General features: G+C 40.8%; 1 protein-coding gene across 1 annotated transcript; it reads left to right on the top strand.

Moving 5' to 3' along the window:
- Positions 1 to 14,797: 14,797 nt before the first annotated feature.
- On the top strand, positions 14,798 to 60,514 carry ARHGEF40 (Rho guanine nucleotide exchange factor 40). Its single transcript, XM_063454790.1, has 22 exons — positions 14,798 to 14,948; positions 20,891 to 21,088; positions 21,437 to 23,165; positions 23,530 to 23,718; positions 23,909 to 24,023; positions 24,679 to 24,775; positions 25,045 to 25,138; positions 25,406 to 25,512; positions 27,281 to 27,367; positions 30,111 to 30,238; positions 30,329 to 30,467; positions 30,986 to 31,048; positions 31,217 to 31,425; positions 31,937 to 32,150; positions 32,361 to 32,447; positions 33,883 to 34,107; positions 41,550 to 41,720; positions 43,911 to 44,088; positions 54,054 to 54,170; positions 54,247 to 54,420; positions 59,851 to 59,906; positions 60,006 to 60,514. The coding sequence occupies exons 1-22, from the start codon at positions 14,946 to 14,948 to the stop codon at positions 60,045 to 60,047; spliced, it is 4,422 nt and encodes a 1,473-aa protein (XP_063310860.1). The 5' UTR covers positions 14,798 to 14,945; the 3' UTR covers positions 60,048 to 60,514.
- Positions 60,515 to 72,089: the final 11,575 nt, after the last annotated feature.

The following is a 72,089-nucleotide window of genomic DNA, read 5'->3' as shown; positions in this document are numbered from 1 at the left end:
TTGCCTTTGAGACTGTATAGTAGCCCAGGAAATAAATTTACACCCATAATGGCATACCATTTGCAATAGTAGACGACCCAAGGTATTGCAAATAAGGGATGTCCAGTCTTTTTTAGTAGCCATTTGGTCACAAACACTGGCCAAACTTAGCGTTAGTATTTGTTTGTGTGTGAAAAATGCAAAAAACGCCAATTTTGGCCAGTGTTTGTGACTAAGTGGCTACTAAAAAAGACTGGACATACCCCATTTGCAATACCTTGGGTTGTCTACTATTGCAAATAGTATGCCATCATAGGGGTAATTTTCATTCTTGGGCTACCATAGGGTCATAAAGGCAACGTAAGCAATCTGGCGAATTTTTATGTGAAAAAAATGAAACACAAGCCTTATATTTGACGCTGTAATTTTTGAAAACACCATAAAACCTGTACATGAGGGGTACTGTTGTACTCGGGAGACTTTGCTGAACACAAATATTTGTGTTTCAAAACAGTAAAAAGTATTGCAGCAATAATATCGTCCGTGTAAGTGCTGTTTGTGCGTGAAAAATGCAAAAAACTTCACTTTTACTGGCGATATCATCGTTGTAATACATTTTACTGTTTTGAAACACTAATATTTGTGTTCAGCGAAGTCTCCCGAGTAAAACAGTACCCCCCATGTACAGGTTTTATGGTGTCTTGGAAAGTTATAAGGTTAAATATAGTGCTAGCAAATTAAATTCCCTATACTTTCGGCATGGGTGGTCAGGCAGGTCCCGCTAATTGTAATTAATTAGGATACCTAATTATGTAAAATTATTACATAAATATATGTGTAGAATTAATATATGTATATATATACATATGTGTATATATAAGTATATATATATATAATTTTTTTTTATATTTTATTTATATATAGGTATATATATAGTGATATATACGTATATATTTATGTATATATATATATATATTATTTCGTTCTACGTGTGTTTTCATATAAATATATATATATATATATTAATATCACAATACAGTTAGAACGAAATAAAACACATCTATATATTTTTTAATATTTTATTTTATTTTTTTACGTATTTACATATTTTTTTAATATTATTTATAAATATATATATAACAATAATTATATATATATTTAATCAGTATTAGTCTATGTGTAATTTGATATTAATATATATATATATAATTATATATATATTAATATTAAAATACACCTAGACGGTGTATGTGTGTGTGTGTGTGTATATGTGTATATATATACTTAGATCATATATATATAATATATATATATGATCTAAGTATATATATATTTTTTTTTTACACTTATTTTATTTTATTTTTATTTGATTTTCAGCCAGCAGGGGGACTAACTGTCATTACAGTTAGCCCCCCTGCTGGCATTGCTGCAGCCAGCTATCCCGGCCATGTGATTGTGAGGTCCTCGCAAGGACCTCACTCTCACATGACTGGGAGGGACCAGAGGAGGAAGATCTGCCGCGGGGGGGCTCTCTGGGAGTCCCCCCAACCGCGATCGCCGGCGTGGGACCGCCGGCGACCGGGTAAGTTACTAAAAACCGGAGGGCGTACTATTACGTCCTGCGGCGTTTAGAGCCGCTTTTAAAAGGACGTAATAGTACGCCCTCCGGTCATAAGGGGTTAAACGAAAGCTACATATTGCATACCGCGCTGCGTCTAGGGGGGAACGCGATATAACCAGTCTATCGTTAATATTCTGAAGAAGTATGTTAAGGAGTCTGGTAAAGACTGGGACATTAAATTGCCCCTAGTTTTAATGGCGATTAGAGTTACACCTAGCACTGCTACCAAATTGTCACCTTTTGAATTGATGACAGGAAGAAAGATGGCTTTACCACAGCATTTACTATATCGTACTTCGGATCATAACTTGATAAATGCTGCCACTACGCATCAGTATATCGAAGATTTGCGCAAGCATTTACAGCATGCGTTTGCTTTTGCCCAAAAGAATCTAGAAAAAGCAGCGACAGGGGTTAAGACCTATTACGATTTAAAAACCACGAAAAAGGAATATGAAATAACAGATCAAGTCTATCTGTATAACTTTGCGCGTAATCAAGTCAAGGAAAATAAATTTTTACCTTCTTGGAAAGGGCCATATGTCATCATTGACAAAATTTCCCCAGTAGCGTACAAGATAAAAATTCCTAAGGATGGTGATTTTATTGAAAAGTGGGTTCACAATAACCAGTTGCGTGCTTGTCATCCTAAATCTCAATTAAGGATTATAGGTGTGGATTCGGATGCAGAAGGGTGAACGACTAACCTGGATGAATGCTTGATTCACGTGGTATTGTATGATGTGAAATGTTGTGATGTGCCATGATCTCATGTACGTTCATGTCATTAACCATTTCCTTGCCATCCAATAACTACATTATCTAAGCAGGTTACTAACTTGTTTAACTGCTATAGGCATATTGCTGAGGAGTCAGTAATAAATGTAGTGAGGTATGAAGTTATAAAAATAGAATTAGAGAGAATACATATATTGATGCATCGTAATAATGTGTTGTCCTAGGCCAAGTGATGTCACACTGTTATAAGTTTGTATGCTTAACAAACCTTGAACCATTAGTAGGTAAGTCTGAAACGAGTTCCTGATCCGTGACTGTCGAAAGATGTCAAAGACGGATGTGGCGTGTTTCTGGATCGTAGTGCTCTTGTGCCAAGAGCTACGGACCGACCCGATCACAGAGATGGGACCATCCTCTGGCATCCTGATTCAAGAGACACCAGGGTTCATCTTGACAGAGAAGAGGATCCTGACCCGACGTGTGTTCGTCAGCTTGGACCCCAAGATTTCCATCGAGAAGGCATACAACATTTCATCGATGCAGCTTCCTGAGTTACAGACTGGTACCAGATGCACCTCCAAAGAGCACAGGACCGTGTGCAAAACATCTTGGTGCAAGCCCGGAAACCATTTGTATCCAGTTTTAATTCGATGAGCAACCAACCCAAAGGTTCCTCACCGCTATAATTGTTGCATTAGTTTGTGCCACTGTCGGTGCAGTTGTCGCAACTGGAATGTCTGCAGCCAACTCTATTACTGTCCAAAAGCTGAATATGGAAATCTATGCGATAAAGCAACACATTAACGATATTCATCAGGTGATAAACCAGCAAAGAACACTTCTCCAAGACGTGTTAACTATTGTGGAAGACACAGTTGTTACAACAAATTTGCATTCGGAGTTAATTGCCAAATCCACTGAGTTGCACCAAAGTCATGAATTATTTAAGCGTGAACTTCTATCTCTGCATCACCCAATATTGTTCCACACACTTGCTTTTCTTGACGAAGTGCAAACTGGAATGATCGAATTGGCAGGAGGACACATACCTCTGTATTTTGTATCCAAGGATATTGTTCATGCGATGCTTGCCAGTGTGGATGGAGAAACAATTGAGCCTATGCAATTAAATCTGGCCTTTGAGATGGGGAGCGCTATACCTCTCTTAATTGACCCGGAACGTTTGGAGATTTGCTTTTTATTGGCCATGCCATATGTAACTCCCAAAAACATTTTTCAAATGAAAACAATTTACAACGTCGGTACATGGAAGGAAAATATCCATGTAAAAGTCCAAACCCCAGATGTTTTGGCTTTTCAACCGTGGGTACCAGATTGGTATTCAATACCCATTTTGAATGACTGTGAAAAATTCAAAGACAATAATTTCCAATGTGATGGAAAACCTTTTGTGTACGATTCTACCAATGCTTTGTGTGGGATCGAGTACCTTAAACATGGCTCTGAAACATGTCAAGTAACTATGTCAAAAACTGACAGTAATGCGTTAGTACATGCTATCTTAGTAAAAGATAAATGGTTGGTAAGCACGTGTCTTAAAAACATGAGTGTTTTTCGCAGGGACCAGGTGACTAATAAAGTAATTGCCTTACCAGCCAGCACCTGTCTCACTGATCAAGGTACCCCACGACTCTCGTATCACCATCGGTGACGTTACGCTATACCCAGTGTACACTGACGTCATCGAAAGTGCTATCGAGATGGTGGATCCCTTCCAGAATCTAGATATCCTTCTAGATCCTAATCTAAAGTTATTGCTGGACCATAAGCCCAACCACACTATCCAAATGTCAATCAGGAAAGATAACATTTCTGTGGACACATTTAAGTACTCTGAGTTAGATACTGACCTTATTGCTCGTGTTGACTGGTTCATCCATGTTAAGATTGTTATTGGGTGTGCTATGATAATAATGATATTATGGTTGATTGTACTAAGTGTAAAATTCAAAACTCTTACAGGTACAAAAATATACAAAAATGTTCATTCCACGCACGGGCCTACGTTAGAAATGATGTGAATGCACAATATGTCTGGTAACTTCCGTAGTGCTTATTCATAAGCTAAATTATTCGTTACTTTGATATGCACTAAGGGGGGTTATGTCAGGGTATTTATATTGGCAGACATTTTGTGCTATGATAGAAATTAAAAGTGTATATTCTGAGTCACTCTGAACAGACCAGACTCCATTTTGTTATTTTCAAGTTAACAAAGAGACACGAAATTTCTATCCTTTTTGTAAAACTAACAACTTTGCCAGAGCTAAAGGAATGCATAGTATAAACAAATCAAGTGATAAGAAATGAGAACGGGGGATGGACAGACTGTTAGCTAAATGCTAATGGAATATAATTAATTCTAAAACCCAGACATTTGTGACAGAGAAGATTAAATAATTTAATCTTCCTTTCGATATTGTATAGAGTCCCATTGTAATTTAGGGGTCATACTTAGTTATAACTGTCATATTAGAAATTATAGCCGAATTTGCCAGACACATAGTCTGGACAAAACTTAAAGAAACTCTTGAACTGACAGAAAACTTAAGTTATAGACAACGGGGGCGGAGCCTAGCATCCGAGCTGAGCGGTCGTGCAGAGCCTCTGCTCCCGCTTAATCTGGCAATTATCGGGGTAATCCCACGACAAACACGGCACAACCGCACACCGGAGATAAGTTATCGAGACGGGGACGCCCGGGGGAACCGACAGATACCTGAACCAAGCATGTACTACCCCGGGACCCGACAAAACGACATGAGGCCTACCGGAGATCGAGCAGTGGGGAGGCGGCCGCTCCCCACGCTGTCTGACCTGGACTCGGACCTCACCTCCAACCCCCCCCCCTATGGACCGATGGGGGTTATCTCGGTCCACATCAAGCGATAGAGTAACAAAAGCCTGCTCATGTGACTCTATTAATAAAATCTTTGACAGATTCTGGGCAAAATTGAAGGCTTGCATGCAGCGTGAAACCCCGCGCCGACAAACGCCTACTAAGGTTGGAGCCAGCGGCGGACGGAGGTCTGGGGACTCTTACCAGGGCAATGCCACAACCCACACTCCAAAGTCCCACAGCAAAGGCCCTCCCGGGCTGAGAGCAACACAGGGTTTAACCCGATGGTGCAGGCCACACAGGCGGAAAGCAGTTCAGCGACCACGTAAGCGACCTCACACATCTTACCGCACCACCCCTTACGGGGCGACCCTGGACCACACAGGTTCTCAGGCTCGTGGACCACAAGCACCAGCTCTCCTACAGCCCCGGGGCAAGGGAGGATTCCCACCCCCGGACCGACGCAGCTCCGCTCCACCACGACCGACACCGGGCGCGGGACCCAAGCTTGGCAAATACCCACGTACCAGCGGCCGCTGGATTAGCGGCAGCAACACAGCAAGCATGGCACACATTGGGGAAGGAAGCCCGGTGGCGCACAGCAACGGCACAGATCCCCGAGTCCAGGGCTACAAGACGCCGGCCTCACGACGAGCCAAGAGTGGGAGAGGGCAATCGGTTGCACCCTGGTCAGCAATCAGCCCCAATGAGCCCAACAGACGGGTAACTACAGCCTCCAGATTGGGCGTCGGCTGACCTCTCAGGAACTGACCCACAACATCTCTCATAGCCCGTGCCTGGGCATGTATGTGAGAACTCTTTTTACCTAAGCATACTCATTTTTAACTACACGTTCTTCATACCACCGAAGTTTTCGTTAACTTGCATCACGGTTCAAGAGGCCTTCCACTTTGAAGCATGTCTAATATATGTCTTGAACTGAGGCAGAAGCATCAAAGACTTACTTATCATTAACCTGCGATTTAATTTGAACGTTTATAATTTTGTTACAATGTTATAATCCTATAATTTTAAAACCCGTAAGCCTGTTACTTAACTTTATTGAGCAAAATTACCATTCTTAAGCGATGCAAACTTGTTACACAAATTATACATATGTGGGATTTATACTCTAAGGCTAGCATAATAGTCATTTAGTCCAGGCCTAGCTAGACTAGAGCAATGCCTGACCATCTCACTAATCAGCTATGCAGACTACGAGTTGTAGAATGTTCTAAGACTAACAAGCATGTTTTATGTTGAACATAGGTGTGTCCCTGCAGCTGAGGCACAGTAAGAGTCCAGGCCGTAATGGTTAGGAAATGCAACTGTCTGTAACGAACTATGTAATAGCCTATGTATCATTGGCCTGTATCTACCATATTGTTCTCGTGCCTAACACACACCATAAGCGTTTGACATCCCTAAACCCACTCGTATATACAAGTTTAACTCATAATTTAACTAATATATGCACAACTAGGTTAACGTGACCAACTCACCTTGCTTAGATACACGTAGTTAGTTCTTATGTTCTGCCGCGTATAAACGTTATAATTTCTCTGTGTACCCAATAATGCTGAAACTTACATGCCATATACCACTAGATAGTCTCACCAAGTCTGAATATGTTTAAATATTGGTGTTATAATCTCACTTTATTTTTTTTTTTATATATAAATCTTTATTTTCAATTAAATAGAAAAAAAATTCATTCACATACAGCTTTTCGGATATAGAATTGAAACAACAGTACAAAAGGTTGCGTTACAGTAAAATATTGTGCATATGTTACAATAGGACCGTGTTTCAAATGCTGATAAATACTCTTTCTGCTGTATCTACATTCATACATTACATACTATTCAACTTATTCATACACAGTTTTCTGCTACCTAGGAGTGGCGATCTATGGGGGAGCGGGGGGTTTGAGTTTTGTGATTTAGGTATCTAACCCAAGGGGCCCAGACTTCATTGTATTTCTCTTTGGATATCTTATTTTGAGCTATCCCAGCTTCCATACTACGTTGAAATTCTATCTGTAAATATATATCTTGCCAGTTTAGCGGACTCATATTTCTCCAGTTTCTGGCCATGACTATTTTTATTGCCATACAGACATGAATCATGAGAATTTTTAATTTTATATTGCTTTTTGGCAGATCCAAATGAAACAGAAACATTTGAGGCGTAATCACAGTCTGAATCTCAAAAATAAAAGCTACCAGTTCTGATAAGATTAATCTCACTTTATAATAACGATAACAAGCATGTACCTACTCTTGTCTTTGTAACTTTAAAAAAGCGACGACATCCAACATATATATTACCTTTAAACTACTGTACCTAATCGATTGAAATACTCACTATTGCTGACCAGCATGCACCCAACTTGATTTTGCTGATATTATTTTATGTTTCGTTTACTCGTCGACGTTAAACCATATTGTATAAAAAAAAATAAATAGAGGCACGAATACTATGGAAATGTTAGTTACCATTGTTATCGAACCCTGTACTGTATTCTCAATGCACATTTCCCTCTTTTTATTCTGTATCCCAACTATTATGCCTCAATAAAATACAGATTGACAAAAAAAAAAAAAGTTATAGACAACTATAAAGATGAGGTAAAAGACGTCAAAATAGCCACCAGGAAAAGTTAACTCTTTCCTGGATAGGTATGTTTAGTGGGACGAGACTGCCCTCTATAGACCAAATACTTAAATTGTTATCTGGAAGGTAACCACACCCCCAGTGTTTCTATTGGTCTATCACCTAGTGACGAACAGAGAATTTTTCCCTTTAAAAGTTAAGACAAAGGGAAGAGAGGGGATGCAGAGAAAGCAAGAGAGTGAGCAGTCGGGGGGCAAAGAGTCGGAAGCAGGCTAAGAAAGAAAAGCAGAGAAAGAAACCCATGAAACATTCCTCGACACTTAGCTACCTGAGAATATCTGATGAGAAAATCTACTCAACTGGTAATTATACTGGTTTCATTTAATTAATCTAAATTATTAAAATTTTCTAATAGCATGATATATGACTGGATAAATCACGATCCGATTTCGATATTTAGAAATCTTAGTTAACTAAGAAGTATATATTTATAACCATTCCATGCTGCAGATGGAATTAGAATAAGTATGTATTTATGTGACATATCACATGTTAGCATATCGTGATATTTATCCAGGTGTATTGATTTGCTCTAAAATAAGATAAAATATCTGTTTAGGCAAGTTAAAATTCTGCTTATAGAACATGGTAGATTTCTCTTATTGGATGGTTCCAGGAAATGACTAATGAGCTGGTATAAATGTTATTTTATTTAAAATCACATGAGAACAGGTCTTAATTACTTAGGAGGTCTAGCCAGCATTGAAAGGATTATTTTAACTGTCAGCTAAAGTTTTATGGCCTTTAGCTGCAAAGCTGTGTCTGTGTGTAAGTTTTTCGTTTCTCTGTGAAAGACAGTCATAAATCTTGTCTTAACCATTGGAAGATGTTTTTACATTACCATATTGTATTGCATACTATGTTATACTAAATATTCATTGATAATTGTCACGCATGTTACTTATTATTATTATTTAAATTGTCACAATAAATTGTATCTATTTTTATAACAAATTGTGATTTTATTTATATGGAATACAATTCACTTACACGATAACGATCTTTGGGATCTGAGAATTGAAATAGTGGGCAATTCTCAACTGTTTACTATTATTATCCCATATATCCCCACAGTGCAGATGACATCTCGATATATCCCAAAAGCTATAACAAACTGGGGTATAGACAGTTTTTGATAAGGCGTGGGTCTCTAGTTTTTAAGACCACTGAGATGTCCCCATAATTGTATGCTCTGTTTTCAAGGACTTCTTGTGAGGCTATGAGTAAGGAAACTAGGTTTACATCCTTCCCATCCAGTATTTCCTTTTTTATGGAAGCTGGAACTGAGTGAGCAGGTGAGACATATGGGGTAGTGGTAGCGGCTGGTGGTGGAGGGGGAGGGAGTGGGGTGCCAGACTGAACAGTAGAGATTACCAGGGGAGGACCTGAAGGGCCTGGTAGGTCACCTGTGGTGGCTATGGCTGATTCCACTTTCAGTAGTCTGTTATTCATGGTTTGGAGGTTGGCCAGAATAGCAGTCAGGGTCTCCTGTGTAGAATCGAAGGTGTATGTAGACGGTCCTTGTGAGCTAGTCCCGGGCCTAGGTTAGTTGGCCTGTGCCGTCAAGAGCCTGCACAGCTCTGCCTTTCTAGCGGTGGCTGAAAAGGGGATACTCCTGAGCCTAAGTTTTGCTGCAATTTTTGCACTAGTCCAAGATCTCAGGGACCTGGGTGTAGAGGGGGTGAGGGATTCCTCTGGAGACCCCGGCCTGACTGGCGTGCTGGGTACTTCGTCCAATTGTAGATCGTCCCAGGCTCCTCAATGCAGCGAAAACAATAGTCCCTATCTTTTGGAAACAACCACGCACCCCCCCACTCCGACGATGGGTGGAAGAGGTGGAGGACACCCGAAAATATGAAGACTTGAAGGCAACCACAGCAGCGACAAAGGAAAGGTACACGAAGAGGTGGTTCTACTGGATGAAATATGTCACCTCAGACGACTTCGTAGCCCTTTTGACTACATCAGACTTTAGGGAGGAGCAGACAAGGAACCAAGGAGAGCCGGCCACCGGTGATGCGGACGGGGCGGGGCGGTCTGGGGCGGAGAATGGGGATACAGATAGGCGAGGCGGCAGGGATGCCCGCACGCCCTGATGCCACTATCTCTTCCAGCCCCCCCCCCACATGCCTTGCCTCCCTACTTCACTATGTTTTTCGACCCATCCCCTTTCCCAAATCCCAGACCCTCACACCCACAAACACGACATAACTTGGACACACATAGCCACCCAGATACTGGAATCGGAACCGAACTCTACGACAACTATGCTACGTATGATTAAGGCACACACACAGACACACACAAGACAAACGTTTCTCATTTTGTTTATATAATGATCACCTATATGGCTCTTATACAATGGCAAGTTTCAGAATACAAGTACCTGACTCTACCTGTGTTGCTCACTAGAGGGGGCTGAGAGAACGCATGCTCTCGCGCAACCTATGCTCAAAGAGCTTTTACTACTAACTTCCACAGCATTGTCATCAGCCAACATATGATTGTTAACTGTACAGAGTTCACTTTGTTACCGCTTTGTTACTGTTATATTGTAACTGTTGATTAGACCTGTTGCACTGGACGGCTCACCGTCATACAACGCTTTTCCATCTGAGCTAAGCCTCTGCGTAGGCATACACAGTCATAAATGTAAAGTACTTGACTATACGCACTGTTCACAAAAATAAAAACCATTTAAAACAATTGTAGATCGTCAATGGGGATAGATTGTGACATTCTGAAAAAGGAATACTGATTTAAATTAAGTAGGGTAGTGTGAAGGAGGGGGGTACGAGACCTTCGGAGAACTGGCCTGCTAACTAGTGCCGAGGCGAAGAACTTAACTAAAACCCAAGTGACAGGTGAGGCCCTGCTAATGCCAAGTGGCGGTGAGATGCTCTACCTATGATTTTGGCCGAGGGAAGTTGTGGCCACTTGAACTAGGTGGCGGGATGTTGGCCTGTCGATGACCGTAGGAGATTCAATACGTGTGGCCGTGACTTGGGAAGCCATAGCTGTTGCCCTAAAGAAGGGCGAACGAGGTGGCTAACTATGATTTTGGCCGTGGGGCTGAACCTTCGTGTTGAGGTGGGGAGTAGGCCTCGCGGGACTGGTGAATTTAGTGAGGCTTGCAAAGGCCAGCACCTATTCCTAAATGCTAGTTATCTAACCTGATGGGGCTTGTCTCCTTAATGATGTGCCCGAACATATATAAATACTAACCTTGAGTATTACTCTTATCGCTTTGTGCGTGACACAGAAGGTCTTGAATATAATTTACTTCGGAAGAAAACTAGTCCGGCCAAGATATCCTAGGGATAAGATAGATGCTAGTGGGCTTGAGGCGTGCCACTGGTATGCATGATGTATGTAAAAAGATGACAAACGTATGAAGAGTTGTGTATCAATGATACTGTAATGTAAGAACCCGTGTACGATGAGGGACCTGAATGTTGGTCCATATTTAGAGACAAGCCCCAGGTTACCACGATTAGGTAATGTAATGACAAGAAGGCTGAGTGAGGCCTTTATGAGAATCATAATCGTAGTGAGTAAGATTAAAAATACCTGGTACTGAAATACAGGATACCAGGTAGGCTGTTGGTAGTTGATAGCGTAGAAACTTGACGAAACTGCGGTATTGACGCAGATCTATGTAATGAAATGTAGAAACAACAAACAAGTGAGGTACAGTTATGAAATAGTAGTAGCAGGGAGACGTTGGTTAGGAGGTGATTGTTGGTGAGATCGTAGTGAGGGGTCTTGATGTGGCCCATGTAGAAGTTAGAACCCGCCTAGGGGGGAGGGGTGGCTGAATGTGGCCATGGAGGCTGAATGAGGCCTCAGGGGACGAAAAAATTTAACAAGTAAACCACTATACCTGATATTGTAAGACAGGATACTGGGATGACACTTCCTGAAGTCTACTTGAAGGAAATGTAGAGGAGCCTAAAATCACACACATGGCTAAGTATTGGAACCATTATGAAGTTTAAGAAAAAACAGTAATTGAGTGATCGTGCCTATGGTCAGTACTGTGCCTGGCGAAAAAGGAGCCGTGGTGGTTGCATATGGGAGATATGCGTGAAAAGTTTGTGAGAGCTTAACCTATTGGCATGCTACAACAAGATAATAAAAGTATGATTTATTATGAGAGAACGTAGTTAAAGGAACACTATAGTCACCTAAATTACTTTAGCTAAATAAAGCAGTTTTAGTGTATATATCATTACCCTGCAATTTCACTGTCATTTAGGAGCCACACCTCCCCTGGCTATGATTGACAGAGCCTGCATAAAAAAAAAAACTGGTTTCACTATCAAACAGATGTAATTTACCTTAAATAATTGTATCTCAATCTCTAAATTGAACTTTAATCACATAAAGGAGGCTCTTGCAGGGTCTAGCAAACTATTAACATAGCAGGGGATAAGAAAATCTTAATTAAACATAACTTGCAATAAAGAAAGCCTAAATACGGCTCTCTTTACAGGAAGTGTTTATTGAAGGCTGTGCAAGTCACATGGAGGGAGGTGTGACTAGGGTTCATAAACAAAGGGATTTAACTCCTAAATGGCAGAGGATTGAGCAGTGAGGCTGTAGGGGCATGTTCTATACACCAAAACTGCTTCATTAAGCTAAAGTTGTTCAGGTGACTATAATGTCCTTTTAAATGAAAGACTAGTTGTGCAGTGGTGTTAGGTAAAGAAATTAATGATAATATGTGAGACTAAATTGCCTGAAAAAGTGAATCAACAGTGCAGAGTGACATTTAGGATGAATCCTCTAGTATGTGTTCTTCCCAGTTAGTACTTTTAAGTGGGTTTTGTAGTATATATGATAAATGTGTCCCATTTAATTCTAAACATAGTCATGGCATGCTAATTTGTAAAGGTTAGACTTGATACTATTTAAATTAACATGCTATACACCAGGCAGAAAATTGAGCGAACGGTATAACAGCTTAACATAGTGCCAGTTACGGGATTTAAGCCGTAAAACAGGATGTGTTCGGCTAAAAACGAACAAACGGAAAAGAACTGTATGCAGACATGGTGCTTGCGGTCGGGTGTTAGACCGCACAAAAGAATAAACGAAAGCGAGTGTACTCTGCGGTCGGCTGTTTAGCCGCACGAACTGCTGAAGTACACGAACTGGTAATTATGCACGAAACAGGTAAGTATTAGTGAAGGGAGCCTATCCCCGCCTTTTAGGCCCGAACGTGGGAAATAGCCGAACGCTATTTCTCACGTTATGCTTACGTGGACGTGTCGGTCTCATGACCGGAAGCCGGGTACCGAGGCCGATGAGAAGCCGGGTGGCGGGCACGGAGGTCAGAGGCAGAGGAAACTGCTGGCGACACAGGACTCCTGCTGGAAGCTTGAATTTTTTGGCGGGAACTTCGGACAGTTTGAACGGCAGAGGTGAGTAGGGGCTAGGATTTTAAATAGGGGCCATAACTCCTCCCACAAATTCAGGCCTAATGGCCTTTTAACGTATATATATATATATATATATATATATATATTTACTGTACATATAAGACGACTAAGATCAATTCATAATTTCCTATAAACACACAACTGTTACATTTGATCAGTAATTAACTGGTTAAACGGGGTTGTGTGCTCCTTCTTGTCCACTACACCCACACCCATCACTTCTCACACAATTACCCCATTCTCTGCACAAAGGGTTTCATTTAGCAGCTAAATAAAGTGACGCAGATAGTCACATACTGAGAGAGAGATTATTCCTTGTGTTGAAAGGGAATGGGGGAGCTAGTTTGCTTCACTTCTGTAAAACTTTCAATCCATTGTTTGGCTTTGTGTTGTTGCTGCAGGAATTTCAACCCAGCAAGCACAACCACTGGAATCAGGCAAATGTAAGGGAAGTGGATTCTTCAGCACCAAAACAGCTGGAGCAGATGATTAGAGTTTGAAGCATTGCAGAAATAATAGTGACTAGCCGAGGTCATCCAGAGGGGTAGCAGCGAAGTAGGATCTGGGGGGGCAGACACAGGGAGATGAAAGAGCTGCTCAGGCAATGAGTCAGCAGCAGTCAAATTGAGTTTGGACTCCCAGCCTGAAGAAGACTCTGTGTACATTCAAAGAGCTGCAGAAGAGGTGTAGGGCAAACAGTTAAACATTGAAAGCATGGTTTTGCTGCAGACTTTCCATATGACCTCAGGCACAGGAACAAAGGAAGGGTTGTTAAATTTCACCTCTCTGAAAATCTGAAACATTTCCCTGAATATTTCCGTCTGACACAAGAGTCTGTCAGGGAGAGAAAAAAAAAAAAGACAAGTGAAGGGGATATTTTTTAGGGGGGCGGTCAATGAAAGCAGAGAGGAAGGGAGGGGGAAAAATGAGGGATTTACAGAGTAAACTTAGTCAGTCACTGGAATAAGAACACAGAGATGCATGAGGTGAAGGAAGAAAAAGTGGCTGAAACAAGAGTGAGAGAGAAGGTAAATTAAAGAGGTGAGCGGGGAAGGGTTAATAGAAAGGTGGACGTACAGAACTTCAGGAATATATATATATATATATATATATATATATATATATATATATATATATATAAAGGAAAGGATGAGTAAGGAGCCTGAAGGAAAACGACTGGAAACAGTGAGACTCTGTTATATGCAAACACCGAGACACTGTGAAGGACAAAGAGGAAATTGGGGAGAGAAAAAAAATACAAAACCCTGGGAGTCATTAACCCTTAGTGTGCCACTTTACTACACGCGTCTGGCACTGAAACGGTGGTTTAAAAAAAAAAAAAAAAAAAGCAAAGACGGAGAGCAAATCACAGAGAGAGGCGGTAAGGAAATAAAGAGAGGGGTGTTGTTTAACAAACCCCCCTAACAGGTCCCCCAGAGTGAGAAGAGGAAAAAAAAAAAAAGATCTGAGAGAGGAGGAGAGATGCTGTGGGGACTGACTTTCTCATAGTAAGTGCAGACTGCTGAGACTGTGTCACCGGGACAGAGCGACACACCGGCCGGACAGACAGGGACAGAGCCGCAGCGACAACCTGCAGAGCAATGTGACTGCACATCCGCAGCGAGACATGGTGAGGGTGGCACTGCTCTGTCTGCCACTGTCTCACTCCCTCCATCCAAATCTGACTGCCATAAACCTTCTGTCCTCACTCCAGAGGTATCTGGCTCTTCCTGTCGCACTCTGCTCGTGTGCTTTCACTGTCTCTGCTCACATTCCCTCTCTTTGTCTGCTTATAGACCGAGATCTGTTTTCAATGAGCAAAAACCTAGTCAACAAAAGGAGTGCATTTGCACTGTGAGTAAAGTCCCTGTACAGGGCTGGGGGGATTTTTTTGGCTAATACATAAACCGTAATGATTATATATCACTTATATCTATATCTATCAATCTCTCAATGATGTTGCAACATTTTTGTTGAAAATAGAACAAATCGTACAGTTCAGAGTTTGCCTGTGATTGGCTCTTGGAATTTGTGCCCTTCTGTTATTCATTAAGTGCTGCCCTGCCTGTGGGGGCAGAGGGTGAGTAAATGTGGCAGCTGGTTTCTTCAAGTCAGTCTTAATCTGTGGCTCTGAGTTTGTCCCTCGCTGTCATACTCCGCATACATGTCTTTATGTTGTCTGTTTTTTCTTTAATTTCTTTTCTTCTTCTTTTTTACTTCGTCACTCCTTCCTTTGTGTCTCGGTTGCACTCCTAGCTGTCTCCTTCCCATTACTTCTCTGCTTCTCTGTCTGTATCCTCTCTTCCTCCCTCTCCAGGAAGAAATGATCTCACGCATTTAATGACTTGCAGCTGGTGTTATGGCTGAGAAAGGACACACACAGACATGTATATACTGTATAACACATCTATTGATATATGCATATGACAACACTTCTCACCGCTCTGTACATTCACCATTCATAACATATACAATACAGAAAGGTGCCTGTATGCAGATGTACATACATATGGATTGGCAAACAGCACACATACCGACCGTCTTTCCTCAAAAATAAGACCGGGTCTTATATTAAATTTCTCCCCGAAAATTCCTGAACATAGATTAGCTTACTCGCAAATGGAATCCTGCGAATCTATGTTCGGGGAAAATTACCCGAACATAGATTAGAGAATTTGCAACTAGGACTTATTTTCTGGATAGGGCTTAAATTATGAGCACCCCTGGAAAATAAACTAGGGCTTATTTTCGGGGTATGTCTTATTTTCAGGGAAACAGGGTACTAACACACAAACACACAAAGAGAAACATCTGGAAACATATCACCAATTGTGTGTTTTTTAACCTACACAATTATACCTGAATTCATAAATACCAAATTGGCATACGTGCACAAATACATGAAATTAAACAGTAGGTTTTTTTGTTTGTTTTGTTTTTATATGAAGGCAAGCCAGATAAAACTGATATTATACATGCCTTACCAGCTGTTATGTCAAAATATCTAGATTTTATAACAGCTTGATTAGTTGCAGGTATAGGGGTCAGAATAGATTAATTTTGCAGTGTTTTGTTTCCTCTTATCTCTCACGTTCCATTGAAAGATAATAACTCGTAGAATGGAAATTTCAGACCTAATGAAGGTGTAGTAATAAAGCAAAATAAATATTCAAATAGACATATTTACCTAAACACCAGTTCATGTACTTATGCTAGGGCCACTATGACAGAAAATGGTCCATATGCTTTTCACATCAAGCTGTGTCCTAATTTGACTTATTCGTAACCATAAGAAATGTACATGTTAAATTGAAGGTGCTGTAACTAGATTGCTTTATTTATAATTTATTTTTCTATACCTTATCCACAGTACGGAGTCAGAGTACCATTTTTTTAATATGACGGTTAAAAAAAACTAGTTTTATCGTATCAAGGCGTTTCCTGCAGTTCCTAGATGATTTATTTACTTTTCCACAAACTAAACGTTAGTTGTGCACAATTATATGTGACTGTAGTTAGTGGATTTTATAAAAAAAGAAAACATGAATGAAGCATTTCAAGCATGTTGGTGTCACATTTATCCCTGCTGTCAGATAATTGGAGGAAATAGGATCTAGCGATAGGGAGATTCTTTCATATAATCGGGAGCAAGGTAGAACCTGGTGCATGGAGCATTCCCTTTATTTGGCTAAATTAATGATTGTGTGTGTTACATTTTGAAATCATGATAGTTCCACTTTAATCATATTAATACATTCTCTGCCAGTTTATGTATGTGTTAGTATGCAAAAGTCAATGTTACTGCTTATTCCAAAAATAATGAGCTAAAGGAAAGTTGCTGTATTAAAGTAGAACTTCAGATGTACTTACAAAAATATCACAGTGACGCGTTAAATACTCAAATGTAGCTGATGATCACCATGACCCTTTGCACTGCCAGATACATCAGCTTCCTTCTAGATCAGGCACACCTTTTCCTCTGGTACTCAAATTCCATAAATATAGTGTTTTGCATTGAGAGACAAATGTTATTCTTTGTCTCTACATACTTGCACCATAAATGATTTAATATGTCTCAGAGATGGTAATGGTTAATGTCAGATTGTTCACACAATGTTATCTGTCTGTTGGATAAATGATTTTAGGATCTGTCTCTTTGGATCCAGATTCTTTCTCTTTTTTTTTTTTTTTACACTTTAGTTCCGTTCAGTAGTTTCGGAATCTTGGACACAAGCAAACATAATTTTGGCTGGAAGAAAAGAACAGCTGGTAGACCCAGACACAAACACATCCCACAGTGCTCTACATACATGGCCTGAGCCCCAAAAACATCACATGGTTATCTACATACATGGCGTGAGACACAAACACATCAAACAGTGCTCTACATGCATTGCCTTAGGCACAAACACATCACATAGTACTCTGCATACAGGTCCTGAGCCTGAAACAGATCACACGGTACTCTTCATACAGGACCTGAGCCTGAAACAGATCACACGGTACTCTCCATACAGGACCTGAGCCTGAAACAGATCACACGGTACTCTCCATACAGGACTTGAGCCTGAAACAGATCACACGGTACTCTTCATACAGGACTTGAGCCTGAAACAGATCACACGGTACTCTTCATACAGGACTTGAGCCTGAAACAGATCACACGGTACTCTTCATACAGGACCTGAGCCTGAAACAGATCACACCGTACTCTCCATACAGGACCTGAGCCTGAAACAGATCACACGGTACTCTCCATACAGGACTTGAGCCTGAAACAGATCACATGGTACTCTCCATACAGGACTTGAGCCTGAAACAGATCACACGGTACTCTTCATACAGGACCTGAGCCTGAAACAGATCACACCGTACTCTCCATACAGGACCTGAGCCTGAAACAGATCACACGGTACTCTCCATACAGGACTTGAGCCTGAAACAGATCACACGGTACTCTCCATACAGGACTTGAGCCTGAAACAGATCACACGGTGCTCTTCATACAGGACCTTAGCCCCAAGCACATCACATGGTTCTAAACATACATGGCTTGAGAGACAAACACATCAAACAGTGCTCTACTTACATGGCCTTAGGCAGAAACACATCACACAGCACTCTACATACAGGACCTGAGCCCCAAACGCATCATACGGTTCTCTACATACATTTATACATACAGGATCTGAGCCCCAAACACATCACATGGTACTCTACATACAGAACATGAGCCCCAAACACGGTACTCTGCAAACATACATACAGGACCTGTTGTAGCTCCTTGTGCAGTTAAAACCTAAAAGTTAAAAACCCCTTCTGTCACTTACCTATTCCAATGCCGATATCCCCCTCCGCTCCTCACCCACTGACGTCAGCTGAAATGCTTTCCTATAGGGTTTTACACGACACTGGATGTCCGAGGACATCTAGCGTCAGTTAGGCAACCAAAAGTCGCCTAACGACCCAGAGGTCACTCCGGGGCTTTCTGTTAGACAGCCACTTAAAGATTGAGTACCTCAAAGGTAATTATTTCAGTTTATTGGAAATAATTACCTTTCCAGGGTTAAGGGACCTGGGACTATGCACTCAAACCACTTCAATAAGTTGAAGTGGTCTGGGTGCCTCTCGTGTCCCTTTAAATAAATCCCAAATGGGACTCATATGTGCGAGAATATTATATTGACACAGCGCCTGACTGATGAAGCACCAGGATCTGATATTGTTTGCTGCAACACAGCAGGGTTCTACAAGAGAGAGTTTCAGGTAAGTACATCTACCTTAAGTTTCTCCCACTGGTCTAAGCAACTCAAGCTAGCATGTCACCTTTAGGGTCTTTGTGATATATGCAAAGATCCCGGAAGATGACAGAACTGTTATTTATAAGAATTATTTAAACAGCAAATGAATCCATCTACGTAATGTATTGCCAACTGCAATGTTACAATAGGGAGTCAATGTGTGAACAATCATAAGAGTGCATATTTAGCCAACACGAAATGTGTTATGTAGCCAGTGAGAAATTTAAGTTACCATCTTTGTAAATATAAATGTAAAATGACGTAAATATATATATTTTTTTATCTCATTGATCCCTACCTAGTATGTCTTATCATTTGCATTCAAGGCTCTCTTATGCTTTGTTATATGTCTATGTATTTATTTTTCTAAATTAACTCAGTACTATCTCCCTAATGTTATAGCCTCTCGCTAGTATTTCCACTTTTCTTTTAATCACTGTGGGAGGTTTGGCATTGCAAACATTGAAAAGATTTTGCAGAAGTACTTTGTGCAGACAACCAGACTTCCCTTTATATTTATAGTGTGGGGCCATTCCTCCGTCTGTTATAGTACAATCTCGGTACTGGTAATGCATACCTCCCATGTTTCCTTCTTTAAGATCTTTAAATCTTTCTATCCCTCTTTGTGCTCCTGTGGTCCCCCTTCTAGTTGTCTATAATACTTGGTGTATGTATCATACAACAATGCGCCTATACATAATGCATGTTTATACCTCAGTCAACATGATTAGGGTGAAAAAAAGTAAGACAGTTTGTTTAAATAGCAATTAATAGTAACAAGGAACGCAGGAAATCTGCCAAGCACAAATACATACACCATTAGAAATCTACAGGTCCTGTTACATGTACTACTTTTATTGGAAAATGTAAAATATAAAAATAACATCACTAGAGCATCATCATATCTATGAATAAGTGTTCATATCTTCTGGACTGGCTAACTATCTTTATTGAGTATATTGTACATACAATATTAAAGGTGTCCAGACTAAAAGGGTACTTTCTATAAATAAATAAAAATAAGAAAAAAATAATGACCACATTCAACCTGTTCTAACCTTGAAGTCAATGTATTTGTGTCACACTTTTATCTGGCTTGAGGAACACCAGTGTGCACAGTACGCTGGATGAAAACCACTGGCTCTATAGAACAGCAACATCGCTTGTGTGCTGCAGGTCATTTACAGTACCAAGATGACATAAAAGTTAGTAAGTTAGCAAGTACTAATTAATTTGTGAAACACACCTTTAAAGTAAAAGCTGTCATCTTAGGCTGTTTGAAGCGTTGTAAAGGTGCAGTGAAACAAATTTAATGTCAAGACCATTAAAACAGAATATAGTTTTAACTTGCATATAGCAGCATATGGCAACGATATGTATAGCTTTAGAAATGATTCTGTTTTCATTCTCCAAAATCAGTGTTGTGCACCGAAACATTACATTTTCTTATGCCTTTTCAGATGCCCAGAATGAAATCAGTTAAGTTACACATTTCTGTTGCATTTCTAAGTATTGATTCAATGTCAAACTGATGTAAAAACACCTGATCATAATGGATCATAATTGCCATATTTTATCCAGGAAAAACTGTAAATTGCTGAAAGATTAATTTTGATTAAAAATATGACTTGACTGTTTCTTTGACAATACAAATTGTCTCATTAACAGAACACACATAGTCCCTGTGATGCATAGCAATGCTGTTTGTGTTCTTGTGTACAAGATACATCCTATATCGAATTGTTACATAGAATGTATTTGTCTCTTCCAGACCCCGCAGTCTGTGGAAGATTGCTTGCAAAGTGCTCTCTCCTCTTTGTACCCTCCATTTGAAGTTACAGCCCCCACGCTCCTGTCTCAGGTGTTTTCAGTGTTGGAGAGGACATATCGGGAAGATCCCCTGCGATACACTCTAGAATTCCTAATACCAGCTAAGAGAATCCTTCAAAATGTGCAGCACCAGGCCTGTGTAAGTCTTACAATGGTGCTTACTGCTACATCTATCATAAGCTTGCACTGGCTGTTTTACTATGTTCCTCTGTGCATAGTAGATGTATAGCAGGTTGTTAGTCACGTGTCTCAATTGTCTCATGATATGTGTCAAATAATTTGCCCTCTGTTGTCTTAATTTCCACCCTTGACTTTTTAATCACACAAGCTGCATTTTATACATCTTACTGTGCAAAACCATCAAAGTTTTCCATTATATTCATATTTTTCTTCTTCCAATCTCTCTTTCTCCCTATTTTATAACTGCCATTTTTGCTTTGCTTAATTTCTTTAATTTCTGTATTTTTTTCTTCATGTTATTTGGCAGTCTCAATATAGTGGATTCCTATTCTTTCACGAAGGATGGCCGCTGTGTCTTGGTGACAAGATTCTTATTCAACTCTCCGCCCTTCCTTGGCACTTTCTAAAGCCTGGGGACTTCTACCTTCAGGTTGTGCCATATCTTGAGTGCTCCCCACGCCTTGTGTTAAAGTGCCTTTCTCAAGATGGCAGTGGAGTTCAGGAGATTGTGGTTCCTGAAAGCTCCCATTCCTTCATTTTCTCTGCTGAATGGCTCAATAGTATCAATAAAGACAGGAGCTCAGTACGATTGGAGAATTGCCTGGCAGCAGCGGAAGAAAAAGTTCTCCGACTGCAGTGGTCTGAGGTTATTTATCCACGTTTCATCCACAAGGAAGGCTTTATTGTAGGTAGGAAATGCCCTCTTGGTCCCATGCTGCCTCCACTGGAGTGTCGGAGTCCTGGGGATGGAGGAATCACCAGCGTTGATCTAGTAGACCCTAAAGTCAGCCCTCAGTTCTCATTTTCAAATGTTCAACAAGACTTAGTGAGCTCAGCTGTCACTGATTCAATTTGTGGTTCTGTTTTGGATTGCATGGAAGGTGAATATGTGGAACTAAGCCCTCCAAATAAATCAAATAATGGAAAACTGGACAGCTACAGAGACACATGGGTAAATAGGGCCAAGACAGCTCCAAGCAGAAAGGGCAAGAAGATGGGGTACCAGGCTTGGTTGCATGAGAAGAAACCAGGAAAGGTTGGGTCTCTGAGCACTTTGAAGCAGAGAACTCAAGATACATGGAAAGAAAGATTGTGCACAGGAGCATCTGAAGACCAAAGTAAGTCCACAGTGGATAGCTCAAATTATTGGAATGCAGATGCAACAGAATGTTCCAATGAGTCAGACTTGTTGAGTGAATGGAGAAAAGGCTTGGATCTTCTTCAGAGACATGATGACTGTGACATCCCTTCTGAGAGGCAGGACTGGATTTCCTCTGAGAGTCCAAAATGGGTTTCAAAAGACTATTCACAGGAACAGAGGGTGGAAAGCTTGGGAGCAGATAGGACTGAGCCCATAACTGGTTGTCAGGAAGATGACATTTTATCAAGGACAATAGAAGGATTCTCCCTGAAAATAGATATAACTGAGGAAAGACAGAAATTGCTTTCCTCAGAAAACCATGTATATATCACCAGTGACTGCGGAGCTGTACCTGGAGATGATGTACAACAGGCTTCTTCTATACAGTGCCAAAATAACACATTAAAGGGTAATCTTAGAAGCCTGGTAGGCAACTGTCCAGTAAATTTCCAGTTGGGTTCCTTAAACAAAGCATTGAAAGATGAAGAAGATACAATTTCCGTGGTCTCTCATGCTAAAGAGTTATTGTTAACCAAAACAGATAGGACATGGGCAGATGGTCAAGAAACTTCAATCATACATGGTAGACTTGAAGAAAGTACCACTGTGGGGGGTACACAGTTACCATCCAGTGAGATAAGACCACATGAAGATCAAGATAAGCAACCTACCTGGAGCCATATTACTGATACTCCACAGAAAACAGGGCGAGGACGACGGAAAAAAAGAAACAAGAGAGGAAGGGGGCCTTTAAGGACAGAGGCAAACAAGGGAATTACTAAAACCTCAGAGCCTAAAACTGATGCTGGGAAAGAAGTAACTGAGACTATCAGCAAAACCAAAGAAGATGAAGAAAGAAAATCAGACATTGAAAAAAATGATGAGAGCCAGATTGGTAAGCTTTAACATAACCCCTACACCTCTTCTAAATCAAAAGATAGCTCATAGCCAAATACTTGTTATCAGTGAAATAAAAAGATTAACTAACAGAATTAAGTCTAAATGCTGTTGCTTACTATTATTGAATGTTAAATATAACTGGTCATATTTTACTGTAGGTTACTCGTGGGTCACTTTGCGATTTGTTCAGGGAATTAGATATGGTCTTAAAGATACAAGAGGTACATAAAGTAGATGCAGACATTATAGAAAAAAATATATGTTTTTAGTAAATTTTTCAGTCACTTATGCCACATAAATAGAGCTCCCCGTTATGTTAGCAGTTGTGTTCACGTGCTAAACTGTCAATGATTTCTCAGCAGAAGAAGCTCTGCCCCCACCTGCTGTCATCCACACAGTTAAGGTGCCGTGTGTGGAATTAAATGTGGACGCAGATCAGCCACTTTCCCAGAACCCCTTGCTACCCGTGTCTCCCTCTGATGGTTTGAAATGTCTGCATAAAGATGTCAACTGGGATTTAATGGAGTCAGGCTTTATCTGTTTGACTGGTAAGAAGTAAAACGTGATGATGATGATGATGATGATGATGATGATGATGATGATGATGATGAGATGGATGGTTTTTGCAGTGCAAAAATATTAAAACTCCTCTCAATGTCAAAATTCCAAAAAATCATTAGTGAAAACAATATTTCATTTGTTACCACTATATAGCTCTTGTTCTATTTATTTTTACAGGCGGACAGGACAGAGACAAGAAAGCATTGCTGGTCATTTGTCCAAGTAAAGCAACAGCAATTTACAACCACAGTGACATTGTGCAGACCGTCTCTTATCTACACTCTCTACTTAGGTATGATATTGTAAAGCGCTACAGAATCTGTTGGCGCTATATAAAGTACAATAATAATAATAAAATATGTGATAAAAGAAAGGGTGTTAACTAAGAATATTCAAACTACAGAGTTTATGGGAGTTTTATAATGAAACAATATTTAAGAGTATATAAGATTTCAAAGATAACTAAATATCTATATATCATATGTATGTAGGTGCTAGCTCATAAAATACAGATTCATTTTTTTGGTGTTCTGCAATGAGTGGATCGTTTTGTTATATTTAGAAAATCCGTTGCTTGGGAATGTTGTTTACAGTAAAAATGTAGATTAGTGGTTTTCAAACATCTCGATTTTGAAGACAGCTAGCATAAATGGCATCCAGTTAGGTGTTATTTATTAGAACTTAGGGTTTTAGCTTTCTCCTGAAGGCTTTGACTCAATCAAAACTCCTCGGAAGTCAAAGGCAACCCGTAGCACTTCAAACAGATAACATTCATTGACGTGATTCATTTGCAAAGTTAACTTTTTTTTTTGAGATGCACAGTTGACAAAGATTTGTAGATTCCTAGAAAACGCCACAATAGTAGACGAGTCTGAGTTTTTAGTTGTGAAACATAATAGGAAGAGTCCGATTGCTTGAATTGGCGTGTTCCTTCCTCTTACACACAGACCTGAACTACGTGATTTGGGCATAAACCTCATCCTGGATCTCCGAGACTGTACAACACCCAATGAGTGCCTCCTCCAGACACTGAAAGATAATAAGGTACATTCTCTAAGGCAGTTTATGGAGTACAGTGACTTAGGGTTTTTAAATAATCTGTTCTGGGGTGAATGACATAACATCAAGCACGGTGTTAGGAAGCCACGTAACCAAGAGATGGTTACATTCAGGTAACAGCAAGAGGCAGAAATGCATTTTTATAATGGCATTAATGACTTGTACTATAAACATCCTTTATAATATACAAAGGTGCTATTAAATCATGTGTAAGATCTTTATTTATAATATTCCCTGTATGTGTTTACTTACAGGACTCCTTAAGTCACTTTATAAACTGCACTTTAATAATCTGTGACAAAGAGAATTCTGCAATTGTTCCCAGTGACCTGCTCAATTCACAGGCAAGTACGCAACTAATACCATGACAGTCATGTGTAAAGGAAACCTGTCCACATGCCTGTATAATCCTGTTCCCCATCACTGTCATATTATTATTTGAATATTTCCAATATATTCACTTTGCCTTACCTCTTTGTACTTTATATAGTATTATTCACAGTATATACCGTAAAGCAGTAATTGGCAGATAGAAATAATGCTGATAGACAAAAGAGGTGAAGATGACTGCATTCTGTCTAACATTCCTTCTTATATTACTCCTACAGGTGTCAGTTGTCTTGTCTTCAGAGATAACACAGTTCATTGATTTGGAGGAACTGCCAGAGAGCTTTGGTGGAGAGAGACCTTATGTTCCCTCTGAGTGTGTTTGGGGCCAGCGGGTGAGACATACAACTACACACCCAGCATGTGTGGGGCTGTCATGTAAGACACAGAACTATGTGCATGTTACATGGGTTGGGGGAGACTTAAATGGGATCTATTACATGATTATGTCTATTTTGTGTAAGGAAAAATAAATAGCCACATGCACTGAACTGCACTGAGACTCTTTGCATGTACTCATTTCTATGTTCCCTTCTACAATCTCTAAACTGAAAGCATTGACATTGTGTGTAAGAAATTAATTTTGTGAACTTTTTTCGGACTTTTTCTAATTGTAAGTGTCCTGTGTGACAGATGGGTGTATGGCATGGGTGGACATGTGTAAATGGACAGATAACCTGTATATCGTTACCAATACGGTAAAGTGCTAGTTGTATCAGTTAATATTAATCCTGACAAATGTTCTGCTTCATAGAAAATGCTATCTAATTTTGAAATATCTTAACACAATTAAATGCAGATTTTTCCTGTACACTTTGTATCACTTTGGCAAATTAATTCCCGCTGGAAATTATGTACATACTGCACTGTTCAGTCATCTCAGGGAAACTTTTAAAATCACTGGGAGATCAGTTTGTATACTACTTTTCATCTCTTTCTTAATTACACCTCAAGAGACATGCTTTGATTAGTTTACATATTGGAAAGGGAGGGGGGATATAGATGACAGCTTTTACCCATACACAATCTCCGTTATAGTCTGTTCATTTCACAATACATGCACCCACTCACTTTTATCTAAAACAGCATTAAAGGGACACCATATTCACCCAAACATGTTTAGCTTAATAAAGCTATTTTAATGTATAGGTCATGCACCTGACGTCTCACTGCTCAATTCTCTGCCATTTATGAGTTAAATCACTTTGTTCTTGCAGCTTTAGTCACACCTCCCTGCATGTGACTTACACACTTTTCATAAACACTTCCTGTAAAGAGACAGCTAATGTTTATACTTACTTTATTGCACATTCAGTTTAGTTTAGAATTTATTATCACCTGCTCCATTATTAACTCGCTAGACTCTGCAGGAGCCCCCTGTATGTAATTAAAGTTTAATTTACAGAGCAGGAGATTAAAAAATAAATAAAAATAAAGTTACATCTGATTGAAAATGAAACCATTTTTTTCATGCAGGCTGTGTCAGTCACAGCCAGGGAAGGTGTGGCTAGGGATGCATAAACAGAAACAAAAGTGATTTAACTCCAAAATGGCAGTTAATTGAGCAGTGAGACTGCAGGAGCATGATCTATACACAAAGACTGCTTCATTAAGCTAAACCTGTCTTGGTGACTATAGTGTCCTTTTAAACAACACATTGAGTGTCCCAACATATGTCATAGCGCACACTGCATTACTAAAACCCCTATAAACACACACTGCAAGGGAGCCCCAAGTAAGATTTTTTTAGTGTCTAAAACAAGTGTGGGAGGTTATTAAAGTGACCAGAGCATAATGAGTTAAACAGAATGTAGAATTTAATTTAAAAATGTGCTAAATAATTTTGGAAATTTACAATTAAAATATTTAGATATAGTTTTTATTCACTAATCAATATTGTAAAAATGTGGCTTTGTTCTTAATTACCACAGACATTCTAATAGAAATAAAATAACATTGAAAAGTAATACAATACAAAAAAAAAACAATTCTCCAAATTTTGCTCCTCACACAGATATCGCTCTCTAACCATCATCCTACTGTCAATGCCTTTGCATTTATTTGTTATGATTTTTGCTTGTTTGTTTGGGTTTTCTTTTGCAGTCTCTGGGCAATCTTTACACTCTGTGCACTGATGTACTGAAGTCACTAGAGGATGTCATACATGATTTAGAGACTGACAGCATTCTGGTAAGGGTTTTTCTTTAACCTGTAGAAATCCTCATTAAATCTTTAAAGATGCTGATCAACATTCTCTGCTGTTGTGACACTTTTATTAGTAAACATGCCATTATAAATTCCCACAATTCTTCCCAGAATGTATTACTTAATCATGTACAATTTCCCCCTCTCATATCTGGGCTGATTTATTCATACTGTGACTTTGTGAGAGAAGGAAGGTGCAGTTGTAATTTGAAGGCATAATTGCAAAAACAAAAATTGAGCCAATCTTTCTTTTGGTGCATGATATGGATAATTCATTAAAATATATTTAGAAACCAGCCAGTCATGATGCTCCTATAACATAACATTCTATGGCATTGCTGAGTTTATATTGCTGGAAATGTCACATTTGTTAGTGTTCCACCACGACAATAGCCACAGTTTTGTATTCAGCTACTGTCCCCTAACACAGTTGTACTGTCACCAGATTTTTTAGACGTTATAACGTCAAATGCTTCCTTCATTATTGATATTTTCAACATTCACTGATGGATTTATTAGGTCTATGTTCTTTATGGAACAAATTCATTTTACTCCCATCTTGGCATGTCTTTGAAAATAATTTAATATGGGGCATTTTGAGTCTTTACACTTAGTCATATCGTCAACAATTTCTGCTGAATTTAACAGCACATGTATTATTTTATATTCAAAATAAAATAGGTGTGTAATCTCAATAATTACTGCATGTATTGTAATCAAATGTCTTATCTTAAACAATGGTCCCCTGATACAAAGATAAATAGAGTGGTATAGCGTAATTCATGCCGATTTGTCTTGTGATGATTAGACATAAGCTGGCAGTGGATCCAAAAAGCCCACTGTCAGACATAGTTACATAGGCTAAATAGACATGTGTCTATCAAGTTCAGCCTTTCTCACATCTGTTTTTGCTGTTGAACCAAATGAAGGCAAAAAACAGTTTGAAGCTCTTTCCAATTTTGCAAAATCTTTTTGATTTCAGAATAACAGTCAGATTTCTCCCTGGATCAATAAGCTATTACCCAACAAATTAAAAACTATATCCCCGAATATTATAGGGACACTATAGTCACCTGAACAACTTTAGCTTAATGAAGCAGTTTTGGTGTATAGAACATGCCCCTGCAGCCTCACTGCTCAATCCTCTGCCATTTAGGAGTTAAATCCCTTTGATTATGAACCCTAGTCACACCTCCCTGCATGTGACTTGCACAGCCTTCCATAAACACTTCCTGTAGAGAGCCCTTTTTAGGCTTTCTTTATTGCAGGTTCTGTTTAATTAAGATTTTCTTATCCCCTGCTATGTTAATAGCTTGCTAGACCCTGCAAGAGCCTCCTGTATGTGATTAAAGTTCAATTTAGAGATTGAGATACAATTATTTAAAGTAAATTACATCTGTTTGAAAGTGAAACCATTTTTTTGTTTCATGCAGGCTCTGTCAATCATAGCCAGGGGAGGTGTGGCTAGGGCTGCATAAACAGAAACAAAGTGATTTAACTCCTAAATGACAATGAATTGAACAGTGAAATTGCAGGGGAATGATCTATACACTAAAACTGCTTTATTTAGCTAAAGTAATTTAGGTGACTATAGTGTTCCTTTAAGTTATTGCAAGTATTCATCCAGTTGTTGTTTAAACATCTGTACAGAAATGTACAATTAAAGGACCACTCTAGGCACCCAGACCACTTCAGCTTAATGAAGTGGTCTGGGTGCCAGGTCCAGCTAGGGTTAACTAATTGTTTTATAAACATAGCAGTTTCAGAGAAACTGCTATGTTTATCAATTAGTTAAGCCTTCCCCCTAATCCTCTAGTGGCTGTCTAACTGACAGCCGCTAGAGGCGCTTGCGTGATTCTCACTGTGAAAATCACAGTGAGAGCACGCAAGCGTCCATAGGAAAGCATTGTAAATGCTTTCCTATGCGACCGGCTGAATGCGCGCGCAGCTCTTGCCGCGCGTGCGCATTCAGCTGACGGGGCGGAACGGAGGCGGAGAGGAGGAGGAGAGCTCCCCGCCCAGCGCTGGAAAAAGGTAAGTTTTTACCCCTTTCCAGAGCCGGGCGGGAGTGGGTCCCTGAGGGTGGGGGCACCCTCAGGGCACTCTAGTGCCAGGAAAACGAGTATGCTTTCCTGGCACTAGAGTGGTCCTTTAAAAAACACTGTTATTCCAAATGCTTACATATAAACTGACCCACCGTATAGGGTTATAGTAATGTTAACTGCATCGTCAAGAATATGCAGGATCCTGATGATGTATTTGAGACTTTACCTCAGTAGTAGAAATTCACTGATCTACTCAGGTAAGTTGCCTAACGTTGATGGCAATGCAACTCTGTCTGAAAGCAGTTACTCAGTAGCTTCATGCTCATTGCTAAGACAGCAGTAAGCATATCCAAAATGTTGTGGTTTCTTTAGTTTTTTGTTTTTAGAAAAAGTCACCCTAGCACTGCAAGGGTAACTCACATTAAAGCCATACATGTGTGGATAGAAAATTGGCCTATCGTTTGATTATATTAAAAGGTTTTTGAGGTTGAAGCAACAGTGCTGGGTCTTCTTTTTCCTTTTATTAAATCCACATGGTACTGTGTATAAGAGGCAAACAAATCCACTGGTTTTAACAACGTAGCCGCTAGTATAAAATGTGCAGATGGTTTGTCTTCTAGAGCCAGGTGTCTTTACAACACTCTAAGTTAGTTTTCACTATGCAAATGTTTCCTATTTATCAGGACACTGAAGCATTAATAAGTCATCATCGAGATGCCATGAAGAAAGCATTGAGTGATGAGAGACTGCAGATGCTGCAAAGAGATGGAGGAACATTAGTAGCAAGGTTGCAGAAGTCATCATACCTGAGGTAATTCTCAAACCAGGCTAGCCACCCCAAAACTATGAAAAGAAGACATGTGAAGATAAACAACTCTCAAAATTGTATTGGCATTGACAGGTTTTATGACCCAGCAATCTTTGAGCTTTATGAGAAGGTGGATGAGGCTTTGCATCGCCTTGTGCAACTATCTAATCAGAAATTGCAAGAACTGGAGGAGAGACTGTCACCACAAGATTATTTTGACCGGACACTTGAGGTGAGGACATAAAAAATGAACACACCACCTAATTTATTGCTTAATCTAGGCATCGTGGAAACCAGTAGGAAATCTTGTTAATAAAAGTTAGGTACCTCAAAATGATGAAAGAATTATGGTTCTACAAAACTACAAGATTTTGTAGACTTGACAACCCCCACAAATATACCTAACTGCTCTTGGAAGATAATATGTGACAATTACTAAGCAGGGAGAACTATAAAGTCATTGGTCTCAGAAAGTGAAGCATGTTAAGGACTACTCAAAATGTTTAGATTAGCATACTAGTATAGGAGTGTAGACATGGGAGATTGTTGGCTTTCACTGTGTACACACCGTATTAAGCCATGAATAGATAATTATCCCAGTAAGTAGTCCCATCAATTAAATTGTAGACATCATCAGCGAGAAAGAAAATTGGTAAGAGAAACAGGTCATCTCTGACACAGGCTTGCCACTGACTAAATATATTAAGTATAGTTTATCATCTTCTGTGTAAAATGTTAACTTCTTTACAGGATTCTATGAGCCTTCAAGATACATCAAAGCATCAGTATCATGTGATGGAGGCCTTAGAGGAGGTAAGAAATGTGTGCTTTTGAAATATATCATTACTGGAATCATTACCCAAAAAATAGAAACTTTAACTTCCTCCTGTGGAATTATCAAATATCATGTCTATATGTAAGAGTTTTAAGCACTAGAAAGGGCATGTTTCTCCTAGTTAATAAACGTATCATTGCCTACAGAAACACTCAGTGGAGGAAGGCCAGAGCCAAACAGCAGAACCAGAAAATCGGAGGCTAGAGGTTGGAGTCAGGATTCGTGGTCTAGAGGTCAGCAGCCGAGAGCTAGCAGATCGGACTTGCAGCCCTCCTCGGGGCCATGTTCTCAGCAGAGGTGATGGAAGAGGACCTGATGCTCCCTGGGGAGGGATTCCCAAGCCAGAAGGAAGAAGGCAAGTCCCTGAAACTTACACAAAACTGCTTCTTTTATATGTTCCATTTCCAAGTGCTGTGCTCCAATTACTCATAGAAGGTTTTAGAAAACTACATTAGCTCTTTCTCTGACATATCATTGATTCATAAATGTTCTTAGTTTAATGTTGTGATTACTTTCAGTCAAACTTTAATGCTTTTTTTAAAAAAAACTAACAACTGGAATTAGGTTGGGTCCCAGAAATCAAACAGGCTGTGTTTTAACCATTACAGTACTTTTGAAAGACCAATGCAGTGACTGAATGTACAGGAAGTATGATCACATTTTGACAACTGCAAATTGTACTACATTGTATTTACACTGACTTACTTTGCCTTTAACATGGTATTTGTATTTTTATTATGTTTTAGTTCTGTTTTCCTCCCTTTTTACCCTGTAAATTGTGTCTTTTTGACTCTGGGTTTTATTTATGTAAGTCTATTACTATATGATGGTATCATCAGACTATTGTCAATTAATGTTTCCATTAGGTCTCCCCAACGCTTACTTCTAGACCTCCTGTGCTCGGAGCGAAGCTACGTGCAATGTCTACGACGCTCTTTGGAGGCCAGAAGGTCTTGTCCAGCTAGCCTGGCGCTCAGAGGAAGTTTGGAGCAACTCCTTAACTTCCACACTTATTTTCTGAGAGAACTCCAGAACTGCGTATCACAGCCGCTGACTGTCTCATACTGCTTCCTTCAACATGTGAGATATCCCCATTTACTTTCCTAATTCTATGTTTGCAGCTTTACCTTAATGTGATGTCGATGGGAAGTCACTCTAAAGATTATCATAACAATTGTGCATTTGCTAAGTGTGGCCTAAAAATCCAAATAAAACAGCTGAACTAGTTTGTAAATTTTGTATTAGAAAACAAACAAACAACAACATATATATGAGGTTTTTGTTTTTTAGGCAGAGCAGTTGCGTTTATATTCTCTGTATGTGAAAAACAGACAGAAGGTGGAGCTCTTCCTTCCAGCACCCAGCGGAAGCCTTAAGGTGAGAAAAGACTAAATTATATGATTGGTTAGTTATGTGGGACAATGATTCAGTATCACTGAATTCTAACCATCATGTGCATTCAGTACAGTACTAGAGTCATTAATATAACCCAAAAAAAATCTGTAAATTTCAGTACTTTGCAAATAAAAACGAACAGAATACTTAATATTAACATTTTAAGCATGATCATATAAAGCAAATATAAATTAGTGGTGGCACCACATAGGTACCATTAAATATAGCCTTGTTTTTACACGCTACAGTAATATACACAATGCTTAGTCTTTTTTTATGTTGTTATGGATTTTATTCATAATTGCAACATTTATATTTAATATTTCAGATATATTGTTAGCATTGAAATGCAAAAATGCCATGTTTGTGCTCAGTAGACGTCTGACTAATTTGGTTATCATGATAAATTATATCCAGTTCATACTATGTAGTTCACCACTGCATGATAAACTGTTGATTATTAAATACTAAAATACAAAAAATCTAAAATAAAAAAAATAAAAAACTTTTACTTTAACCATTACTAATGTATACTTTTTTTAGAAAGGAAAACTGTAATGAGGAAATAATTGCCAAATACTCAATATACAGAAAAAACAGATTGACATCATTAAATAAAAAAGGAAATCTCATATATACTATATCAATCTTCAGCACTAATAAATTACTCATCCCAGTTTAGCTATAAATGTATCCTTCTCCCGTTTTTTATTTTATTTTTTGATTGATTATTTGTGCTGCTTATCAAATGCCATACTATAAAAGATTGCTAAATCAGCACAATACTCCTTCCCCCTACAGAAAACAGAGAAAGTGATTGATTTATGAAATTATGAGACCTAACTGCCTGGAATAAATATGCTAGGCAAGTCATTTTTAAATCTGTTGGAGAGAACAGAATGCTATTTTAAACACGGTAATTCCATTAATATGCTCAAATTAGAGGTTCAGAACCTCATGGACTGATGGTAGTTGCACTCAATATGTGTGACTGCAAGTTAACTACTGATCGAGTTTAATATTTCACACTGTGCAGAAGATTGATGGCTCACTACTTGTAGATCACATCTGGATCATATACAATCAGTGAGTAAAAAGGAATTCGGCAACCACTGATCAAGAGCAGGTTCAACAAATTCAGAACATAAAAACTTGTGTTATTAAGGTTTTACCAATCAAAAAAGGCTGTCTGACATTTGCTGGATTTATTGTCAATCGGGTATTTAAATGCTATGTGTTGGTGATGGTAAATAGTTTATATGTTCTAGTCCAGTATTTATCTCTGCCATTAGGAGCAGGAGTTACCAAAGGATAATCCTCCAGCCCTTCTAGAATTGCAACAGCTTTGATGCTTTGCCAGCCTTATTGTTATCTTGGCACCTCTACTTTCTTTATTTACATTAACTTATTTGGACAGGGCAGGAGGAGGGACCAAAAGGAAGAGGAGGAAACATGGGCGATTCTACAAAGACCACTGGAGCAACTTGATCAGTATCAACGGTTTCTGGGTGATATGATGCAAGAGTGTGATCAGGAGGACGAGCACGAACAACAGTCTCTGCACACAGCTCGGGAGCTGGTGGGGTCCCTTGTGCACCATGGGAAGAATTTGTTGGCTGCTGAAGCCATCCGAGGGTTTGAGGTGAGTGTTAAAGAAAGCATAATTCTCCAGCTAGGCTCTTCACCATGTACCATTATAGTGCTGATAATGCCAATGAGTTTCACTGTGTTTGGTACTGTCCTAAAATTAATGAAATCAAGATATATTTATGTAACCATGAAATGCTTATTACCAGTCACTACAGAATTCATTTTAAAAGGGCTAATATCCACTCAAAACATTTATTTTAAACTATTTCTTGCTCTCTATGGAATGGCTTCATATACTCCATAATAAAGAGCTAATGACCAAAACATTTCTTACTAACTTGGAAACATTACACCCCCATTTTAGAGCTCTCTTTTCAAGATCAGATTAAAACATAGAATATACTGCCTGGCACCCTACGCAACCCCCTGCCGTCACCTCCACATCCCTGGTACTAAATTACCTTCATCATAATAGCTCCTACTACCTTAAAGGTCCCCTGTCCAAAGCTACTGTAGCACTTTTTAAGGTGCATGAAATTTCATCACTACATTGTGCAACAGTTTTGCTAACAAATGTATAGATTGGGAGAAAAACCTAATTAAAATTGTTTGTAACCCACATGTCAATCAATTATTTGGCATAGACTGTCTGCTGAGGAATTCATTAATAAAGGAGAGCAGAAGAGACCTCCCACGTGCGGTCTTTCTGCTCTCCAACCATAGCAACCACAGGGCTGCTAGAGCTGGCTAGGAGGCATTGGAATGGAAAGCCAACGTCTCTGCATCATTGAGGAGGTATGTCCTGCATGGAGAAGTGTCCTCAAGCAGGGCAAGTAAGTGAATATGGCAGGAGGAGCAAGGGAGGACCAGAGATGAGTGTTACAGAAGTGTAACACTCACCTCTCTAATGAGATCGCTGCATGGGAGCAGAGGCTGAGGTAAATGGTGTTGGGCTTCATTTAATACTCCACTAAAACACGAGTCCCATAGAGGGACTTGACTTGGTTGTTTATGCTTATTTTTATCTTGTTCTATATATTACCGTATATTGTTTTATGATGGAAAATCACTAAAACTCTGAAATGTGTCCAGTTTTTACAATGTTTATTTTTATTATACCATGTTACTTTATACTTCTAAAAGAGAACGTGATGCTTTACTCCTCTATCATTCTGACAAGTATCATTCTCTCTATACACTGTACAACTGCCTACTTATTGTACTTTATGCTCTGCACACTGTTTCTGCCACATTCTCAATAAAAAATGTAATAACAAAAGAAAGAACATTGGATTCACTTGCAGTCTTTCAAATGGTATTATATCAATTTATAATGAAATGGTAGAAATGTTCCCAGTGGTTTAATGACAGTATGCTATATTAGAGGTCCTTGTGCAGAAGTGTAGGGAGAGTTATGATTTTGGTTGTTTAGAGTTAGAGGGTACTTAGCTTCAAGGTGCTGATGACTGTAATTCCCATGATTTTAATCCAAACTAAGCTTACCATAGTGACATTTTGAATTGCACTGTGACGATGTTGCTGAGCATCCTTCCAGCGTTGGTAAAACAATGGAGGATTTAAAATGCACTCTTTTAAATACCTACCAGCATATTTTGTTCGAAACTAGAGCCTACAATAACACTCTTTACATTTGACATGTTAAAATACTTATTATGAAGTGACATAAAACAATAAATACAGAAAGAGAGAAGCGTTAATAAATGGAGAATATAATATGTATTCATTACCAAACACGACTAGCCTGTGTATTAATATACTTTAAAACTGTGCCATTTTCTCATGCCATGTAAATGCTCCACATTGTTATCACTGTTACTTATGCTGTCGTGGCATCGTGAACCTCTGTATTATCTTGTGCACAGACAAAATAAAGTCCCACATAAACATGGTAGAGCCTCCCTTGTTAATATTGGGCTCCAGGGGACAGCAAAACTTATTTTTCATATTTAATTCCCCCCAACCTATGCATCAAGTCACTGTACTCTATGAAGCATAACTGATGATTGCTAAGAGAAACCTTATAGAATGTTGCCCATTTGTGGACATCTTTTGGCCTGAAAATCCAGAACCACATATGTAATTTGCGATGGAGTGCTTGGGGCGCTGCTTAGTTGCATAAGCTAGTAAATAGAATTTTGCCGCAAAAATGTAAATCTTACCGAAAAGGCGGCTGCAAAAACTAGGTAAGTCAAATCTTATGTATAAGTGTGTAATAAACTGACACAGAGACAGAGAGAAAAAGAAACACATTACATGCATAAGACACCTTGACATTCTACAAATACATTGTAACCTTGGAACTCAAACTTAATTTGTAGAAGAAGGCTGTTTGAGAACCGATTTGTTCGAAAACCGAATAAAAATTTCCCATAAGAATTAATGTAAATTAGATTAATCCGTTCCAGACCCCCAATATTACAGCATTTTAACACAACGTTTACAGTTTAATAATACCTTACATGCATAAAATTATACAGAAAAACAACACAATGTAAATTAAATGAAAATGTAATTTCACTTTACCTGTCAGCTCTATTTGCTGACAGAATGGAGCTCTGTTCGCTTTGTCTAGTGCTAGGAGGCAGTTAGTGTCATACCAACGAGGTTAATGCCGTGTCGAGACATTCTTTTCTCAAATTTTATGTTTGACAACAGAATTGTTCGGGTAAGAGAGCATTCCACTTCCGAGGTTCCACTGTATAAAAATATGGAACTCAGTGTCAAACTAGAGTGGATTGTCACCAAACCTGAAACGTAAGATTGACATTGATTAACAACAATATATCTCACCAAGAAAGCTTTAGTCAATTCATAGACACACATAGATCATGTTTCAGATGGAGCCTCTGAGCATGGTATTGAGTAAAAAGTGAACTACATTTTTTTTTTGGAGTCGGGCAACTATACGCCAGTAAGCCTTACTTCAGTAGTGGGGAAAGTAATGGAAACTATGTTAAAGGATAGGCTTGTTGAACATCTAAAAATACATGGATTTCAAGATCAGAGACAACATGGGTTTACTTCAGGGAGATCATGCCAAACTAATCTTATTGATTTTTTTGATTGGGTAACTAAAATAATAGATCAGGGTGGTGCAGTAGACATTGCTTACCTAGATTTCAGTAAGGCTTTTGCCACTGTTGCTTATCAATAAATTGCAATCTTTAAGTTTGGATTCCAATATTGTTGAATGGGTAAGGCAGTGGCTGAGTGACAGGCAACAGAGGGTTGTAGTCAATGGAGTATATTCGAAGCTTGGGCTTGTCACCAGTGGGGTACCTCAGGGATCTGTACTTGGACCCATTCTTTTTAATATTTTTATTAGTGATATTGCAGAAGGACCTGATGGTAAGGTATGTATTTTTGCTGATGATACTAAGATATGTAACATGGTTGATGTTCCAGACGGGATAAGCCAATTGGCAAATGATTTAAGTAAACTAGAAAAATGGTCAGAGTTGTGGCAACTGACATTTAATGTGGATAAGTGCAAGATAATGAATCTTGGACGTAAAAACCCAAGGGCAGAGTACAGAATAATTGATAGAGTCCCAACCTCAACATCTGAGGAAAGGGATTTAGGGGTGATTATTTCTGATGACTTAAAGCTAGGCAGACAATGTAATAGAGCAGCAGGAAATGCTATCAGAATGCTTGGTTGTATAGGGAGAGGTATTAGCAGTAGAAAGAGGGAAGTGCTCATGCCATTGTACAGAACACTGGTGAGACCTCACTTGGAGTATTGTACACAGTACTGGAGACCGTATCTTCAGAAGGATATTGATACTTTAGAGATAGTTCAGAGAAGGGCTACTAAACTGGTTCATGGATTGCAGGATAAAACTTACAAGGAAAGGTTAAAGGAACTTAACATGTATAGCTTGGAGGAAAGATGAGACAGGGGGGATATGATAGAAACCTTTAAATACATAAAGGGAATCGACACAGTAAAGGAGGAGATCATATTTAAAAGAAGAAAACCTACAACAACAAGAGGACATAGTCTTAAATTAGAGGGGCAAAGGTTTAAAAATAATATCAGGAAGTATTATTTTACTGAGAGGGTAGTGGATGCATGGAATAGCCTTCCAGCGGAAATGGTAGAGGTTAACACAGTAAAGGAGTTTAAGCATGCGTGGGATACAGTGGCGTACACACAACCCATGGGGCCCCGGTGCGAAAAATGATCCGTGGCCCCCCCCCCCTCCCCCCGCGTGAGCGCTTACTCTGCGCAGGCTGGGGCCGCAACACATGGCGGCGGGCACCTGGTCGCAGGGCTGCGACCCGTGCGACCGCGGTATGTATGCCAGTGCATGTATAAACACATACACTTAAAGGACCACTACAGACACCCAGATCACATCAGCTCAATGAAGTGGTCTGGGTGCCAGGTCTCTCTAGTTTTAACCCTGCAGCTGAAAACATAGCAGTTTCAGAGAAACTGCTATGTTTCACTGAGGGTTAATCCAGCCTCTAGTGGCTGTCTCATTGACAGCCGCTAGAGGATTTTCTGCGATTCTCACTGTGAAAATCACAGTGAGAAGACGCTGAACGTCCATAGGAAAGCATTGAGTAATGCTTTCCTATGGGCGGTTTGAATGCACGCACGGCTCTTGCCACGCATGTGCATTCGGAGCTGAGAGGCGGATGGGGACGGAGAGATCCCCAGCGTTAAGGGAGTCCGGCGCTGGAGAAAGGTAAGTGCTTAAGACACACACACACACTCTCATGAACAGACGCACACATTTACTGACAGACACACACTCAGTGACAGACGCACACAAACATACTCAGTAACAGACACACACACACTCTAACACTAACACTAACACACACTCACTAACACAAACACACTCACTAACACACACACTCACTAACACTAACACACACACTCACTAACACTAACACACACTCTCTAACACTAAGACACACACTCACTAACACTAACACACACACTCTAACACTAACACACACAATCACTAACACTAACACACACACTCTAACACACACACTCACTAACACACACACTCTAACACTAACACACTCACTAACACAAACACACTCACTAACACAAACACACTCACTAACACTAACACACACACTCACTAACACTAACACACACACTCACTAACACTAACACACTCACTAACACACACTCTAACACACACTCACTAACACACACACTCACTAACACACACACTCACTAACACACACACTCACTAACACTAACACACTCACTAACACACACACTCACTAACACACACACTCTAACACTAACACACACTCTAACACTAACACACACACTAACACACACTCACTAACACACACACTAACACACACACACACATTAACACACTCAAAGTTTTTTTGTTTTTTTTTTATTTAATCCCGCCAGCCTCCTTACCTGTGGGAGAGCTGGGGGGATTCCCTGGGGTCCAGTGGTGTTGCTGGCCCTGCTGTCACCCGGCTGGCTGTCGGGCGCGCGAGGGAGCACTGTCCCCTGGGTGCTCCCTCTTCAGCTCCCTCGCACACCGCACTGAAACCGGAGCCGGAAGATGACGTCATCTTCCGGCTCCGGCATCAGTACGCGGCGCGTGAGGGAGCTGAAGAGGGAGCACCCAGGGGACAGTGCTCCCTCGCGCGCCCGACAGCCAGCCGGGTGACAGCAGGGCCAGCCTCGGGGGGCCCGGAGGTGGCCGGCTCCTGGGCCCCCCAGCAAAAGAGGCTGGCCCTGTGGGTACATACCTGGGTCGCAGGGCGGCCGGGCCCACTGGTGGGCCGGGCCCGGTCGCAGCCGCGACCCTGGTATGTACGCCACTGGTGGGATAGGTATAAGGCTTTCCTAACTATAAGGTAAGGCCAGAGACTAATGAAAGTATTTAGAAGATTGGGCAGACTAGATGGGCCAAACGGTTCTTATCTGCCGTCACATTCTATGTTTCTATGTAAACATTGCCATTTCTACAAAAATGCAGGGTTTTACACTGCAGGGTTAAAAGTACAGAACCATTGCATCCTGACAATTTAATTTAGATGGTGTGGTCTGAATGAATTTAGTGGTCCTTTAACTTAACCACTCCTAGGATTTCTACGTGTCGGTCCATGTTTTACAGCAATGCAAAAACACACAAAAAAATAAATCCAATTTACTATGAATCAATATGGAAAACAAAAGTCTGGCCTTCAATCTGGACAATACGGTATTTAAGAGGTGTTTAATTAGTCCCTAAGAGGCTTATGAAGAAACTATTTAACAGGCAAAACATGTTTGTTGTGAGAAGTATTGCTGAGGTCAACTAGATTTATTGCTATGAATATTTACAGTATCGTGCTGCTTCTAAGGCAGAGTAGCTTTACAGAAACAGTCAACAGAAAATATTTCCAAAGAGAAATCGGAATAAGCTTTTTTTTTACTCATTTATTAATAAATAGTTCTAATATTTCCAGCATAGTACATTTCAGAAAGAAATGCTATATAGTATCTGGATCTGCCAACTTTCTCTGGCTCATAGAGGACATGAGAGATTGTATGCCCTAATATTGCAGCACATGATTTCTTTATTGTTCTAAAGTCTCTTATGTTTAATGTTCTGTTAGAGATAGTAAGGCTCTGTGACTTTACCAAGGCTAAGGCTGACCTAGGTTATGACTTTACAAACAAGTGGTTTGCCAGGTTGAATTATTTGTAAAAATTTGCCATTTTGTAACAGCTTAAATGGAAACTACAGTGCTAGGAAAACAAACTTATTTATTTAACAAACGTATTTATTAAACATATTGAACTATAATGCCCCTCTGCCCTGATTTAGGCTTCTCCTATGCTGACGTCAACTGTGCGGTGAGCACTGAGCTTGCATTAGGACTATTCCTTAGGATTAGCACCCCATGAAATGAATGTATTCTCACTGCCAAATTGTGCTGAGATAACCAGTCAAAATAATCAACATTGCACATTAATGTCAAAGGGTGAGATTTATCACAGTGCTATGTTCTAAAAAGTGGAGCAGAAATATAAAAGTGTAAGATTCACCGATGCAATGTGTCTTCTGGTTCCACTGGTTTCCATGGTGATTGCAACACATGTAGTGCTTTAGAACATTTTTTTTTTAAGAACAGAACACTTTTATACATCTCCCCTAATGTTCCTTTTGCTAATCAATTCTACAAAGCTCCTCTTTGGCTCCCTATTTATGCTTTACAAAAATCGGATTCGTCATACATCCCTACACTCGTATTTTATATTAATAAACTCTTCTCATTACATTTCCATCTCTTCTTATCCAGTTTACAAGACTATTCCTAAACTGCCCCCATACTGAATAGTATGTGATCTTTCTTAAAATCTTCACATCTCTACAACACTCACTCAGTATTGATCAACACAATAAACCCCATCTCTCAAGAATGGAAAAAAAACGCATTTGATTACCTGTATATTAAGTCTATTAGTTGTTTTCATTTTGTTGCTCTTAGGTTGATGAGAAAGAACATGGTCGGCTTCTGCTCAAAGACGTGTTCACTGTATTCTCGGGAAGAAAGAAGTCTCTCCGGCACGTCTTCCTCTTCCAGAAGCTTCTGCTTCTCAGCAAACTCAAGACCGCAGAAGGAGGTCTGGAAACCTATGGCTTTAAGCAGGTATTTAAGGTAAGGAGGCAGGTCACCTATATGGCTGAATAACTTATGCCAACGCTGATGCCAAGACTTTGTTTGTTTTTCAGTAACTCGAGTTAACCTACCTAGTATGAAAGAAACGTAAAATAATTCTATTTTAAATATTAAATATTGTCAACTTGAGATGAATTCATTGGATACCCTACCATATGTAGCTTTTTTCTTCTTACATGTATCACCAGTCTTAGCAAAAGGGAATCGCTGATTGCTAGTGTGCACATTATTTTACTTATGTGGAATATTTTTTTTTTAACTCTATACAAAAACATGGCTTATGTATAAAAAATAACTAAACATCTCAGCATTAGCAGAGGAGACAGGGAATGTAGGGGGACCCCAAAGTGAACAGAATGTGGTTACAGTTGTTGCCACCCTGTGCTAAACTGAACACACTGGTCAGCTTATTAGTGCCTAACCATAAAATATGCAAACAATGCAATGGAGATGGGCAAGAGGCGATTTGAAACATCATATCATGGCATTGGCTAGGTTAGTAAAACCCCTTTGTGGGTAATAAATGGTGATGTAAGTAGCGGAGGCATAATCATATGACACCAAAACACTGCTTATGCAGAAAAATATATTTAAACATAACTAAACATGTCAGCTTGAGCAGAGGAGACATGGAATGTAGATGGATAAAAGAGCAAAGTCCCGTAACACGTAGTAGTAGTAGATACTGGGGTTCTATGAGAGACCTAATATTTTGGGCACTCCAGGGCGACAATCCTCACCATGTCCTATTGGGTTAATTGGCTGTAGACCAGGCTTCCCCAAACTCCGGCACCTCCAGATGTTGCTGAACTACAACTCCCATGATTCTACGAATTAAATATATAGGCTGAGAATCATGGGAGTTGTGGTTCAGCAACATCTGGAGGGCCGGAGTTTGGGGAAGCCTGCTTTAGACCCAGTACGCTGAAGAATTCCTTGGGGTCGTCAGGAGAGGAAAGGTAGCAATGGTTGCTGGCATGAGTCACACTAAGGTATCTGCAAGGTCCCCATTTATAGAGTACACCTCTATCTCGGAGCACACACAGAGGTAACAGGAGAGTAGCATTTGCGCCATCGTTGGGTTTGATAAGGCAGGTCCCTGTAGATCATAAGCTTAAGATTCTTGATTATTATTCAAGTCTTTTGCAAGGTCGCCATTTTGTGTGAAACATTGGTGTATTGGGCTACCATTTCACAAGGAGAGTCAACTGTGGCTGTGATGGTCCTGTGTATACTGCATGCCCAGTCTACAGCTTGAGATACCGTCACCTGGGGTACAGCCAGAGAATCCAGTTGGCCCTGAACAAAGCAGCAAAGCAGCAGATCACTTGGCGTGTACTTTCCAGTATGCTTCTGATCCACACATCCTTATTTCTCTGCTGGAGAAGCAGAGATTTCACGGATAACTTGATTATCTCCCTTCCTTTTTTGTTGCATGGGTGAAGGTGTTGAAGCTGGCTTGTGCATAGGTGAGGCAGACTTAATGGTATCTTCTTTGGGATAGATCCACTTGACTCTGACTTGACTCAGTCCTAATGCCAAACACTAGTCCTCTCTGATCCTAATAATATATCTAAGTCATGCTGAGGGGAAAGGGGACAGTAAGACAATGATAATAACAAGGCAACTCAGCTCACAGTATTTGATGAGCTGAGTAAGTACTCAGAGCATGTCTAATAAAGAATTTGCTTTGTGAAAAGAGGAGTGTGTCCAAAGAGTGACATTAGACTGCAGGATATGCAGAATAAATAACGATTCGGGCACTCCGGGATAGAAAAAAAAATAGCAGCTTTATTGCTGCAAAAACAGCAACACTTTGACCATCATAGCTTGCTAAAGACCCTGTAGGGACGAAATTTTGCTGTTTTTGCACCAATAAGGCTACTATTTTTTTGTTATCCCAGAGTGCCCGAACCATTATTTATTCTGCATATTTTGGAAGGGAGGCCTGACCAGCCTTGGTTTCAGAGCACCTGGGTTACTTGGTGAGTGCAGTATCCAGTACGTCTCTAATATTAGACTGCAGGAAGCTGCTGATCTTTCTTTTTTAGCAAGACTATGAATGCATTTCAGTTATGTTGGAGCCTGGTTTATATAGAGTCCTTTTTAATGTAGATTTGAGGTACATCCACTTTTATAACTTACCTATGTAGTGTGATTCACTTATAGACTGTCGACATGGGTCTCACTGAAAGTGCTGTGGAGGGAGACACAAGAATTGAGCTATGGTTCCGTCGTCCAAAATCCAGAGAGACATTAGTCTTACAAGCTGAAAACTCTGGTGTAAAAGAGTGCTGGACTAATGAAATTACCAAACTGCTATGGGACCAAGGAGGACTAAGCAAAGGTGAGCACTGTCTGTCTTACAGGCTGTCTTAGCTGTTGCTCGGAACATGTTTATCAAATAATGTATCACACTGGCTAAAGAGCAAGTAAGAAATAGTTCTTGCCTAAACTGTGTGTACAATCCCTGGATTTAAAGCTTGTTTACACTTTCAATTCTGTCATTCACATGCACGTTTTCCTGCTTCATCATTGTAATTGTAATATTGTTATTATCACTTTTTAATTATAAACTATCCAAAGTACTATTAGGGGGTTTAGTGAATATATACACAAGAGGAATACAACAGCAGTAGATATAATAAAAGCTCCTGCTCACAAAAGCAATATAGTAGCTCGTTAGATTGCTGGAAGGTGTTCCTAAGAAGATCGTGCAAGGAATCCACAGTATATAGTTATGTGTGACAGGGCAATTTTGGATATTATAAACTGAAAAAGTCAATTGTTTTAGCTGCATCATAATAATGCGTAACGTTCATGCTGCCAAACCAGACCAAGGATTTAAAAGCAGGGAGGTCGGCCGCCTCTCCCAGCCCTTACTCAGTAGGCTTCAGCAGCGTAGCTCAGGTCTTCATCGGGTTACAGGCTGGATTTGGGCGTCTGCGTGTGGCTCAAGTGTCCAGCTTCCAGATAATGCCTTAAAATAGCGATTAATAGTCGATTAGTCGGGGTTGTCCCCCTACAGGGTTAGAAAAGCTCGGGAGCTCAAGTCCCACATGTCTGCCCCGCATGGAAGCCAGGCTCCGCCCCCACACCCACCTTTTAAAGGCTTTTAATTCTATTTGGAGGAAGAGGGCAAATTAATTATTCAAAACAGGTGGTGTTGAATGTCAATCTCTCTGTGGTTTCTCCTTTCAATGGTCAACTACAGCCATTAAATATATGGAGTGTGGATTTCAAATGACCCAGAAGACCCATAGCTCTTGAATTGTCCCTCTATGTTGTCAGTATTCCGTATGGACCTAGCAAACTGGTCACCTGTCCTGGCTAGGAAGGGTGAGCATGTTGAACATGAACCTTCTTCCCAGACTCATGTATATTTTTCAAACACTACCTACAGGGCTGGTGCAAGGATTTTTTGACTACACAGGCGAAGATGCATTTTGCTGCCCTCCCCCCTAAATGCATCTTCACCTCTGTGTTTCATATCCCCTCTTTTGAATGTCTTACCCCTTTGTGCATTACATCCCCCTTTAGTGTGTCTCTTTCTTACCCCCAGCCCCTATCTCTCTTTCTCCCACATAGACATAGATACAGGCAAAAATACATATATGCACAAATACACAAACATACAGAAACACAAACATACAAGCACACAGACATAGTTATTCAGGCACACATTCACAAAGATATACAGACACACAGTCATAAAAGGCACACAATCAAACAAACTCTACAATCTACACGTACAGCGTACATGTACACTGTCATACAAACACAGACATACATTCATACAGACACAGGCATACAGATAAATACAGACATAAAGAGACAGATAGGCATATAGAGAGATACATACACAGTGATATGGGGACATACATAAGCAGACAGTCATACAGAGACATACAGACAAGGTATACAGAGACATACATACACAGACAGTCTTACAGACTGTATGGCTGTCTTTATGTCTGTGTATGTACACAGGGTGGCTAAAAGATAGATCCCCATTTGTCATGCAACTTCAACAATGCTTTGAAAGCTGGGGCTCTACCGATTCCCCATGCTTGCAGGATTGTATTTAGCACTGAGCAGTATTTGTGTGTTTGAATGTAAGCATGTTTTTGTATAGTCAGTGGCGTACACATGACCCATGGGGCCCCGGTGCGAAAATTGATCCGTGGGCCCCCCCCAACCCCCCGCGCTTACTCTGGCGGACCGGGGCCGCAACACATTGCGGCGGGCACCTGGTCGCAGGGGTTGCAGGGCTGCGAACCCTGCGACCGCGGTATGTACGCCAGTGCATACAGATGCACACACTTAAAGGACCACTACAGACACCCAGATCACATCAGCTCAATGAAGTGGTCTGGGTGTCAGGTCCCTCTGGTTTTAACCCTGCAGCTGAAAACATAGCAGTTTCAGAGAAACTGCTATGTTTCACTGAGGGTTAATCCAGCCTCTAGTGGCTGTCTCACTGACAGCCGCTAGAGGCGCTTCCGCGATTCCAAGACACTGAACGTCCATAGAAAAGCATTGAGTAATGCTTTCCTATGGGCGGTTTGAATGCGTGCGCGGCTCTTGCCGCGCATGCGCATTCGGAGCCGAGAGGCGGAGGGTTCCCCTGCGCCAAGGGAGTCCGGCGCTGGAGAAAGGTAAGTGCTGAAGACACACACACACTCTCACGAACAGACGCATACACACTAGCTAACAGACACACACATTTACTGACAGAGACACACTCAGCGACAGACATACATACACACACTTACAAAACATACACTCTCACTGACAAACACACACTCACTAACAGACATCAAACAGACTCACTAACACACACACAAACACACTCAGTAACAGACACACACAGTAACACAATCACTGACACTCACTAGCAGACACACACTCACTCACTGACACTAGCAGACACACACACTCTAACACACACAGTAACAGACACACACAGTAACACACTCACTGACACTCACTAGCAGACACAAACACTAACACTAACACACACACACACACACTAACACTCACATTCACACTAACACACACTAACACTCACACTTACACACACTAACACTTACACACACTAACGTTTTTTTGTATTTAATCCCCCCAGCCTCCTTACCTTTTGGAGTGCTGAGGGGATTCCCTGGGGTCCAGTGGTGCTGCTGGGCTCCTGGGGGTCCGGTCACCCGGCGGGCAGTCAGGCTGGCGGGCGCGCGAGGGAGCACTCTCCCCTGAGTGCTTCCTCTTCAGCTCCCTCGCACGCCGCGTACTGATACCGGCGCCGGAAGATGACGTCATCTTCCGGCGCCGGCATCCCTACGCGGTGCGCGAGGGAGCTGAAGAGGAAGCACTCAGGGGAGAGTGCTCCCTCGCGCGCCCGCAGGACCGGCCAGCCGGGTGGCAGCAGGGCCAGCCTCGGGGGGGCCCGGAGGTGGCCGGCTCTAGGGCCCCCCAGGAGAAGAGGCTGGCCCAGTGGCTACATACCGGGTCGCAGGGGCGGCCGGGCCCCCTGGTGGGCCGGGCCCGGTCGCAGCCGCGACCCCTGCGACCCTGGTATGTACGCCACTGTGTATAGTGTATGTTTGTGTGAATGTAGGGATGTGTTTGTATGTAGTGTTTGCATTTGAATGCAAGCATGCATTTATGTGTAGTGTTTTTGAATGCAGGGGTGTGCTTATATATAATTTTGGTGTTTAATACAGAAGTGTGTTTGTATGTAGTGTTGACATTTGAATGCAGAATTTTGTTTGTTTGTAGTGTTGACGTTTGCATGCAAGGGTGTGTTTGTAGTTTTGACGTTTGCATGCAGGGGTGTATTTGTGTGTAGTGTTGGCGTTTTGAATGCTGAGATGTATGCACATATACACATCCGCTGCCACACACACACACTGTGATGCCAGACTTTAAATTGTATTATCAGGCTTGCCACCTCTTGGGGGTGGTAGAATGGGCAAACGAGGGGGTGGATGCCCATTGGAAGGGGGTGGATGCCCATTGGAAGAAGGTGGAGAGGGTCCAGGTGGGCAAACATTTACATGCCCTTTTATGGTTGGATATAACAAGTAGGCATTTGGCCTCCATCAGCCCTTTTATAAGGGCAAAATTATCTGTCTGGCACAGCCTCTGCGCCTATCCTCTTTTCCTTCACTATTAACACCATTAGTATTTAGCCCCTCCTTCCCCTATGTTTTCACAAGCAGTCCCTAGGTTCATCACAGTAGTGATCTAAAGTTGAATTGGCAATTTGAATTTAATGTTGAATGTTGTATGGATATATGTATATAATGTTTGTTCTTTAAAACATATATTAAAGGGACACTATGATCACCAGAACCACTACAGCTTAATGAAGTGGTTCTGGTGTCTAAAGCATGCCCCTATAGCCTTAGTACTGTAAACGCTGCTTTTGCCGAGAAAAGGCAGTGTTTACATTGTTGCCTAGTAACTGAGTGACTACCACTAGAGGTGCATCCTAGATCAGTGCAGCACTTGTGTTCAGCATCTCCATCCTCTGCATAAAGACGCTGAAGACTCCCCTCAATGTACCTTTCAACCTATCCTCCCTGCTCTATCCTTTACTTCCTTTGAAGTTCATACTTTCTGTCTATTTAAACCCACTCCTCTAAGAATTGCCTAATTTATCCCCCCCTTCCCCTTACTGGTCATCCTAGACTATTTATTGAACAGTTCACTTCCTGGTTACCTTATTTTCTCCCCTCTTGCACTCCTTCCCTCATTCTTGGGGACTTTAATATCCCAATCCACATCCCTAACTGCCCTGATGCCTCTCGTCTGCTCTCTATAAACTCCTCCATTGGACTCACACAGTGGTCTAATTCATCAACTCATAGAGCAGGAAACACTCTTGACCTCATCTTCACCAATCTTTGTACCACCTCTAATCTCTCCAATGTTCCATTTCCTCTATCTGACCACCATCTGCTGTCCATTGACATCCGCATACCCTGTACCCAAAGTACCTCACTCTCACCACATCAGTCTTGCAGAAACCTTCATTGTCTTGACCTACAGCAATTCTCCACCAACCTCCAAAGTCTCCTTTCACCAATCTCCAATCTCACCTGCCCTAACACTGCAACCACCCTTTACAACTCCACTCTCTATTCTCAACTAAAGGTCATGGCACCTCCTACACTTAAATGCACTAGGCACCAATTACAACCCTGGCTCACTCTGCATCTGACTTCCTCCACTTTAAATTTATACTGAGCTCCCACAGTCTGGCTCTTTCCTCTTCAAAAGAAAACTACTTCAATATATTCATAACCACACTCTCCCGCGAGCCCAAACGACTGTTTCAAGCTTTTAACTCTCTTTGCCCTGTCGTGCCTCCTCCTCCTACTAAATTGACCCCCACAAACTTTGCAACTCACTTCACTGAGAAGATTTCTACAATCAGGGAAGAGATCTCTCATCTCTCTCCATCCACTACAAACTTTTCCCCTAAACACACTCCCTCAGCTATCCTACGCTCATTTGCACCCACTCAGCAGAAGAGGTTTCTGTTTTGCTCCATTCCTACCGCCCCACCACCTGTTCCCTCGATCTTATTCCCTTGTATCTCATCTGCACTTTGTCTCTTTCTCTTGCTCTGCCTCTCACTAAAATTTTCAATCTCTACCTCTCCTCTGGCACATTTCCTCCACCCTTCAAACATGCAACCGTAACCCCAATTCTGAAAAAGCCCAACCTTTACCCTAATTCCCTACCAACTACTGCCCTATCTCGCTACTGCTGTTTGTCTCCAAGATCCTAGAGCGAGTTGTGTATGCGAGATTGACAGACTTCCTCGAATCCAACTCTCTGCTTGACCCACTTTAATCTGAATTCTGCACTCGGCACTCGGCTGTGACCAAAGTATACAATGATCTTATTACTGCTAAATCCCATGACCACTACTCTATCCTAATTCTCCACAACCTTTCTACTGCTTTTCACACTGTTGATCGTCAACAGCTTCTATTCATCCTCCGTAATCTCGCTCTACAAGATACTGCTCTCTCCTGGTGCTCTTCCTACCTCTCCCAGCACTCATTCAGTGTTTCCTTTTCTGGCTCTTCTCCCCAATCACTCTCTGTTGGTGTTCCCCAAGGGTCACTTCCTCCCTTGATAAACTCATCAGCCCCTTCAGCTTCCAGTATCATTTCTATGCAGATGACACGCAAATGTATCTGTCCTCCCCGGATTTCTCACCACCCTCTTTCTCTGCTACTTCCAACTAGATGGCTGCTCATTTCCTTAAAGGGACACTCCAGGCACCCAGACCACTTCTGCTCATTGGAGTGGTCTGGGTGCCAACTCCCACTACCCTTAACCCTGCAAGTGTAATTATTGCAGTTTTTTATAAACTGCAATAATTACCTTGCAGGGTTAAGTCCTCCCCTAGTGGCTGTCTGCTAGACAGCCACTAGAGGGAACTTCCTGGTCCCTAGCACAGATTATCTGTGCTAGAGCGTCGCTGGATGTCCTCACGCTGTGTGAGGACCTCCAGCGTCACTCTATTCCCCATAGGGAAGCATTGAAATTCATTGTCAATGCTTTCCTATAGGGTGCGCCAATGCGCATGCGCGGCATTGCCGCGCATGCGCATTGGGACTCCTCGGCTGGTGGGCGGGATCAGTCTCGCCCACCGGCCGACGGAGGAAGAAGGTGGAGCGGCGGGGGAGGAGCAGGCAGCGACGTGGGACATGTCGCTGCCTGAGGTAAGTGACTGAAGGGGTTTTCACCCCTTCAGTAACCGGGGATTGGGGGGTGGGAGGGAGAGGGACCCTCCAGTGCCAGGAAAACAGATTGGTTTCCTGGCACTGGAGTTTCCCTTTAAACTGAATCTGTCCAAAAAAGAACTTCTGGTCTTCCCTCCCTCAAGTGTTGCTACTCCCTTGTCTGTGTCCCTCCAAGTCAATGGCGCTACCATCCGCTCTACCTCTAAGGCTCGCTACTTAGGTGTTCTCTTTGACTCCGACGTCTCCTTTACCCCTCATGTCTAATCAATCGCCAAATCCTGCCGCTTCCATCTCAAAAACATTCAACCCTATTAAACACCTGATACGGCAAAGGTGTTTGTCCATGCTGCTGTCCTCTTTCACCTTGACTACTCTAATCCACTTCTCAGTGGTCTTACATATTTCCAACTTGCCCCTTTACAGTCTATAATGAATGTGGCAGCGAGGCTCATCTTCCTGTCTTCCCGCACCTCCCCCCCTTTGTCAGTCCCTTCATTGGCTTCCTGTAAGATATAGGGCTTAATTTAAGATCCTGACACTTGCTCATAAATCTCTACACAATGCTGCTCCCACCTACTTATCCTCACTAATACACAAATATGTTCCGTCTAGGCCCCTACGCTCTGCCGGAGATCTATGTCTAACCTCTGTACGTACTCCTACCTCTCATGCTTACCTTAAAGACTTCTCTAAGGCTGCACCGTTCCTATGGAACGCACTTCCCCTCTCTGTTAGACTCTCACCCAGTCTCCACTCCTTCAAAAAATCTTTGAGAACTTACTTCTTTAGGAAAGCATATTAATTAAACTGTGAAAAGCTTCCCCTCCCTGCATCCTGATTCCTCTCCTGAAACTGTCATCAAAACAAAACACAAAGCTCTCAATGAATACAATCCTAGCAACCTACTTTTCTACCCTACACATACCTTTTGTGTCGCTATACCCCATTCCCTCTAGCATGTAAGCTCATTCTCTCAATCCCTCTGTTCTTGTGTGTCAAACTTGTCTAGTTACAAATGCGTGTCTGTTAGTCCACCCATTGTACAGCGCTACGGAACTTGTTGGCGCTTTATAAATAATAATAATAGAGATGCTTTGACTCAATGCATCTCTATGAGGAGATGCACGGCAAAATGCTGTACTGCGCCAATCAGGAAAGCATTGGATTGATTGAGATCATCAAGAATGACCAGACTGGTGCTACGATGATGAAAAGGTAAGCAAGGCTACCTTTTAACTCCTTACTGAGGGGTGCCGGACATCTAAATAGGTAGTCCAGCACTATAGTGTTAGGAATACATGTAGAGAAAATTTGAGTCAAGGGAGGATCTGTAAATCTTAGAAATGTTAAAGGCATCTGGTAGAGAACTGTTTTTGGTGATTGGATTAAATATTGATAGTAGAAATATGTATCTAGTTTTATCACATCACTATTATAAACATACCTAAATAGTACAAACAATGCCATACTCTCTCCTTTGGCAAGATGTGTGAAGCAATATCTGTATGATTCACTAAGGCTGGATACACAAGGGTTTTTTAATTGTTGGCATTGTCATAATAAGTGTAAGTTTCTTGTTAAGGGAATGAAGCACTTTGGCAGGTTATAAATCAGGGTGATGTCATCAGACTCATTCCTGCTATTACAAGGGCATAAAACTGCAGGTCCTGGCATGTTATGGGTTCTTCATAATATACTTTCTGACTGAGGAACAACCAAGGAGCAGGAATTAAAAAAATCATCTTGGAGGGTACCGTATATACTCGAGTATAAGACGAGTTTTTCAGCACATTTTTTGTGCTGAAAAACCCCAACTCGTCTTATACTCGAGTCAGTGTCTGTATTATGGCAATTTACATTGTCTTAATACAGACAAGGGGCTGTGTAGGAGGGGGGCTGGCAGGAATCTCTTACTTACCTCTCCGGCAGCTCCTGTCAGCTCCCTTCTCCTCCGCGCCGGTCCGTTCAGCTCCCCTGTCAGCTCCCAGTGTGCCGGGTCATAGTGCGGCTCTCGTGAGACTTACACTGGGAGCTGACAGGGGAGCGGACCGGACCCGCGCGGTGGAGGAGGGAGCTGACAGGAGCTGCAGGAGAGGTAAGTGCTTCCTGCCAGCCCCCCTCCACTGAACTACCAATGCCACTGGACCACCAGGGAGTGAGAGCCCCCCTCCCTGCCATGTATCAAGCAGGGAGGGGGGATGAAAAAAATATATATATATAAATAATAATAATAATAAAATAATATTTAAAATAAATAATAATAAAATAAAAATAATAAAAATAAAAATATTAATAAAACAAAACAAAAAAATTATTAAAATAATAATTAAAGAAATAATAATAAAAATGCCCACCCCCCCACCAAGGCTCTGCAACACACACACTGCATCACACACACACATTGCATTCATACACACACACTGCATTCTCATACACACACTGCACACATACACACACACTGCATTCATTATATACACACACTGTAAATAAATATTCAATTAATGTCATTTTATTGGGATCTAATTTTATTTAGAAATTTACCAGTAGCTGCTGCATCTCCCACCCTAGTCTTATACTCAAGTCAATAAGTTTTCCCAGTTTTTTGGGGTAAAATTAGGGGCCTCGGCTTATATTCGGGTCGGCTTATACTCGAGTATATACGGTATATCTTTTTTAGCCCTTAAATGTAGGTGAAGAAAGTCTGCAGAAAAGAATGATAATATGGTATTGAAAGCCTTAAGGGCATGCAATCAATAAAACAAGGTATCAACGGCTGTTGGAAATAGCAACCAGCCAAGTGGTGTAATATTTGTAAGTGTAGATTTTCTAATAAGGCATAAGGCAAGCATCCTTGCTAACTAATGTTCACTGAGTTCATTATGGAGTATTGTAGTGATAAAAAGACAAAGTAGAAGCCAGACAGCAAACTGCACTGGCAAGTTACTTCCTTTTTGCTATACCATATGTTATAAAGCAAATGTTCAGTTACACGGCAAGCTTCCCATTGCAGTTTGATGCCTAGCTTAGAATTACTCTGTTAAAGTAACTGTCTAAATTGATAATGTGTTATCAATGGCACAAGCATCTACTGGACTGTGCAAAGTATCTTCTTGCATGTGCATCCAAAACCACAGACACATCTTAGATTATTTTCTATAGAGGGATATTCAGTATGCCATGTATGGGTATATTGCTTATACTGCGATGTCTTTAAAGATAACAAGGCCAAAAGAGTCTCCTGGAGTCATACATATTACATACCACCAATCTAGCTACGAAGATGGAAGATGTGGAAGTGGAGAAGCAGTCAAAATTAGAAGGTAGAGGTGGTAGTTAGCATGGGATGACTGACAAAGTTGCTTAATGTCTTGTAAATTGAACACAAACCCAGTTCTGGTGAGTAATATATTAAGGTTCAAATTGTGTTTAATGGAAGACGGAGAAGTTCAGTTGGTTAGTGAGAGGAGTTCATAAAATTCATGAATAGACACACTTTTTTTTTTTAATCAAAAATACTTTTAACCTAAAGAAATGAATATTTAATGCACAGATCACAGAACCCAGGATACAGTGTCTATTGGTTCCAGCCATCGCTCTTTTCTTGACATTAAAGCTGGATTCAGTGCAATAAGTGAGAGAACAGTTGGTGCTCTTCTAACTGCAAGAGGTAAGTTTAGTAAAACTGAACAAATATAGGAAACACACAAAACATAAGAAACCAGTAAAGAGCCTGCTCTTTCTAGGTTCACGTACCAGATCATCTTTGGCTATCTCATCTTCCGAGCACAGCTCTCCATCACCACACTCGTCCCTCAGCTTTGCACTCACATCAGGACTAAGTCCTCGGAGGCTTCGATCTCCTGGAGGGGTGCCGCTTCCAGACAAAATCAATGAAGAGGGAGTTGACACATTTACAGGCAAGACAAAAAGATAGCATTTTACAGTCATTGCTTGTTATCAAGCATTTCTTTTAATTTCCTCGTTCAACATAAAGCAATACTATCAACTTGTAGAAAAACATATAATTGATTTGACGTTAATAACAAAAGTATAATTGAAGTGAAAGAGTGTGTACATACCATATCTTCCATTTTTACTTTTACATTTTGTCACACTTGCTTACATTTGCTCTAGCATGGAGTTGGTGTTGATACCATGTTATTGCCATTATTCCAAGAATTAATATTTGTGCAGATTCGTATGTGCTACATTGGGGAATGTTGTTTTTGAATAGTGAACAGCGTTTAAATAATGTTTATTCACTCACAAGTAAAAAAAAAAAATTGTGGACAAAAATGTATCTTGTCTAGGCAATAGAGCAAGACCTTCAAGATCCCTTAGACCACGTCAACGGAACACACATATCACAAAGATCAATAATATAACAGGAGTATATCAGACGAATCCCATGGATACCGCCAAAGTATTTACAGGGTTTTACTCCGAACTATATAACCACTCGAGTGGCGCAGACACGAACCCACAAAGAGAACTAGACGGGATACGGGATTTCCTCTCTAGGATTCCTCTCCCGAAACTGAGCGAGGCAGATGTGGCAACACTCGGGAATCAGATTTCAGTGGTTGAAATAGATGCAGCGATTTCGGCCCTGAAAAGCAATAAGGCACCCGGCCCAGATGGTTTCGACGGAAGCTACTATAAGACGTATAGAGAGGAGCTCTTGCCCCACCTTGAACTTCTAACAAAAATATACCCCAACACGCAGGATTCAGCTAAACAGAAGACAACACAGAGGGGAGATACGTCTACCGGACCTTAGAGTGGCCGGACTCGACGTATATAGGAGAAGTACAGAGTCAGGAACAATCCGAGGTCAAGGGCACAAAGAGACAGCGTAAACTAGGACTAGCCGGGGTCTGGTACACAGTAAACAGCAAGCCGGCAAACAGAACAGATAAGGATAAAGAGATAACGTAGTCAGAAAACAAAGCCAAGGTCAAGTACGAAGGAACACAACTGAACACAACAAGCGCTAAAGGGAACTGAAACAGAAACCACGATAGGGCAAGGAACCAAGGGAAAAAGGTGAGTATAAATAACTAAACATCTATTTTGATTGGTCCCTGTCATCTCCACGCCCCCAAAAGGTAAGTGTATGGGGAGTGTGGCATGACAGGGACCAATGGGAGGCCTTTTCCAATTTAGGCTCCCACTGTCCCTTTAAGAGCGCGCCCGAGACCCACGGCGCGCTCTTAGAGTCAGACGGGACACATGCCCGCCTTCCTGTTCCTGCCTTCGGATGAGCCGCGCGCAGCTCGTGCAGCAGCAGGACCGCGCGCGGCTCGAACAGAGGACCCCGGCCTGCCCCTGGAAAGGGTAAGTACCGCTACAGAACTGTGGTTTAATGACCTTCAGAATGGGGGGAACCCAGACCGAGATATGTCACTAGCGAATATAGTGTTATTGCCTAAACCAAGGAAAGATGACTCACTCCCGGAGAATTTTCGCCCAATATCTCTAATTAATCATGATTCCAAAATCCTGGGTAAAGTGTTAGCGATCAGACTGAACCCAATTCTCTCTAGCCTAGTCCATCCAGACCAGGTGGGCTTCGTACCGGGTAGGCAACTGTTCGAAAATACGAGACGCAACATAGATCTTATAGGGAGACAAACTAGGCTGCAAACCCCGACGTTGATGCTGTCACTAGACGCCAAAAAAGACGCCGAAAAAGCGTTTGACAGAGTCAAATGGTCGGATCTATTTGAGATGTTACACCATTTCGGCATGCCGGCCCAGTTTATCACAACCATCAAAGCCTTATATTCTAACGTCAGGGCACAGGTTAGAATAACCAGGGTTGCCCTCTCTCACCGTTGCTGTTTGTCCTGTCATTGGAGCCCCTCATGCAAACGATACGCGTAACCCCTGAGATCAAGGGCATCACGGTAGGGGGGCAGGAGTACGTTATTTCGGGATTTGCTGGAATCTATGGCAGCACTGACGGGGATACTGACAGAGTATGGCACAGTGGCCGGATACAAGGTCAATTTACACAAATCAAGCGCACTCCCCTTAGGGATGAGCAATGCAGATGAGGCGCATATAGGGAAGACGTATCATGTCCACATAGCGAAAGATCACATTAAATATTTGGGCATCTGGTTGACGGCGGATCCCTCTCTCTTACACCAACAGAATTACGTACCACTGATTAGGCAACTAATACGTGACATGGAGACGTGGGTAGATAAACCAATTTCGTGGATCGGGAGAATACATTCGGTGAAAATGAATGTGCTGCCTCGGATACTGTTCCTCTTTCAAACTCTCCCGATCTACTTGACTAAATCTAGCTTGGGAGCACTTCAACAGGCCATCGGCAAGTTTATCTGGCAGAAAAGGAAACATGGGATATCACGGAATATACTTTATAGAGCTAAGGACAGGGGGGGACTGGGATTTCCAAACCTTTACTACTACTATGTGGCGGCCCAGTTGACCCAAATAGCGCTATGGCATACGCCCCCTGATGAGAGGAGATGGGTCGACTTGGAGTCCTCTTTACTGGGCCAGGACCTCCCCCAGTACCTCATATGGACCGCTAAGGAATTTAGATCTCTGGATAGGGTGCCTTGCCAAGCGGTACAGACCTCTCTCAAGGTCTGGGACGCAAACGCCCTCAAATATAGTCTGACATCTACCCCGTCGCCAATGACCTAATTCTTGAGAAATAGAGATTTTCCCCCGGGTATGCAAGCTAGGAACTTCAGGGGACTAGAAAACGCAGGGCTGCAGAGACTATTTCTACTGTTTGAAAATGGTTCCATGGTCACATTTGAGGAATTAAATAGTAGGATCCCACTGAGACCTTTCGACTACTTTCGCTATCTCCAGCTTAGGGACTATACCCGAGCTACCAGGATCAAAAAGGCGGCACAGACACCATTGACGTTTTTCGAAAGGATGTGTTCAAGGGAACAATTCCCGAATAGCCTTATATCCTGTTTATACGTCCATCTAAGTGCTCACACACTGGAATGGGGAGATATTAAATACATTCATCAGTGGGAAGCAGACATGAATGAAGTGTTAGAGGGGGTAGAATGGCAGGAAATATGGGAGGCAGCAGCAACATCTTCAGTATGCGTGTCCCTGCAGGAACAATCATATAAGACCTTGTTTCGGTGGTATACCACCCCAGTGACATTGTGCCGCATGGGTAAAAACCCGACAGACTTATGCTGGAGGGGTTGCGGACATAAGGGTACGTATATTCATATGTGGTGGGAATGTCCAGTGGCGCAGGCATACTGGAAACGGATCGCAACATTGTTGCGAGAAGTGTTCGGCAGAGAGGTGAAGCTAGACCCGTGGGTGTTCCTGCTGTCAAGATCCATGGATTATTGGACAAGGATGGAACAAAACCTCCTTCACAAAATAAACCTCACCGCAAGACGAGCCCTAGCGCAGGTTTGGCTACAGAGTGACGCTCCTACGATAGCAATAATAAAACATAAAATAAAGGACACTTTTTTAATGGACAAATTGACGGCTCAGGTCAGGGGGACTACTAAGAAATTTGAAAAGATCTGGGACCCTTGGATCAATAGCACAGCAAGTAACTAAAACAACAGACTGGACCAAACACAAAAACCATAAAATCGTATCACTTAGGGCACTGACAAGATAAGTCATAGACCACTTCACCCAAACCCATTTTTTTTCTTTGAGGGAATTCAAAGAGGTGCCTAGGATAGACAAAGTCAGCAAGGTAATGCAATCCTTGTGACACTTATCGTTCGGTAGCTCTCACCGGGCTGCTTCCCTCCTGCCCCCCCCCTCTTTTTTCCATCCTTCCCACTCTCACCCCTAACTGCTTTTTCTTTACTTCCTCATGCTTTCTCTTTTTCTAGCTTTACTCTTCTGAACTATCTTTCATTTTCCTTCAAATTGTCAGATCGTGCACAACAGGACTATCGAGGGTATGCAGTGCAGCTAGAGAAGCAAGTGCGAATATACGTAGTACCCCTAACTGTTCTTAGTACGAGTTAGAGCACGATAGTTACGTTTTATTTCTTAATACTAAAACACCATGTGGGATGTCTTGAGATACTTGAAGAAATTAACCACACCTAGGAAAATGCAGGCAAAAACGCATTGTATGATTACAAATCCTGTAATATGTAAATATTAGGATGTGCATTCGTTCGAATACTGTTGCAAGCAGAACACTGCTGCGTCTATGCCTATCTTTAAAATATATTCATATTGTTATGTGTGCTGTGTATACGTTGTCCTGCTTTGGAACCATTAAAGAATTAAAAAAAAAATAAAAAAAAATAGAGCAAGACCTTAACAGGGATTGCTGACATGATGACGAAAGCATTGGGTGTGTATGAACCTTTTGTATGTGTGATTGCATATGTCTGCATGCAATTATTGTTGTTCAGGTGTGCCTGTGTAGGAATTCAAAGGATTAAATGACCCAGCTAGTGAAAGAATTGTGTTTATAATGAGTGTACTTTATTATTGAACATGAGCCTAATCTGCATTGCGAGTATATTATAAGACTATTTGTACACATGGGAATAAACACAAGAATACAGTGCATTTCATTGACGTCATTTCCATGTTAGATTATAGCTACTTTAGGTTTAACATTTTACTAATTTATTTACATGGAAATAATACAGACACCACGTTGTGTAATATTTTAATATATTGCCAAAAAGATAGAATAAGGGTTCTTTGGATATTTGTGTTAATGGGCCTTTCCTGTACTGGGCAAGCACAGATAGGTTTGCCAAACACTGCTCCCGGGAATCCCCAAACTTTTAAACAGACATAATTAGCACAATAAATGCTACAGGGTGTGATGAAGTGAGATGTTTCCATTCTTAAATGCCTAGTTTGGCAAGGTTACAGACACTTCAGTATTTTAAGTGCTATTTCTGTGATGAGTTTGTGCCACAAAAAAAGTGTATATTCAATGTTTTTGATAACAAAAGTTATTGAAGAAAAAAAAAGTCACATAAAGTGTTAAACATAAGCTGATTATTCCAGAAAAGTGCCCCTAAGTTCAGACATGCGATTATGTGAGTACTTGTCAGTCAGATTCATTTCAGTTGGAATGTTGTCTTTTTTTCCTTTTTTGTGCAGGGGTAGGAATCTTTACATATGTCAAGTGTCCTACAGCCTAAACTTTTTTCTTACCTGGGGCAAAGGTATCCAACCTTCAACACTTTATTTGCTGTCAACTGCACCATCTTAAGCTTAATAAATAATTGTAGAGTGTGATGGGAGAGTGATGTATGTTGTTCATACAGTGCCAGAGGTTGCCTATTTTTTTATTTTAGATCATGTTTGTCTGTCTGTTTTTTCAGGTGGACCGGTGTGCCTTAAATCAATCTCACCCATTAAAGAAGGAGAAAGACCAAAGGTGAGTTAGCAAACCACTTGCATCCACTTTAGCTACCTGTCTTTTATTTATCATGTGTTCTAATAGACCATCTTATTTGCAATTGTCCATTCATTGTAGGATCTAACTATTGAAGGCATATTTCCGTCCACCTCTGTGTGATTTCCCAACTACCTGAAAAATATATGTAACCTTGTAAGTTGCCAAAACCACTGAGAGGAAATGTAACCAAGCGACCTGGAATAATCTCAGTGACTACCAGAAATGATGGTGCTACTACACAACCAGCCTGGAAATCATAAAAAAACTAAATGTTTAAAAATGCTGATGCCAAACTCTAAACTACATCAGGGACATCAGTTGGAAATACCCCAGCATTTACGTGGTCTTTACTGGAATTGCACAGTGACTATAGCTGTAAAATAAGAAGACAGTGTAGCAAACTGTCAATGGGGAAAAATGGAACAGCCTGTCGTAGAGTTAAAGAGCACATATCTAAAACCTGGAACAGCAGATCAAAATCCGTAGGAGGCAATTCTGCCAAAACTGGAACCGTAATGCATAGCGTACAAGGTATGATTATTTGACACAACTGGAAGATTAATGAAGGCATTTATCATCCAGTCAGTGGATTAGTCAGTCCTCGGCATGGGTAATTATTAGCCTACATCTCACTTCTTGACATCTCAATGAGGTGGATCAGTAGATATAGTGAAGCTCTCATTTATAGATAAAGGAACCATATTTTTCTCTTGTGGAAGTCATTGGAAAGCCTCTGGGAGGTAACAGAAGTCTCTGCTCACAAACCAGGACTATGGTAGTTTAAAGTCATATTTTTTTTGATGGCTCCAAAAGTAGTATTAATAACCAGGTAGCAACCCAAAATATCAGTATTAATGATTGCATATGAATGTATTTGTCCTAGTATTAATGCCGCCAATGAATGCCGATTGTTTGGAGCATACTTATGTTTTAATATCCTATTGTGGTAATGCAGGTGCAATTATACTACTATAGCCGCTCAACTGACTGTAAAAAGCAGCAATAAACTAAATCTAGCAGGAATGTCAGCTCTATAACCAAGCTATTAACACATTTAACCACATTTTTACTAGTATATGCAGCTATTTAGCCTTAGTAGTTTGGGTAACAATAGTAAACCATAGTGATGTATAAATAGGGTAAAAATCCTTATGGTACGTGCTAGTAAAAGCCATAGTTATCCAGGAAGGCAAGACATCTCACAAAGGAATATATATATCTTCTTGTTAATAGGCTCTAAATGTAGGAGGGAAATAATAGTGTCTTAGAATAATGCACACATGCATGTAGATCAATAGCATAACTGGATTTTAATAGGGAATGTTACTGCAACAGACTGGAGAATGTATCTGTTGCAGAGGATCATGGGAATTATGAAGGTTTTTTTGGTGGATATTCATGGACTTTGACAAGAAGGATGCAGTGGGATTATGGTACACTGTTTGATGTTAAAAACAGTAGAGCTGTGAGTTAACCAGACTATAGCGGATCAGTTAATTACTAACTGATGTCTGATGGGTAAAAAAAAAAAGAAAAGAAAATCCTGAAGGATTTGCATTTATTAACTCAATGGGAACATGTTTTGATCCATAAGGCAGTGTTATCATTGTGCAACCTACGAGGAAGTGCATGTGAAAAGATAACACTATTGTCTACTGTTTTTTTTTTTTATATATATATCATACAATCCATCTTCTCCTCATCTGAATTTGCACTTTTATTTTTGTTAAGCACTTGTCACAAAAAGCATATAATGCATCATACACTCACTCCCCTTTATCGATACTTTGCATGAGAGCTCAGGTTAATTTGTCTTCAGTAATATTCAGCATATCCCACAACTCTCTAGAGCAGTTCTTTGCCATAATCCCGCAGTCTGGGGAGTTTTAGGAGACTGGGAATTGTGGAGAATTGAAAAGGTTGTAGTATCATACTAAGGGGTGTTGAGAAGATCCTCCCCCTGTGTGTTCACATAGCACTCCTTCCCCAAACTGAATTGGGGACAAGTTGGACCGAGGGCCAGATTTATATCAAGAGCACATGTTGACAGAGAATTCAAAGCATCTCCCCCACCCTCAAAAAAAGAAATCTTGATTAGTTAAATATGATTAAAAATGTATACATACAGACATATAAAATGTGTCTGTGTTAGTGTATGCATATAGTAGTTTGTGGGTAGCAGCATATGTTACAGTGTGCAGCTGTGTGTGTAATACTTTGCTTGCAGCATGTGTAACTGTCATGTATTTTAAAGGGGGTGGATATTCTGGCCCCTGTCCTCTCCTTTCCGGATACTGATGTGGTTTGTCTAAGGGGGAAAGAGAAGAGATCAAGTTCCATCACACCTGTTGTCCTGCAGCCTCCCTTTCGGTAATTGCTCTCTGGGAGGACAAGAAAACACTGAGGGTGGCTAACTTTAACAGACACAGTAAGCACTTGTGGCACCACTATGAGGTATGTGCCTGGCCCATAGAATGAGGTGACTGCTTATCTGTAATTGGAGATTAAAGTGGCATGCAGTAAGCAAAGAGGGTGGATATATGGCCACTAACTATACACCACTCCAAACACAGACTGGACAGAGTCAGTGCTGGCGCCAACATAATGCAACACAGGTGGCTGCCTTAAGGCACACTCCCCCTAGGTGGTGCAAGGTCCAGGTGACTGGCAGGAGGAGAGTGCTCCTCCATCTTTTTGTCAGACACTTCATGTAGCATGGCTGCGCAGATCGCAGTAGAGGATCTTCTGCATCCTCTGCCTGGTCGACCAGAAGCTGCATGCTAAGAGAAAAAAACAGCTGCCTGTCAGACTGGGTAGAAGATACAGAAATCCTCTACCATGGTCCATGTGGCCATGCTACATGAGGGAGGTAAGCAGACACAGAAGAGGACACCACAAAGGGATGGGGGTTGTGCAAGGGACACATAACAGAGGATGGGGGGGAGACACAGAGGAGCTGGGGAGGAAGGGACACGATGCTGGGGACACACAAAGGGGCTGTGGGGGAGCAAGAGAGACACAGAGGGACAGGGGGAGAAAGGCACACAGAGGGTCCGGAAAAGGGAAGAGAGAAACACAAAAGGTACTGGGGGGAGAAAGAGACACACAGATCAGCAGGGGGAAAGAGGCACACAGATGGGCAAGGAGGAGAGACACACAGATGGGTTTGGGGGGGACAACACCACTGCAGATAGGCTGGGGGGAGAAACACAGAGGGGTTGGAGCGGGAAGAGACAGACAGAGGGGCTGGAGTGGGGAAGAAAAATATGGAGGGGGAAAGAGACAGGCAGAGGGGTCTAGAGGGGAAAAGACACAAAGAGGGTCTGGAGGGAAAGAGACAAAGAGGGACTGGTGGGAAGAGACACACATAGAGGCTGGAGAGGAAGAAATGCAAAGGGGTTGAGGGAAAAGAGACAAGGTGAAGGGGAAAAAAGACACACAGAGGGACTCAAGAAGGGGGGAAAGAGATAAAGGGGATAAGGGAAAAAAGACATACACAAAGGGGAGGAGTAAGAGACACACAAAAAAGGGGAGTAAGACACACAAGGGGGTTGTAAGAGACACACAAATGTGTAATGGAGATTAGCTATACTAAAGGGGCATGTAACAAACAAAAGGGAGTAAGAAATTCAAGAGGGGTTAAGAGACACACAGGTGGAGATGCATTTTTTTTTTGGGGGGGGGGGGGGGGGGAGAATGTGACAAAATGCATTGATGCCTGTGTACCCAAAAATACTTGCAACCGCCCTAAACAGAGTAACATGCAGAGAGCTTTATCCTCTGCCATGTTCCTTGTCAGCCATGATACCATATTGGTAGGGGAGTAAGAGACACACAAGGAATAAGGGAGAGTTAAGAAACACACAAAGATAAGGGAGGGTTCAGAGACACTCAAGGAGTTGGTGGTGCAGAGACACACAAAAAATGTATGTGGGGGGGGGGGGGGGGGTGTTAACAAACACCCCTCTTGGGTGATAACTACCCTAGATATACAATTATCCACAATTCCCTTTAGTGAACAAATCTGTAAGTGATATTTGTTAAACCAGGAATGGCCAGTATGAGTGAATTGCGGACCTGGATAATTTTTCCATTTAGGCTATATTGGTCTCTGTTTTGAAGTGTTTTCAGCTTGGCTATTTTCTCCTAAATGTCTAATTTCCCTGGTCAATTCCTGACAAATCACGGCTTAATGAATATCTATGCATGTGTTGGATTACGTCTAATATAAAGGACCCCTTATAGTAGTATATATGGTACATTCCAAGATATTTTTTTAAGGAGACATGAGTTATTATTTGCAACATATTTTGTTACTGCTTTTTATTCTGTTTATATTTGTTTAATAGAATGGTACATGTTATTTTTGTTTGTTTTTCAGTTACACAGTGGTACAGTCCATGCATGACATATATTGATATAGTCATTGTATTAATCTTTTTTTGTGGAATTGGAAATCCACAGAATTTATTTTAATTGCAGTTTACAAGTATCTCCCCTATCTTGATAATAACATACAATCAATTACTACTCTGATGTTATTACGTAGATCAAGGTTAGAGGTTAAATCCATCTCCTACTTGTATATCAGCAGTCTGATAGCAGTGGTTTTCTGCCACTATAGTCTTATTTTTGTATTTATAATTTGCTTACTTAGGAGGAACCCTATTTCTATATTAAAAGGACATTACAGGCACCAGTACAACTTAAGTGCATTTGATTGGTTTTGACCTTCATTCTCTAATGTATTCTTTTTCTGCACATTCAAAACAAAATGCTTTGCAGCTCTCTGCAGCAAAACCCCAACCCTTAGGCATGATTTAAATTTTTACAAACTAACTTCCTTAATACAAGTACTCTGAGTAGTTGCTCAGCTCAGCCAATGAGTTTTCAGTGTGACATGAGTTTCTGACATGACTTTACCCCACAGCCAATCACTGTCTTTTTTATTTTCAACCCCTTCCTCTTAGCATGATTTGCTGTGGGGCAGAAGCAATTGAACAACTCAACTCACACTGATCTCCTCTCATTGGCTGAGCTACACTGCGTACCTTCCATTCAGGAAGATGTTTTGTGAAAAGAGGAGGCATGGCTAAGTGGGCAGGGTTATGCTGTAGAAAGCAGTAAAACTTTATTTTATTTTTGCAAAATTTAATTGATTTAAATGTGTAAATGAATATGAGACTAAAACCAAATGTAATTAGTTTTGTTGGTACCCAGAGTGTACCTGGGGTGGTGCAGTCTGTCAGTCATTCTCAGTCTAAACTTTTAAATGTATACATGTGTTTCCATTACAATAGTATGTGCTTAACGTTAAAAAAAATGTTTTCATTGTGTCTTTTATCCACTAAACTATATATTGCCCATGTTCTGTCCTTGGCACATTTTTTTTATTAAATATATCTTTAACGTTTGATAACTTGGTTGATCTTTTATTCACATTGTGTATCAGCCTTGTATAATTTCAGTACTCTTTAAGTTTTTCCATAATACATTTCTCATTGAGCAGTAGTGGAGGTATGCATCAGCACCTGGTACACCCTAGGTAAGAAATTAAAAGCATTCTAAAACACCTTGACTACTTTTATTGGGGTGGTGGGTGCCAGTTTCGGGCACCACAACCACTACAGTGGGCTATTTAGAGTGGTTTTGTGCTGGATGGGTTCTTTAAGCAATGCTCTGCCAGACTAGCTCAAAGCAGAGCGGTTCCAGCTGTCAATGGATAATAAGCGCCTGACGGACCGCAGGTAAGTTGTAATTCTGTTAGCACTTATGACTGATGTTGTACTTATGATGTTACGTTAACCACTGAAGCTCATTGTAGTTATTATGGTGCTATGAAGCCTTGGGTGTCACTATCCTTCCCCTCATAAGCATTTTATATCTTGCTTTTCTGGAGTGGCTTTCCTAATAAAAATAAAATGAAAAATGCTCTCCCCCAACACCCAAATTGTGGCCTCACTGCAGTTACTCAGGTAACACAAAAGGATTTACTTCTGCATGATCTGACCAACTTTAGATGTAACGATAGACTTAGCAGGCGTTTGTGGGATGAGGAAAAAAAAGCATGCCGATATACTATAATGAGAGACTAGTGACTGGTGGAGCTTCTTTCTGGTCCTTGAGGGTCTGCCTGCTACTTCAACTACGAGCAATAGCAACAGAAAATGTAAAGGCAAGTATCTTCTACTTATATCTTTTTTTACATATTTTAATGCATTGTCTATTAAATTTTTTTTTTTTTAAATAGCACTTTAAACTGTTTTATCCAACAAACCGTTTTATTGAACAAAAGTTTACAATTTGAGCAATCCATTTCAGGTGCAGGATGATGCAACACATGGTAAAAATATATATAGTCTCACAAGAAAGATGCAATTAATTCAGAAACATAGATAATAAGGTTCAGGCAAAGTGGCATCATCTTGCAAACCAACTGTAGACGGGAAAATGTATTCAATTAATCAAATAGTGAGGTGGTAAACACCAATAGTAAAAAGAGTTCCCCTTCAACCTTTTATTAGGCCATCAATATGTTTCCATAGTAACTTGCTAGTTTACAGCCAAACATTGTTCCTCATTAAAATTACAGTGTATCAAGACTGAGTAGGCAAAATTTTTATATTTTTGGATAAACTTTTCAAATTTCACTTCTAGTATTCCACAAACAAACTTTACCTCACAACTTGACCTAGTCCAGTTTGCTGTAGGCATCATTTTCTATGAAACAGCACACCATAAACCAAAGTGACATTCACTAAGCCAAACTCCGTAACCTCTACCATCCAGAGACCTGGTTGTTGCACATGAACCTCCAACTACACAAGATACTATGTCCTTATACAGACTAGACTTACAAAACTCAAATGACATAGAACACACTCGCCACCAATCCCGAGGGTCTCACTGGCTACACGATTCACAGATAGTGGTGCTGTTAATGATTAGAGAATTGGATAGTTTGCCTAGTGATCCCAGACCCCTACCTAGATGAAAAAAGGAGAGATGTTCTGAGAAAAATAGACAAAACTGTGGTCAGGAGGTGGTGCCAGTGCCACCTAAGGGCTTGGACCCGGGTAATGTGTGAATAGAAAATATTTTTTGGCTGGCAAAAATTATATATGTTGGACAACTTGGAGGTCTGTACCTACCGAACCCTTCAGTAATGCGATGTATATATATTGGGAGGAGAGAAGGGTAGCAAAAAAGGAGATACAGCTCCCTAATTTCTTATATATAGGTGCTCCTGCAAAGTGATCTCCTGACAGCTGTCTTTATTAGATCCTTATTTATAGCAAGGTATAACCAACTAAAAATCGCCCGTTATGGGCTAACGAAAAAATTCCCATAGATACACTTGGGCAGTAAAAATGAAGGAGGGGGTTGTAGCTACAACGTTGCAATCAATAGTGCAAGTGAGGTAACCCCCTTCGTGTGAGTTATATTCAGAGGGAGGTATACATTAGAGGACTGCCAAAAAACTCCTCTAATATCGTTGTAAAAAAGAAGAAAAGCTATGCGCTAGTCCCTAGTATCCTCCAAACACCTTCGAGGGTGTTCTAATCTATAACTCACTCTACCAGAGAAAAAAGTACTGCCTAGTGTGCCATCGCATTAACTGTTGGAACAGCACTGTATAAAGTGAAAAAAATAATAATTAACCTGCAAGGGTCTAAATACCCATAGTGAAAAGGTGTCCCTTAAGTGAGCAAACAAGTGGTGAAAAGATAAGTGACGAGCTAACGCACAACGCGCGTTTCGGTGTGTAAAAACACCTTCGTCAGGGGCTAGTGGTGCTGTTAACCCCACACAGACAAGTGGATTACATTCTCCTTATCTCAAGCCAAACCTCTCGCTATCACTTATCAGTCCATTATATAAACAATTTGTGAATTTTACCACTATGATGCCTTGTATTACCTATGATATGCTATTCTGTAACGTGTCATTGCTGTCGTGGCTCTACACGTATGTCTTTTACTTGCTCGCATAAAAAAAAAATAAGGAATAAAAAAAAAAAAAAAAATCTAATCCAGGAATTAAGGGGTGCACTCACAGGTCTTTTCCAATTGATTATTTTATTAAAACATACAAATTATGTCTGTCCCGATCAGTTGGGACAGACATAATTTGTATGTATTAATAAAATAATGTATTAATAATGTATATATTAATTAATTCCTGGATTATATATTTAGGCGGTTCAGCACCAAGGCAAAAATACTGAATATACTTAAAGGGGTGAGTGCCAAGGTTACATATACTTTATTAAAATGTATGTACTTATCTGAGGGTTTTCTTCTCCTGTAACATTTTGCTGGCAATGGGCACAAATATGCATGTTAAGAATTTGATATGCAGTTGCGCCAGTTTAGGGAGCAATGCTCTCCATGCTCAGGGTTATTCACTAAAGTGAGAATTGCTAGGAATTCAAAGTGAATTTAAAATGTAGGCTGAAGCAGTCAAACTAAACACAGAACTGACTTTTTCTATAAATTGGCTATTTTGGCCCACGTTTTGAATTTACGTTTGAATTAACTTTGGAATCCTGGAAATTCTCACCTAAGTGAATAATCCTGACAGTCGTTACAGCTAGGCAGACAAATAAGAAATATGTAGATGACAAGTTTATCTGTTTGGATAGCACAATAAAAAACTGTATAATTACAAAGTGAGTCTGTCATGTTTAGCAAGACATAAGACTGGATGCTTTTGCTAACCTGCATGGGTAGTTAAATTAACGGTCTTCTTAAAATAAACTACTAGTGACCAGAACTGTCAGATCCAGTGCAGGTGTCATCATAAAGTTAGCAGAAAAAACACACATCGTATACATTTGGGAAAAGCACAGAACTGACACTGAGCACAACTGGAGAACCCTTTGGGAAAAGCACAGAGCTGACACTGAGCACAACTGGAGAACCCTTTGGGCAAAGCACAGAACTGACACTGAGCACAACTGGAGAACCCTTTGGGAAAAGCACAGAACTGACACTGAGCACAACTGGAGAACCCGCATTGGAAGCAGCAATATCCTTGTCTTTGTATAAGTTCTTGCAATGAGAGACTCTTAAACCAGAGACGTTCAGAGGTGAGTATCGTTACCCTTTAAGCACCAGAGACATAATAGCTGATAACAAACCAGTCATTAAATGGATATGTATCACTATGAGAAAACTGTCTAATTGAAAAACTTGTGTTTTGATTAAGACAGTTGTCTCATTCTGCAAGCTGACAAAAGTAGGTAATTTTTTATATATTTTTTCGTATTTACCTGTTTTTTCTGTTTTGTGTTTTCCACGCCCACTCCAGGGGCGACACTTATCGAACCAATCAGTGTCCTTTCCCTAGGAATGCTAAAAAAGTGCATTGGGCATGCCTGACAGATTTACACATGTGCAGTTGGAAAATCTCTGACAGGGTGAAAATGGATGAAGTCTGATCAGTGTGATCATGCGGAACAGGTTCTGGTGTCAGGTTTCTCTCTCTTGCCACTGCACAATGGATGCCCTGTTTCTCTCATTAGTGGACTGGTCTGAAACATAGATGGATAGGTAAGAGGGGTGGGGGTGAGGCTGAAGAAACTCCCCTAGCTGAGAGGTGTGCCCATCAAATAGTTATGCTCTTTGCTTTACATGTTTGTTTAAAAGTACTTGCTTGCTGGTTTAAAATGTCAAGTGATGCATACCCTTTAAAGATCATATATCAAAATGGAATATCACTATTATATAACAAATTAAGGGATATATAGTACTGAAAAAGCAAAACAAGTAGGACATTTCATGCTGTTCTCTAGGATCCAGGTTGTAATCCTTAAGAATGTGGTCTTCAAGGGTTCATTTTAAGAGGGATAATGTAGGCATCCCCTATATATTAGGTGCAGCGTGTAGGTAAGTCCAGAGGCTCCCAGTGTTTGTAAGACACACTAGTGATTTAGAAATGGTTATATCCTGGACTGTTGGTGTCCTTTGAGGACTGGGTACCAAACGCTGCTGATAGTTACACTTGAAAATAACAGCTAAGTAGTCTTCCTCAAGACTAATTTGTTGCCTTTGCAGTAGGTATTGTGAAAACATCCACAAATTAATTTAAGCTATATATATATATATATATATATACACTATATATATATATATATATATATATACACAAATGTACACACACATACACATACACAACATCAGAGAAAATGCAGTTTTTACATTGCCCCCTAGGGACACCTCCGAGTTGCCACTCCTTAGATGGCCACTGGAGGTACTTCCTGGGGCAGTGCTGCACAGTAGGTAGCACTGCCGTTCAGCGGCTCCACGCTCTGCATGGAGACTCTGATTGGCCAAAATTGCATTTGGCCTGGCCTCCTTGACGATTTTAACCACTCCAATGCTTTCCCTGTGGCTAAAAATCGTCAATGCTGAGGGTGTTATCAAGATGGCGGATTGGGGGCAAGGCCAGTGCCAGCCAACCCGCGCTGCGCTAGAAAGAAGGTATACATGTTTGTCTTCCTGACCCGGAGTGTTCCTTTAAGACACACATACAAAATAGCAAAGTACAAAAATGAAGACAGTAAAACAAAAACAAAACGTATATAGATCACAAGCAAGCTGGGCTAATGACCAAAACAAAGAGTCAATATCACACGTTTGCTAGCAGCTTCCTGTCACTGTAATGCCCTCTTGCCTATTTGACATGAAATATGTTGTAATTGCTCATTTGACATCACAGACATAGCATGATTTGAGATGCATCACACATTTTATATATACACATACATACACACACACACACACACACAATAAAGTGCTTTAAACTTTTTTTTTATTTTTTTTGCCTTCTTATGGATCAACAGCAAAAAATGATGTGAGAAAGGCTGAACTTAATGGACAAATGTCTCTTTTCAACTATGTAATATATACCGTATATACTCGAGTATAAGCCGAGTTTTTCAGCACATTTTTTGTGCTGAAAAACCCCAACTCGGCTTATACTCGAGTCAATAGTCTGTTTTATGGCAATTTGCATTGCCATAATACAGACTGGGGGGGAGAGGGGTGCTGGCAGAGCTGTACTTACCTTTCCTGCAGCTCCTGTCAGCTCCCTTCTCCTCTGCGCCGTCCGTTCAGCACCTCGGTCAGCTCCCAGTGTAAATCTCGCGAGAGCCGCGGCTCTCGCGAGATTTACACTGGGAGCTGACAGAAGAGCTGCACGGACGGCGCAGAGGAGGAGAAGAGAGCTGACAAGAGCTGCAGGAAAGGTAAGTACAGCTCTGACAGCCCCCTTCTCCCCCCACTGAACTGCCAATGCTGGACCACCAGGGAAGGAGCCCCCCTCCCTGCCATGAATCAAGCAGGGAGGGGGGACGAAAAAAAAAAATGAATAAGAATAAAATAAAAAAGTTAATTAAATTAAATAATAAGAAATAATAAATAAAAAAAATTAAAATATATATTTTTTTAAAATAATAAAATTGCCCACCCCCCACCAAGGCTCTTCAACACACACACACACACACACACACACACACACTGCATTCATACACACACTGCATTCATACACACTGCACTCATACACACTGCACTCATACACACTGCACTCATACACACACTGCACTCATACACACACTGCACTCATACACACACTGCACTCATACACACTGCACTCATACACACTGCACTACTACACACTGCACTACTACACACACTGCACTACTACACACACTGCACTCATACACACACGCTGCACTCATATACACACACTGTAAATAAATATTCAATTAATATATTTTTTTAGGATCTAATTTTATTTAGAAATGTACCAGTAGCCGCTGCATTTCCCACCCTAGTCTTATACTCGAGTCAATAAGTTTTCCCAGTTTTTGGGGGTAAAATTAGGGGCCTCGGCTTATATTCGGGTCGGCTTATACTCGAGTATATACGGTAATAATAACAAAGTGTTTAACAAGAAAAGGTACATAACAGAGTAATCTGGTTTCCAAGTATGTCCTAGAGAATATATACACATACATCCACGGATATATATCTATCTAGATATACATACATACACACGATAATGTGATAATGTGTGATATATATATATATATATACACACATACATACACACACACAAACACTCATTCAGATTTAACTGGTGCAGGGTTCTGTAACC

Source organism: Pelobates fuscus, chromosome 5 (genome assembly GCF_036172605.1).
Source record: "Pelobates fuscus isolate aPelFus1 chromosome 5, aPelFus1.pri, whole genome shotgun sequence".
NCBI classification, from domain to species: Eukaryota; Metazoa; Chordata; class Amphibia; order Anura; family Pelobatidae; genus Pelobates; species Pelobates fuscus.
This window is presented reverse-complemented; position numbering and strand designations above follow the sequence as displayed.

What these genes read in the sequence shown, in the direction of transcription:
- ARHGEF40 (XM_063454790.1), top strand. An exon ending in ATGTGCAGCACCAGGCCTGT is followed by an intron (nt 21,089 to 21,436) that starts GTAAGTCTTACA and finishes GTTATTTGGCAG; the next exon opens with TCTCAATATAGTGGATTCCT. An exon ending in AGGCTTTATCTGTTTGACTG is followed by an intron (nt 23,719 to 23,908) that starts GTAAGAAGTAAA and finishes TTATTTTTACAG; the next exon opens with GCGGACAGGACAGAGACAAG.